Below are 72,089 nucleotides of genomic sequence, written 5' to 3' on the forward strand. Positions count from 1 at the left end.
TAATGGGCTTCTCAAGTTTTAATACTGGGAAATTCCTGTTTCTTGCAAACACTCTGGAGCCAGCCTACCTGGGTTTGAGCCCAGTCTAGCTGGGTGACTCTGGGCAAGTCACTCGAACCTCTGTGTCTCAATTTCCTTATCTGTAAAAACGGGGGGAAGAAGACCTACCTAATGCAGTTGTTATGAAGATTAAATGAGTCAATAACGTGTAAGTACTTAATGGTGACTGCTACATAGTCAGTGTCATGGATTTTTTTTTCCAAATTACTTTTAGTTGGTGTGTTCTACAGTGACTTTTTTTCCCACCAAATACTTCCCTGAAGCCGAGCCCCTTCATGGGGATGAAGTATTACAAGGTTCTTGTCCTCAGAGAACTCAGTCCCCTCTCCTAGTTCTCCCAGGTTGCCATTTTTGAAGCATTTAAGACATTCATTCAGAACCTAGCTCCTCTCCCACTGTGTCCTCAGACATTAACTACAGACTTCCTGTCCTTTCCTGGTTTGGCCCAAAACCATCCTCCAAGTTAGTACATTTCAGGCCATCCAGTCATTAAGAAATTCCCACACCACTGCCGTCACCAATAAAATGTCCCTGCAGAGTGCTTGGATTTAGACTCTGAGCCTGTTCCATTCTCTAGAACAAGGGTGACAGTACCCGCTGCCTGGAGGTCTTTGTGAAGATTAAATGCTAGGCTGTGCATCCCGTCCTCACACGTGAGAGGTGCTCAAAAGCCGCAGCCCTCGAGAAAACGAAGGCTGTGCACTCACACCTGGGGCTGGGGCTGGGGCCCTGCTCTGGCAGCTGGCTTCGGTGGAACCTCTGCGGCCCCCTCCGTTTCCTCCTCGCTGAAGTGGCATGATAACATTTCCTACCCAAGAAGAACCTTCTGAGGGTGGAATGAGAGTGTGCATGCAGGGCAGTTGGCCTGGCGCCTGACACACCTACAGCCCTAAGAACTGTCCCCTTTGTCTGTCGGTCCAGCCCAGATCCCAGACCACCTCCTCATCCACTCACTGACCGCCTTCTCCCCCGGCCAGGGCACCTACATCTACTTTGACTATGAGAAGTGGGGCCAGCGGAAGAAGGAAGCCTTCACCTTTGAGTACCGCTCCCTGGAGGACCAGGACCTCCAGTGACACCGGCCCCTCCCTCTACCCACCCCCTTCCCCCCGCATGCTGATCCCCCTGCCCAGGTGAGGGCCCTGCCCTGGAAGACTGGAGGGAGGCCCCAGGCCACCGGGCATTCCCCTCTCCCAGGAAGCAGGGAGGGGGCCGGGAGGTTTTCCTCTCAGCCCCACCCTGGGGGCCCGGGGGCGAGGGCTGCCCCCTCCTCCCCTCCCCAGTGAGGGACATTTTTTGGTAAACCTATTTTCATTTTGGAAAATATTTATGAATAAATAGTTTTATATGATGGCTGGCAGCAGCGGCCTCTCCTGTACCCCCCTCAGGAGTCAATGAGCAAAGTGAGGGGCCTGCTGGCGGGGGCGCCGGGCCAGCTGGGGGTTGAATTGGGAGTTGTACCGCCGCCTCCGGTCATCTGTCTCTTCTTCCGGCTGACCCTCCTGTAGTGCCCAGCCTTGGACCCGGGCCAGCACCGCCTCTGCCCGAGCCCTCTCAGTTTCTTCCCTCCGAAGACGTTCAGCTCGAAGCTGGTCCAGGGATGGAGGCCTGCGGGGAGAGGAGTGAGGTCAGAAAGCTGGTAGCTCCTAGGAGGCCATTCCCCCAACCTCTCCCATAGAGGGAGCTGCCGCCTGGAAGCCCTGCTGCATCCAGTACGTCCCAGCCTCAGCTCTCAGGCCTTCTGGAAGAAGCCACTTGGTGCTGGGGCACCATGGGCACGTCTCTGGCCTTCCCTTCTGTGGACTTTGGTCCTCCCCAGTCTTTAAAATCTGATGCTCCTCCAGGTCAAGAAAGCAAAATGAGCAGCCCCCTGGCCCTCTCTGGGCCTCAGTTTCCCTTTCTAGAGAAAAGAGTACAGGCAGTGTACCCCCTCTAGACCAGGGGTACAGCATCCTGGAGACAAGCCTGCTTTTACTGTCTTAACCCAGCAGTTCTCAAACTGTTTGGTCTCAGGACCCCTTTATACTCTTTAAAACTGAGGACCCTAAGAGCTTTTGTTTAAATAGATTCTATCTGTTAATATACTGCAAATCAGAAGTGAAAACTAAGAAAGTTTGGACACAAGCATCTGTGCTATTAGCCATCAGAACGAGGGTGTCTTCTCATCACACAGCCTCTGGAAACCTGCACTATGTGCCTGAGAATGTGAGTAAAAAAGGCCAACAGTGTTAGGAAAATAGGCTTGATACCACAGCACCCCGGGAAAGGGTGGCAGGACCCCTAGGGCTTCCTGGACCACATGCTGAGAACCACTTCACCTAGCCAGCCTTTCACCGAGCCCCTGGTTGTCCTGACCAGAGACCCTGCAGTGCCCATGCTGGGCTGCTGCCAAGCCCTGAAAGTCTGGGCCCTGGTCTGCTGAGGAGGGGTCTTCCTTCTTACTCTTCGGGTCATTGCTTCTCAGACCCCTCCTTCTTTTCCTTTCTGCTGCAATTGCCTTCACCACTGTGCTGTCTCTTCTTCCCCAGATGCTTCTGCATCTCCCGCAGAGGGTCCAGACAGCTCTTGATCTTCTCCTCTGGGGCTGGGCCAGGCGGGGGGCCCCCTCGCTCTGGGGGTAGCTGGTACCAAGGGGGTTGAGTCTGTGCCTCCGCTGCACTCTGGCCCAGGTATGTCAGGATGCCCAGAGCTTTCTCTTGCCTCTCCTGAGAGGGCCAGGAAATACAAGAGATGGGATACAATCTTTCAAGGTGTCAGGTGTGTCTCCCTGACATAGGAATCTAAGCAAACAGGTACCTAAGGCTTGTCATGAACCAGTTGTACCAGGTGCTGGGGATGGAAGACACCAACAGAGGCCAAGTTCCCCCTGGGGGGACAGTGGCAGGTACAGTAACAACAGGGGAAGGAGGGGACAAGTGGAGCCACTTGAGTGTTCAAAGGCAGGCATCTTTGCAGAGAGACTTGAAGAGAAGCCTGAAGGGATCAAGCAAAGCAGAGGAGCCATGGGTGGGGTCAGCAAGTCCAGAGACAGCAGGCGAGTGACAAGAGCTCATGTACCTGTGTTTTTTGAGATGCAGTCTCACTCTGTTGTCCAGGCTCAAGTGCAGTGGCACCATCTCAGCTCACTGCAACCTCTTCCTCCCAGGTTCAAGCAATCCTCCTGCCTCAGCCCCCCTAGTTGCTAAGATTACAGGCACGCACCACCATGCCCGGCTAATTTTTGTATTTTTAATAGAGATGGAGTTTTGCTATGTTTGGCCAGGCTGGTCTTGAACTCCTGACCTCAGGTGATCCATCCACCTTGGCCTCCCAATGTTCTGGGATTACAGGTGTGAGCCACCGTGCACGACCACTGACGTACTTTTTACACTTGATCTTAGCCAAAAGGCAGAGGTGACTGATTCGGTTTGTTTTTGTTTTTGTTTTTGTTTTTGAGATGGGGTCTCGCTCTGTCACCCGGGCTGGAGTGCAGTGGCACAATCTCAGCTCACTGCAACTTCCACCTCCCGGGTCAAGCGATTCTCCTGCTTCAGCCTCCAGGTAGCTGGGATTACAGGTGTGCACCACCACACTTGGCTTATTTTTTTGTATTTTTAGAGATACCATGTTGACCACGCTGGTCTTGAACTGCTGACCTCAGGTGATCCACCCGCCTCAGCCTCCCGAAGTGCTGGGATTACAGGCATGAGCCACAGCTGGCTGATTTACATTTTTAAAGCCCATCAGGTTTCAGACCCCTCCAGTTTGGAGAACTGAGCAGTTTGCCTAGCAGCTGGGGACCTCTAGCATCTACCTCCAAGCCCTGCGGGTGCCCAGATGGCAACACTTCTTAAGTGTCATGCTTTGGTATGGTTCTAAATTCTGTGTGTTCGTTCTCGTTTGACCTTGATCACAAGCAGTGGCTAAAGTGCCCTCTCCCCCTAACTCAATTCATGGCTCCTCTAATGAAGTGGGTGAGGCCAGCTTACTTTCTCCTGTCGCTTTTCTTCCTCCTACTCTTTATTGCCTCTGATCACTCCTTTCCCTTCCTCCGGCAGCTCCCGAAACAGGTCCACAGGGCCAGAACTTGGGGCTCCCGCCTCTGCTGCTTCAAGCTCAGGCAGTGAGTTCTGATGTCTGGCTTTCTTTCATAGGAATTCTGTACGGGCCTGGGGAGAAAGTTATAGGCAGGGCATTCAGAACCTAGAGATAATTCAAGAACTGTGAGTCTGGTGCCCACCACAGAAAACGGCAGTTCAGGGTGCTGGGTTTATAAGAAAGGGAGCACTAGATGCCTAAAAGAGGCACCTGTCCTAGCTGGGGGTGAGGGTAGGCAGATGAGGCAACGCCCGCGTTTTGTAAACTGCCTTTCAAATAGTAAACGACCGGTCATCAAGGATGGCTGGGAGGAGGTCCCTGGCCTAAACCAAAGGGGTTCCTAACCTCAAGTGAGACAATTAAAACAGCCATAAAGGTAGACCAAACTGCATTAGGCCAGACGATCTGAATTCTAGCCATGGCTCCAAGTCACTACCCCATGTCTACTGCTGAAGCCCTGTCCCCCGCCTTCAGGACGCGGATTTCAAACAGTGCTCAGCAGCCTATTGAGATTCTAAAAACCCAGACTACCTCCCACCCACTGTGGAGGATCAGACTAGCTAAGGAACTGAAAGTTGGGTGTACACCAAACAGATTTAAGGAGCCATACAGAAAGCCCATGTTTGTGTGTATGTGTCTAGGGGGCGGTGCAGGAAAGGGCTCGCCCGATGGCGTGGAGCCTGGCTGTCCCCTTCTCCTTGAATGTGCCTTTCCCTCACTGAAGCCATCTAACTTCGTGCAACGGTGATGACAGTGACCCTCTAAGAACGAACAGTGCCTATTGGGGATTCCGCAAGTCAGGCGCTCTGCATGTAGTTAGCATACAATAGGTGCTCAATAAATAGGCTGTGCAGGCAAACTAAAAAGTGATCCGAATTTCCTTGAACTGTCCAAGCGCTCATGTATTCATTAAATGTTTTTAAGCTTCTCTTTTGTGCTAGACACTGTTCCAGCCATGCGAAATACATCAGTGCGGGGAAACTAAGACGAAGGCGAGATCAAGGGAGGTTTCGTGGAAGTGGGCACAAGGTTTGCAGGGCAACGTCCTCGAAAACGGGATCGGCGCCTGGTCCCGAATTTCACACGGGGCACACTTAGCCTGCGCAACGCCTCAGCTTCCGGCCCCCAACCGCGGCGCGCGCGCGCTGGGCTCCGGAGGTCCGCCCGGCCGGCCTCCAAGCTTACCTCTTGCTGAGCGAGCAGCACCCTCCGCTCACGCTCCTTCTCCTCCTCCTGAGCCTGGGCCTCGTCACGCCGCACGCGGGCGACATTGTCCTTGTTCCGGACGTGCCAGCTCTTCTTAGGCAAGATATTCATGGCATCGTAGCTGTCCAGGGACTGGCACGCCCGCCTCTTTGCACTTCTGATTGGCGAGAGGATGCCCCCCTTCCTCTTGTCCCTTCTTCGACCACAGATTTGTTCCGAATTAGTTGGTACGACCACCTGGCCTGTAACGACAGGTGATTGGCTGAGACGTCCTTTTCACAGGGAATGTTAGGCGTTCGGCTCGTGGTGTCCCCTAGCAACCGCCTTTTATCACAGATCTGAACCAATCATAAGTTGGCCCGCCCCTGATGCTACCAGATGCGGCCGTCGATTGGTCGACATGACCGACAAGTCTCCTTGCGGAAGAGCGCTCCGCACCGACGAACATGCCCATACATTTGATTGGCTGCTGCCCTGCGGTAGCCCTGCCCCCACCTTCAGGACACAGATTTCAAAGCGCGCTCAGCAACCTCGGCTGTATTTATTGATACAAGAAAGATCACCCGAGAGTCAGGGACGTGGCGGCGAAGGGCCCTGGAAATCTCCAGGTACCAAAGCTGGAAGGGCGTGGAGTCTTCTCCAGTTCTCCTAGTTTACAGATGTTGTGACCTAGGCTTACAATGGGCCTGGGGTCTGAAAGTGGGACGTGAGCTTCGGGTGTCAAAGAGCCGGTTTGGTGGAGGTCAGCGCCACAGCGCGCCGTGCCAGGAAGACTTTATTCTGCGCCTCCTGGGGCAAAGAGAGGTGGAGGTGTGACAGCCCTCTTCCCCAACCCCTTTCCGTGTTCCCCAGGGGCCCTCTCAGGGACCCGCCTGGCTCACCGTCTCTCTCTGACGTTTGAGCTCAGAGATGAGGCGTCCGTAGGAGTTAGCCCGAGCCACAGTGTATGCCATCAGGATGCTGGAGGAGACAGGAACGGAAGCCACTCCTGACACGCTCTTCGAAGTCAGGGATGTGGACCCCTAAGCCCCTCCTCGTCCAGGCCCAAGGAGTTCAGTCTCCCAGCACCTCCGCCTTCAGATCCAGGAGTCCTAAATCCCGCCCACCTCCTCCTTCGGACCCAGCAGTCCAGGAGCCTAGGCCTCCTCCCTCAGACTCAGTACATTGCCTACTCCCACCCCCAAGCCTTTCCTCTCTTGGACGCAGGTGGTAGCCCCTAGATCACACGCATTCAAACCCAGACCCAGAAGTCTGGCCCACCTCACCTGGAGATCAGCAGAAGGGGCACAGCAAAAGCCTGGGTCCCCAGGAAGAAAAGGAAGTTCTGGGTGGTCTCAGGGAGGCTGGAAATTGACTCAGGGATCTGGGCCCAGATGGACGACTGCTCCCGGAATGGACCACACAGCTTAGAAGGCGGGATCCTGAAGTCAAGACAGGCTGGGCTCACGTAGAGCCAGGAGTCTGAACACTGAATGTGGGGAGAGGGCGGGAGAGAGGCGGGAACCTCTCGCACTTACAGGAAGATGCTGTAAAGCAGGGGAACGCTGGAGAAGGCCAGACCCAGGAGAAGAACTAAGGGGAAAAAGAAATTCGCCGTGGAGGCCCGGAAGGTGCGGGCAGCCGGAGAGCAGGTGGAGAAAAGGGTAAGCTGGTGGGGGTAAGGCACGGAGAAAGGGGATCTGAAACACAAGAGCCTGTGCCTCTTTTTTTTTTTTTTTTTTTTTTTTTGAGACAGTCTTGCTCTGCCGCCCAGGCGGGAGTGCAGTGGTGCTCACTGCAGCCTCCCCTCCCGGGTTCAAGCTATTCTCGTGTCTCAGCCTCCCGAGTAGCTGGGATTACAGGTGTGCACCACCACTCCCGACTAATTTGTTTCGCTGTTGTTGTTTGTTTTCTGATTTTGAGACGGAGTCTCGCTCTGTCGCCCAGGCTGGAGTGCAGTGGCGCGATCTAGGCTCACTGCGAACTTCACCTCCCTGGTTCAAGCAATTCCCCTGCCTCAGCCTCCCAAGTAGCTGGGATTACAGGCGCTCGCCACCAAGCCGGCTAAATTTTTTTTTTGTATTTTTAGTAGAGACGGGGTCTTGCCATGTTAGCCAGGCTGGTCTCAAACTCCTGACCTCAGGTGATCAACCCGCCTCAGTCTCCCAAAGTACTGGGATTACAGATGTGAGCCGCCGCGCCCGGCCTACCTGCCTCTCCTTTTTCCCGAACCAGGAGTCTGAGCTCCTTCCTCATCTAGGACCCCGGAGTCTAAGTCCCCGGATCCTCAGACATAGAAGTCAGAATGCCCTAGACTCTTCCTTCTCTCAGATCCAGGAGTCTGTCCTCCAACCCCCTCCACTCTTTGGACCTAGTAATCCAGGCCCCCAGGATCTTCCTTGCCCAGGACCCAGGAGTGCGGGCCCCAATACCTCCTGCCTCAGACCCAAGAGTCCCCCCCTACCCCTTACCTTCTTCAGGTAGAAAAGCAGCAGGAACTTGACCGTGTTAAGCAGGGGCAGCAAAGGGCAGAAAAAACTCCCCATCCAGACCACCGTCTGCGCGTAGATGAGCCCCAGCACCTCGTCGGGCACCTGGAACTCCTGGGTCCGCGCCAGACGACCCAGCGCCCCAGGACAGAGGCCACAGAGGAGCCTGAAGGACGGGGTCGGGCCGGGTCCGAGTCAGGGGCGCGGCGACTAGGAGTTTCCCCGCCTTCACCGCCCTGCCCGCCAATAGGAAGCAAGCGTATCTAGGAGGGGCGGGACTTTCAAGAATCCACATGCAGGGGGTGTGTCCAGAGGACTAGACGGGACCCAGGTGTCGCGGCGGTAGGGGCGGGGCCACAGGGAAGTAACCCACTAAAACAAGGGCGGGGAGTGGGGGAGATCTGCGGACCTAGGGCAAGCAAAGGGAGCCGGCAGAGGCGGGAACAGTAAAAAGGTGCGCGGTGAAAAGAACAGCGCGATGGGGCAGGGCCTGGCCCTAGAGGGGCGGGGCCACAGCGAGGGGCGGGGCTCTCACTTTCTAGGAAACTGGAGGAGCAGCGCGACTGCCAAGGCAGTCAGCAGATCAAAGAGCAGAAGTTTGTACATTTCCTGGCCCAGGACAGTCTCCCAGCACTGAAGAAGGAAGAAATAGGTCAGAAAGACCTCAGGACCCGAGCACCTGGAGGCCCACGAGTCCGAGTCTCCACATCGCAAGCCTATGAGACCCTATCAATACTTTCTCTGGGGGTCCTCGTTTTTCAAACATTCATACCCATGGGAGAGTGTTCCAGCATCCTGAGCTCCCCTCTCCACCTAAACCAAGAGTCTGGACCCACCCAGCTCCATCTTTCCTTCAGGGACCCAGGAGTCCCAGGCAGACCCCATGCCGTTCTCACCAGAAGTTCTTTGTAATTGTAGCCACAGGTTTTGCAGTCCTTAGCCTCGGAGTCGCCCCCACAAGTGATCTATTTCCAGAGAGAGAAGAGCAGGACCACCAGGGAGGCCAGGCGAAGAAACACGATCCTGGCAGGGGGAAGGCAGAGAATGGGCCCTGATCCGGTACCCACCACGTGGCAGTCCCCTTCTCAGTGGAACGCGCTTGAATTCAAGCCATCTCACAGATGAAGAAGCTGAGGCCCAGCGACAGAGTCAGGATTGCTTTTTTTCCTTCTTTCTTTCTTTCTTTCTTTCTTTCTTTCTTTCTTTCTTTCTTTCTTTCTTTCTTTCTTTCTTTCTTTCTTTCTTTCTTTCTTTTGACAGGGTCTCACTTGTCGTACAAACTGGAGTGCAGTGGCGCGATCTCAGCTCACTGCATCCTCTACCTCCCAGGCTCAAGCGATTCTCCTGCCTCAGCCTCCCGAGTAGCTGGGACTACAGAAGCCACTATCGCCGGGCTAACTTTTGTATTTTTACTAGAGACAGGGTTTCACCATGTTTGTCAGGTTGGTGTCGAACTCCTGACCTCAGCCTCGGCCTCTCAAAGTGCTGGGATTACAGGTGTGAGCCACTGCGCCTGGCCAGCGGAGTCAGGATTTGAATCCCTGGATCCGATATCAGCAGGATTTCCGTGTCTTACCTGTCAGCGCCAACATCCCTCTGACCGCCCTGACCCTCCATCATTCCCAGCCATCCCCATGAGGCTGGAACCTGAGCAGGATAAAAACGATCTGGCGAATTCTAGTGTAGCCTTCCAGTAGAGCAATGAGCTTGAACACGGGCGGCAGCACAAAGTTGCCCCCAGCGATGAAGATGGACGGAAGGTAATTCACCCCAAGCTTCAGCAGTGGCAACTCCTGAACAAGGGGCGTCTCCTGGGAGAGGGAGTGGACCATGAGTAGAGGCTTGGGGTCCTGGAGGAGCCAAGCTTAAGGTCCTCCCCCAGACCTCTTCTTTGTTGTTTGTTTGTTTTTGTTTTGTTTGTTTCTTTGTTTGTTTTGAGACAGAGTCTGGCTCTGTCGCCCAGGCTGGAGTGCAGTGGTGCGATCTTGGCTCACTGCAACCTCCGCCTCCCGGGTTCAAGTGATTATTCTGCCTCAGCCTCCTGAGTAGCTGGGATTACAGGTGTGCACTACCACGCCCGTCTAATTTTTGTATTTTTAGTAGAGACGGATTTTCGCCATGTTGGTCAGGCTGGTCTCGAACTCCTGACCTCGTGATCCCCCCACCTCAGCCTCCCAAAGTGCTGGGATTACAGGCATGAGCTACCGCGCCCAGTCTCTCTTCTTCCTTTAAAACCCCGAAGTCCAGGGTCCAAACATACCCTTTCCCATACTTCCTCTGTAAGATCTCTGGCATCCCAACCTTCCATTCCCTCCCTCCATTGTTGGAAATATAGGTTCCAGGACCCATTGGCTTCCTCTTCCAAGACCCTCCGCACCTGCAGCGCCACGATGCTCTCTGTAGCCCAGTAGACGCCATAGAAGGCTCCCCCAAGGTGTGCAATCACCAGCAGGTTGAGCAGCACCTGCACCAACCAAACCCTGACTTCCTGGCCCAGAGTCCGCACAGCAGCCTGGCGCCGCACCACTGTCTCCTCCAGCTCCACCTGAAGGCAGGAGAGATGCCAGCTTGGACTCCATTTCCCAAGGCGCTGGCCTCTGAGTTCCCCAGGCCTGGCTCTCCAGAGATCCTCCTCAACGTGAACTGATGCAGCCATCTCCCCACCAGCTAACAACCTCTGCAGTCCCGGTTCCACCCGCTCTGGGGCGCTCTAAGAAACCAGTGGCCCTTTACAGCCCCGCCCCTCCGCGGCAGGATCCAGCAACCCAAGCCCCCATCCCTGTGCGGCCAATCTCAGCACCCCGAGCTCCGCCCCTGAAGCTCCGCCCAACACCCCCAAGATCCGCCCCTGGTCAGCCCTGCCCATCAGAGGCTCCGCCCCCAGGTGGCCCTGGGCTTAATGGCTGGCCTGAAGTTCCAGGTCATCTATATCAAGACGCCCCGCTGGCCGCTCCCATCACTTAACTTTGAACCAAATTGCCTTAAAGCCCCTCCCGCTTCTTGTGCTTGCTTTTTTTGGTAGAGAGGGAGCCTCCCTATGTTGCCCAGGCTGGTCTTGAACTCCTAGACTCAAGCGATCCACCTGCCTCGGTCTCCCAAAGTGCTGGGGTTACAAGCATGAGCCACCGATCCCAGCCTTGGCGCATCTTTTTCCTACACACTTGGATCTCGGGTAGCCCTATCGCGGCCTCCTCTGAACCCTCTCATTCCCCAGGACCTGACTTTCTTGGAGAAGGAGCTGCCTAGCGTCTCTCCGGAGGCCCCATCACCGGGTTAGGCCCTGTGCGTTATGTCAGCCCGGTCCAGTCTGGTCCCTACCCCATTGCAGACCCTGCCCCCTAGTCGCACCTAGGCCCCATCACCGGGTTAGGCCCAGTGCGTTATCTCAGCCCAGTCCGGTCTGGTCCCTACCCCGTTGCATAACCCGCCCCCAATCGCACCTGTAATTCGTACAAGATGATGCGCTGGCGCAGCTGCACGTGGATGTCCCCGCAGAGGCCGAAGTCTCAGGCCGAGAACACCCGGTGGCTGTAGCTGGTCAGATCCCCGGACTCCACCAGCAGTGTCTGCTTCAGCCCGGACACCGAGCTGAGAGGGGAGACAGGATGTGAAAGGACAACCAGGAACGGGGGTTATGGGGGGATCCCTCATATTGGGACCAATGAGGAAGACGAACCCTAAGGCCTTGGGTACTAGGGGAGCTGCCATCAGATGGAGAAAGAGTCAAAGAGGCGGAGACACCTACAGTCATTGAAGGCAAAGTCCAAGGGAGATTCAGAGACAGACCTGGGGCACAGGCACCCCACAGAGAGAGGTAGAAACCTGGGAGACAGGGACAGAGCCCGGGAGTGAAGAGGGCAGAAACCCAGAGTGAAAGGGACAGAGGCCCTGAGAAAGACAGAGATGTGGAGGAGGGACAGAGGCCCCAGAGGGAGATTTGGAGAAAGGGAGACAAAGACAGTGAGAAAGGAGAAACTAAAGCTACAAAAGATGGGGGTCAAAGACCCATAAGAAGTACAGGCACCTAGAGAACGGGGCTGGGCGGGAAGACCCAAGAAGAAGACAGAGACCCAGAGAAGATGGCAGGTAAAAGACTCAAGAGACAGGGGCACACCAGGCGCCATGGCTCACGCCTGTAATCCCAGCACTTTGGGAGGCCGAGACAGGCGGATCACGAGGTCAGGAGATCGAGACCATCCTGGTTAACACGGTGAAACCCCGTCTCTACTAAAAATAATAAAAATTAGTCGGGCTAGGTGGTGGCCGCCTGTAGTCCCAGCTACTCGGGAGTCTGAGGCAGGAGAATGGTGTGAACCTGGGAGGCGGAGCTTGCAGCCAGCTGAGATCTCGCCCCTGCACTCCAGCCTGGGCAACACAGCGAGACTCCATCTCAAAAAAAAAAAAAAAATTGAGACTTCTTCCTAGCATAACCTGCTAGGGCCTACCTGATCTGACCCTTCCCTACTTCTCAAAGCTTAAATCTTTGTCTTTTTTTTTTTTTTTTTTTTTGACACGGCCTTGCTCTGTTGTTCAGGCTGGAGTGCAGTGGTGCGATCTTGGCTCACTGCAACTTCTCTCTCCCAGGTTCAACTGATTCTCCTGCCTCAGCTTCCCGAGTAGCTGGGACCACAGGCAAATGCCACCATGCGCAGCTACTTTTCATATTTTTAATAGAGATGGGGTTTCACCATGTTGGCCAGGCTGGTCTCAAACTCCTGACCTCAAGTGATCCGCCCACCTCCGCCTCCCAAAACGCTGAAATTACAGGCATGAGCCATCATGACTGGCCCTGCCCCTTCTTCTCATACAGGCCTTTTATTTCTCAGAACACCTCAAACCTCTTTCCTACCACATGGCCTTTGCACTTGCAGCTCCCTCTGCCTGGAATGCTGGTGGCTTGGCTGTTCACCTGCCTGGCTCCTTCTCTTCTTTCTCTTCATCTGCAGGTCCCTTACTCCAGATAGAAAGGCTTTTACCACTCCATGTAATGAGGGTCCCTACCCATTTTCTGTATCACAGGGGTTGGCAAACAAGACTCCAAGGGCCTAATCTAGGCCAACCACTGTTTTTGTAAGTAAAGTTTTGTTGGAACACAGCCACACCCACTCATTTATGTATTGTGTGTGGCTGCTTTTGCACTACAGTGGCAGAGTTTGGTTGAGTCCCAGACTACAAGGCCTTCAAAGACGAAAATATTTACTTCCTGGCCCTTCACAGAAAAAGTTTGCTGATTCTTGCTCTCTATCCTCACATCCCATTCGTTTTCTCTATAGTATTGCTCCCAAACTCAAATAATTGATTTGTTTGTTTATTTTATTACTATTATTATTTTTGAGATGGAGTTTGCTCTTGTTGCCCAGGCTGGAGTGCAATGGCCCAATCTCAGCTCACTGCAACCTCCACCTCCTGAGTTCAAGCAATTTTTCTGCCTCAGTCTCCTGAGTAGCTGGGATTACAGGCATGCATCACCATGCCTGGCTAATTTTGTATTTTTAGTAGAGATGGGGTTTCTCCATGTTTGTCAGGCGGTCTCAAACTCTCAACTTCAGGTGATCCACATGCCTCGTCCTCCCAAAGTGCTGACATTGCAGGCATGAGCCACTAGGCCCAGCCTGCTTGTCTATTTAACAGTCTGTCCCACAGTGTATCTCCCCTACTAAACGGTAAGCTGTACATATGTTTGGGGACTCCCAAATGGTTCTCCATGTCCTAGTACAGTGCCTGGGCAAAGGAGACACTACACTGCAATATATATATATTTTAAAGACCAAAATTGAGCCAGGCACGGTGGGTCACGCCTGTAATCCCAGCACTTTTGGAGGCCGAGGCGGGCAGATCACCTGAGGTTGGGAGTTCGAGACCACCCTGACCAACATGGAGAAACCCCATCTGTACTAAAAATACAAAATTAGCCAGTAAAATTGACTAGGCGCGGTGGTTCACGCCTCTAATCCCAGCACTTGGGGAGGCCGAGGTGGGTGGATCACTTGAAGTCAGGAGTTCGAGACCAGCCTGACCAACATGGTGAAACCCCATCTTTACTAAAAATACAAAATTAGCCAGGTATGATGTCGCATGCCTGCAATCTCAGCTACTTCGTGGGGTTTGAGGCAGGAAAATGGCTTAACCCAGGAGGCAGAGGTTGCAGTGAGCTGAAATCGCACCACTGCACTCCAGCCTGGATAACAGAGTGAGACTCCATCTCAAAAAAAAAAAAAAAAAGTTTACTTTTGGCCAGGCACATTGGCTCATGCCTGTAATTCCAGCACCTTGGGAGGCTGAGATGAGCAGATCTCTTGAGTCAAGGAGTTTGAGCACAGCCTGGGCAACATAGCAAGACCCTGCCTCTATAACATTAAAAAAAAAAAATTAGCAGGGCATGATGGTGCATCCCTGTGGTCCTAGCTGCTCCAGAGGCTGAGGTGGGAGGATCAGTTGAGTTCCGGAGGCCCAGACTTCAGGTGAGCTATGATTGCACCACTGCACTCTACCCAGGTGACAGAGTGAGACCCTGTCTCAAAAAATAAAACAGGGTGGGCGCGGTGGCTCACACCTGTAATCCCAGCACTTTGGGAGGCCGAGGCAGGTGTATCACCTGAAGTCAGGAGTTTGAGACCAGCCTGACCAACATGGCAAAACCCTGTCTCTACTAAAAATACAAAAAATTAGCTGGGCGTGGTGGCAGGAGCCTGTAAACCCAGCTACTTGGGAGGCTGAGGCAGTAGAATCGCTTGAACCCGGGAGGTGTAGGTTGCAGTGAGCCAAGATCATGCACTCCAGCCTGGGTGACAGAGTAAGACTCTGTCTCAAAAACAAACAAAAACAAATGAAAAAAAAATCCCCAAACCTTTATTTATTTTATTTTATTTTTTTTTTTTCGAGACAGAGTTTTGCTCTGTCGCCCAGGCTGGAGTGCAGTGGCCTGATCTCGGCTCACTGCAAGCTCTGCCTCCTGGGTTCACACCACTCTCCTGGCTCAGCCTCCGGAGTAGCCGGGACTACAGGTGCCCGCCATCACACCCGGCTAATTTTTTGTATTTTTAGTAGAGACGGGGTTTCACCGTGTTAACCAGGATGGTCTCGATCTCCTGACCTCGTGATCCGCCGGCCTCGGTCTCCCAAAGTGCTGGGATTACAGGCGTGAGCCACCGCGCCCGGCACAAAACCTTGATTTTAACTCACACAGACGAAAGGGTTACACGGCAAGACTGAGGATTCTTGGGGAGGGAGTTTCTGCCACCACCACTTGCTTCCCTACCCCAACCCGTCCCGTCACGGGGTCAGGGGTGCAGGTGCCACTGACCGATGCAGGATGAGCAAGAGGCAGATGAGGCCAACTGCAAAGGCCCAGCACAGGTAGGTGACCGCCAGGCGTGGGCGGGGCGGGTAGAAGCCATAGAAAAGAGGGGACCATTCCAGGTAACCCTGTGGGGGAAGGCGGCGCGGGGGCCACTGTGGGAGGAGGCGGGGCTCCTGGAGCTGCACAGTCAGGGTCTGAGGTCAGGGTTTGATGTTCGTGTCATTGAAGGCACTGGGCTCACAGGTGGGCGGGGGAAACTCCCAGGGCCCCAGGCACCTACTTCTCCTGAGAGCAAGTTGAAGAGCTGAGTGACAAAGGTGACCAGGCCCTGGGAGTGGGGGTTATAGGAGCCGCAAGGCGAGGAGGTGTTGGAGACGAGAGGGCCTGGGGGAGCGCCTCCCAGCCAGGTGGGCAGCAGCGTCATGCAGGCCATAAGCACAGAGGCCAGCACGTTGAGGAGGAGCAGGAAGCGCAGCAGGGAGAAGTAGGACTCCGTGCCGGCGCCAAACTGGCCTGCAGGGGGCAGCAGAGAGAGGCTCAGGTTCCTTTCTGAGAGCAGGACCAGCTCCTCCCATCCCGGCACTAGAGGCCCAGCCGTGCCTTGCTTTCTTTCTATTTTTTTATTATTATTATTGTTGTTATTATTATTATTTTTGATTCGGAGTCTCTCTCTGCCGCCCAGGCGGGAGTGCAGTGGCGCGATCTCGGCTCACTGCAACCTTCGCCTCCTGGGTTCAAGCAATTCACCTATCTCAGCCTCCCGAGTAGCTGGGATTACAGGCACGCGCCACCATGCTCAGTTAGTTTTTGTATTTTTAGTAGAGACAGGGTTTCACCATATTGGTCAGGCTGGTCTCGAACTCCTGATCTCAGGTGATCCACCCACTTCAGTCTCCCAAACTGTTGGGATTACAGGCGTGAGCCACTGCGCCCGGCCCAGCCGTGCCTTTCTCAGACCCAAGAGTCCAGGCCCCCAACCCCTTCTCTCTCAGACCAGGGAGTCCAGACCCCGAGCCCCTCCTCCCTCAGACCCAGATCCCAGTCCCTTCTCCCTCAGATCCAGACCCCAGCCCCTCCTCCCTCAGACCCCAAAATCCAGGCCCAAGCCCCTCCTCCCTCACACCCAGGAGTCCAGGCCCTGCCCCCAGGACATCACCCGAACCCCACCGCACCCCCGATCCTCTTCAGTGTCCATGACCAGGGCTGCAGGCTTCGAAAACCTTCCTTTGTTTTCTCCTTGGACCTCCGAAGTAGCCGCGCCCATTGGTCCCTCCTAGTTCCAGAGCCATAGACCACCTGGTCCCTGGCATTTCTTTGCCTGGGAGGGAAACAGGCAGAAAATGAGGGGTTTTGCAGCCCCAGACTGGAAACCATCCGAATGTAGAAACAACCCAAAAGTAGAACGGAGAAGTAAATTGTGGTCTATATATAAGATAGAATACCCTGCGGCAATAAAAAAGAAACCAATTGAGTGCGGTGGCTCACGCCTGTAATCCCAGCACTTTGGGAGGCCAAGGTGGGTGGATCATCTGAGGTCAGGGATTTGAGACTAGCCTGACCAACATGGTGAAATCCTGCCTCTACTAAAAATACAAAAAAAAAAAAAAAAAAAAAAAAAATTAGCTGGGTCTGGTGGTGGGCGCCTGTAATCCCAGTTACTCGGGAGGCTGCGGCAGGAGAATCGCTTGAACCTGGGAGACAGAGGTTGCAGTGAGCTGAGATGGCACCATTGCACTCCAGCCTGGGTGACAGAGTGAGATTCCTTCTCAGAAAAAAGAAAGAAAGAAGGAAACCTAATGCTAGGCAGAAGAAAACAGCACAGAAGACTGAAGACTGCATGATTCTATTTGTACAAAGTTGCAGAGCACAGAGCTGGCAAAGCTATACAGAAAAGCGGGAGGCTGGAGTGGGAGAATCGCTTGAGCCCAGGTGTCGGAGGCTGCAGTGAGCTGAGATCACACCACTGCACTCCAGCTTGGGCATCACAGTCAGACTCTGTCTCAAAAAAAAAAAAAAAAAAAAAAAAAAAAAAGGTTGGGGGAGAAGGTTACCATCTCCTCGTGAGAAGAAAGGGGGTATCAGGGGAGGGACGCACGGGTGCTGTCATGCTGTGTCGCTTGCCCTAGCTGGAGTTTATCTGGGCACTCAGTTTATAAATACAATCGTCCCTCAGTATCTATGGGGGTTGGTTCAAGGACTCCCCAAGGATACTGAAATCTGTAGATGCCCAAATTCCGTATATAAAATGGCATAGTATTTGCATACAGGCTACACATATCTTCCTGTGGTTTTTCAAATTTTATTTTATTTTTTATCTGATTTTTCAGTGACAGCATCTTGTTTTGTTGTCCAGGCTGGAGTGCAGTGGTGCAATCATAGCTCAATGCAGCCTCAAATTTCCAGGCTCCAGCCTCAAAATTCCAGGCTCCACACCTGTGCTGGGGCTACCCGTGTGGGCCACTACACCCAGTCCTCCAATGCACTTTAAATCACCTCTAGATTACTTACAATACTTCATACAAGGTAAATGTTATATAGATAGCTGTTCTTTTAATTTGTATTTTTTTTGTCATATTGTTACTTTATTACTTTTTTTCTTTTCTTTTCTTTTTTGAGACGGAGTCTCGCTGGTCACCCAGGCTGGAGTGCAGTGGCGTGATCTTGGCTCACTGCAAGCTCCGCCTCCCGGGTTCACGCCATTCTCCTGCTTCAGCCTCCTGAGTAGCTGGGACTACAGGCGCCCGCCACCACGCCCAGCTAACTTTTTTGTATTTTTTAGTAGAGATAGGGTTTCACCGTGTTAGCCAGGATGGTCTTGACTCCTGACCTTGTGATCTGCCCGTCTCGGCCTCCCAAAGTGCTGGGGTTACAGGCATGAGCCACTGCACCCGGCCTGATTATTACTTTTAAAAGATACAGATGGGGTCTCGATATGTTGCTCAGGCTGAAGTATAGTGGCTATATTCACAGGCACGATCCCGCCACTGATCAGCAGGGGGGTGGTGATATATTGTTGGTTTTTGTTTTTTCCAAATATATACTATGTATATATTTATATTTGAGATGGAGTCCCGCTCTATCACACAGGCTGGAGTGCAATGGCACGATTTCGGCTCACTGCAACCTGTATCTCCGTGGTTCAAGCAATTCTCCTGCCTCAGCCTCCCGAGTGGCTGGGAATACAGGCACATGCCACCACACCCAGCTAATTTTTGTGTTTTTAGTAGAGTTGGGGTTTCGCCATGTTGGCCAGGCTGGTCTCGAACTCCTGACCTCAGGTGATCCACTCGCCTCGGCCTCCCAAAGTGCTGGGATTACAGGTGTGAGCCACTGTGCCGGGCCCACAGGCATTTTTGAAGGAGGGCACCTGCATTTTCATTGTTCACCGGGCCCTGCGAATTATACCGTGAGAATGGGAAAAGAAAGAAGTTAAAGAGAGGGAGGCTTTGAAGAGGAGGCAAAGATGAAGGAAGGCATAAAGCAGAGAGAAATAAATATTAACAGATTTTGGACACACACAGAGAAAAACTGAGAGGCAGAGACAGGATTGGAAGAGACCGGGGGACGGCGAATCCCAGAGAGTGAGACAGAGAAGAGATCCCAGAGCCACAGAAAGGCAGCACTCACCTGGAGTCCGAAGGAGAGACAAAGACAGGGGGAAAAAGAAACCAAGAGAGGCAGCTCTGAGCAAGGCAGAGAGAGGCCCCAGAAGCCAGGAGTGGCAGAGGACAGAGGGAGGAGACCGAATCCAAGGTATGGGAGAAGGGCCCGGTCCAGGCTGTGCGGGTCCCAGCCGGAGGTGGGGCCTCACCTGTGTGCCCGTCTGGCCTGCATGGGCCAGGGCAGTTCCTGGGAAGGGTGAGGGTCCTGCAGCTCCGTCTGGGTGACTTCTGTGAAGGCCTTTCTGCTCTTTTCTCCAGCCTCCTCCTCCTCCTCCTCCGGCACCCCCCAAGGCAGTGCCCCAGGGCCTCGGTACCAAAGGGTGGCAGCACTGGGCAGCTCGTTCAGCACAGAGGACAGCGATGGGCCTGGGGAGGGGCAGGGGGCTAGGAAGAGCCGGGAGTCTGGGCCCAAATTCCTCCTCCCTCAGACCAGGAAACCAGGCCTCAGTCCCCTCTTCCCTCAGACCCAGGAGTCCAGGCCCCCAGCCCCTCCTCCCTCAGACCCAGGAGTCCAGGCCCCCAGCCCCTCCTCCCTCAGACCCAGCAGTCCAGGCCCCCAGCCCCTCCTCCCTCAGACCCAGGAGTCCAGTCCCTCAGCCCCTCCTCCCTCAGACCCAGGAGTCCAGGCCCCCAGCCCCTCCTCCCTCAAACCCAGGAGTCCAGGCCCTCAGCCCCTCCTCCCTCAGACCCAGGAGTCCAGGCACCCAGCTCCTCCTCCCTCAGACCAGGAAACCAGGTCCCCAGCCCCTCCTCCCTCAGGCCCAGGAGTCCGGGTGCCAGTCTCTACTTTCCCTGGACCCAGGGGCCCACAGTCCTCAACTCCATCCCCAGGCGCGGACCCCTCCTACTCCAGGGCAGAGGAGTCCAGTCCTCAACTTCCTTTTCCTTCTAGCTCAGAAGTGTGGGAACCCAGCCTCTCCTATTCCCAAGACACCCAAACTCCCAGCCCTTAGCCCTCCCCTCCTTCCAGACTAGCCTGGTTCTCTAGGCTGAAACTCCTCAGACCCCGGAGTTTCAGCCTTCAGTTTCTTTCTCCCCCATAATATCAGGAAGTAGAACCTTCTCTTTAGCCCTCAGACTCAGGAGGCCAGGCCTCCCCTTTCCTCCAGCAGGACTCCCACCTAGCCTGAAGGTCGGATGGATCTGAGCTTCTCCTGGCATCCCTACCTCCTCTGGCCTCCCGGGGGGCCAGCCACCCCCTGGAGGAGCCCCAGGATTCTGATTCCAAGGTTGGGTTTTCTTCCATGGCCCCAGGCTGGGCTGTTTCTAGTGGCCACCAGGCAAACACTGCCCGAGGTAAGGGAGGGGCCAGGGGCAGGTGTGTACCTGGGCAGTAGGTGGCCCGGAGGGAGTAAGGTACACTTCCTGTAGTTTCTCAGGGCCGCTGATGCGAAAGGTCTCCTGGGAGCTGAAGTCCCTCTGGTGCCCCAGGCCTGACAGTTTGGTTCCTGGGCTGGGCAGCTGTACCTCACCCCGGGACTTCATGGCCTAAGTCCCTCCTGCCGTTTATCACCCAGATACCTGCACAGACACAATGCCTTTGTGCAACACTTTATTGGGAAAGATTTACACATGGTGACCTGTCATAGACCGAGGGATGAGAAGAGGGTGCCAGAAGCGTTGGGGCCCCAAGGTGGCTCAGATGGAAGCTATGGGACGGCCGTCCCCCGGCCCACGCATCTGCACCTCAGTTTCCCCTTTGTGAAATGGGAAGCTTATGCTTCCTTCCAAGTCTGCAATATCGGTGCCATGAGCTAAAAGTGGAGCAAAAGACACAAGGAAGAGGCTTCCCACTCCCAGGACCTGCCCCCAAGCTCTGACCTCACATTGTGGATGCAAAGAAAGGGAATTTGTCCAAAACCCACTGCCCAGGGGCCCCTTCCGTTTCGGGGAAGTGCAGTGCTCTCTGGATACCCAGAAGCTGGAGCAGGGGCCCAGGGGACTCTTGTCTGGACAAAATTTTGATTTTGTAGGAGTGGAGGTGGTCCCTGGGCGGAGGGCAGGGAGGACACCCCCAGGTCTGCTTCAGTTGCAGGCAGAGTATTTAGCTGGGGAAAAGGAAATTCTCTCCAGGACCCTCTCCAAGGTAAGGACTCTTTCTGGGGAGGAGACAGCGGCCTGGTTCACAGAATTCCCAGGACCAGCTGGCAGAGGGAGCGTCGCGGAGCTTACTCCTCCTGGAGCTTCTCTGGGGCAAGGCTGGTGGGCTGGGATGCTGCCTTCCGCCGGCTGGGGCTGCCCCCACCCAAAGCCAGCCCCAGCCCCAGCCCTGCCAGGGCCAGGAAGTGGATACAGAAGTAGACGGAGGCCCAGTACCGAAGCGTGTCGGCCAAGGAGAGCAGCACGAAGCCCATGCACATGTAGTCATAGGCGCGCATCTTCAGGAACCAGTGCACCCAGTCTCAGGCCTTCTGGCCCCATGGGCTTAGCCGCCCCCGCAAGGCTGACTCCAGCCGGCCCTCAGCAGCCAGGCACAGAGGGATGGTCAGGAAGCTCAGGTAGTAGCCCGGGTGGAGGCTGCGCCAGTAGGCGCTCAGCAGCATGGTCCAGGCGCTCCTGAGGAGGAGGCTGGGAGTCAGGACCTGGGAGTCCAGGTCCCCAGTGCCCACTGACCCCAGATCCAGGAGTCCGGGGCTCCAGCCCCCCCTCCCTCAGACCCAGGAGTCCAGGCCCCCAGCCCCTCCTCCCTCAGACCAGGAGTCCAGGCCCCACCCCTTCCTTCCTCAGACCCAGGAGTCCAGGCCCCTGCCCCTTCTCCCTCAGACCCAGGAGTCCAGACCCCACCTCCCTCCTCCCTCAGATCCAGGAGACCAGGCCCCAGGCCCTCCCCGCTCAGAACCATGCCCCTAGCTCTGGAAGGCGGAGGAGGCTATAAGTCTCCTACAGGGATCCAGGAACTCGCAGCCTCCCATACACACTCACAGTCCTATGAAGACCCTCTCCTCCTTTAAAGATTTAACATTTTATGTTCCACTGCCCTTCCTCTCCCAGGACCAACAAGTCTAATTCTTCAGCCCAATGGTTTTTTTTGTTTTGTTTTGTTTTTTGAGATGGAGTCTCGCTCTGTCACCCAGGCTGGAGTGCAGTGGCCCGATCTTGGCTCACTGCAAGCTCCGCCTCCTGGGTTCAAGTGATTCTCATGCATCAGCCTCCCAAGTAGCTGGGATTACAGGCAAGCACAACCAAACCCAGCTAATTTTTGTATTTTTTTGTTGTTGTTCAGATGGAGTCTCGCTCTGTCACCCAGGCTGGAGTGCAGTGGCGCAATCTCGGCTCATTGCAACCTCCACCTCCCGGGTTCAAGTGATTCTCCTGCCTCAGCCTCCCGAGCAGCTGGGACTACGGGTGTGTGCCACCACGCCAGGCTAATTTCATTCACCATGTTGGCCAGGATGGTCTCGATCTCTTGACCTTGTGATCTGCCTGCCTCTGCCTCCCAAAGTGCTGGAATTACAGGCGTGAGCCACCGTGCCGGGCCATTTTTGTATTTTTAGTGGAGATGGGGTTTCACCACATTGGCCAGGATGGTCTTGATCTCCTGACCTTGTGATCCATCCGCCTCGGCTTCCCAAAGTGTGGGATTACAGGGGTGGGCCATTGCACCCAGCCTCTTTTTTTTCTTTGTAGAGATGGAGTCTTGCTGTGTTGCCCAGGCTGGTCTCGAACTCCCAAGCTTAAGTGATCCTCTCACCTTGGCCTCCCAAAATACTGGAATTACATTGCACCTGGCCAAGTCCTGTTTTCTTGAGAAGGGAGGACTACTGGTTTTCTGGTTCTTCAAGAGTGTGGAGGCTGGGCGCAACGGCTAGCGCCTGTAATTGCAGCACTTTGGGAGGCTGAGGTGGGAGGGCTGCTTGATGCCAGGAGTTCAAGACCAGCCTGGGCAACATAGTGAAACTCCATCTCTATTAAAAAAAGGAAAAAAAGGGCCAGGCGCGGTGGCTCACACCTGTAATCCCAGCTATCTGGGAGGCCGAGGTGGGCAGATCATGATATCAGGAGACTGAGACTATCCTGGCTAACATGATGAAACCCCATCTCTACTAAAAATACAAAAGATTAGCTGGGCGTGGTAGTGTGTGCCTGTAATCCCAGCTACTCAGGAGGCTGAGGCAGGAGAATCACTTGAAACTGGGAGGTGGAGGTTGCAGTGAGCTGAGATCGCACCACTGCACTCCAACCTGGGCGATAGAGTGAGACTCAGTCTTAAAAAAAAAAGGGCAGGAGTTCGATTGGAGACCAGCCTGGCCAACATGGTGAAACCCTGTCTCTACTTAGAATACAAAAATTAGCCTGACGTGGTGGCAGGCGCCTGTAATCTCTGCTACTTGGGAGCCTAAGGCAGAGGAGAATCACTTGAACCCGGGAGGCAGAGGTTGCAGTGAACTGAGATTGTGCCACTGCACACCAGCCTGGGCAACGAAAGTGAAACTCCGCCTCAAAAAAAAAAAAAAAAAAGAAAAAGAAAAGAAAAGAAACCAGGAGCCCCCAGCCTCCCATTCCTCTATACAGCCCAGGTCCCCTCTTCCTTCAGGAACTCAGGATTTCGGAAGCCTGTCCGCCTTCCTCCCTCAGGGCCCCAGGAGTCTCTACTCCTTTCTTTTTAGGGGCCCAGTTCATCCCCTCCCACCCAGAATCCCTCCCGTCCTTTCCCTCAGGACCCAGGATTCGGAGTCCCAGCCTCTTCTTCCTTCAGGGATTCAAGAATATAATTCCTGCCTCCTGAAGACTCGGAAATCTCCAGCCTCGGTCGCCTCCCCTTTTGGGACCCAGAGTTTTGGTCCCCTCTCCTCATATACCCGTAAATTTCATTCCCTAACCCTTGAAGACCTACAGAGTCAGGCTCTCACCCCATCTTTATCAACGACAGAGAAATCGCTGTCCATCTCACTCCCCATCTGTGTATCTATCAGTGAGCTTTGCCACAGACGGTGACCTGAGGGAGGTCTTTCCTGTCGTGGTCACTGACTTGTCCCTCAGACACATCTGAGTGCTAGAAGCACAAAAGTAACCCGATGATTTAAAAAAAAACAAAAAACAAAAAAACCTCTGACCGGTGCAGTGGCTCACACCTGTAATCCCAGCACTTTGGGAGGCCGAGGCAGGTGGATCACCCGAGGTCAGGAGTTCAAGACCAGCCTGGCCAATATGGCAAAACCTGGTCTCTACTAAAAATACAAAGATTAGCCTGGCATGGTAGCACGTGCCTGTAATCCCAGGTACTAGGGGGGCTGAGGCAAGAGGATCGCTTGAACCCGGGAGGGGGAGGTTGCAGTGAGCCGAGATCATGCCACTTCACTTCAGCTGTAAAATAAACAAAAAGGATGAATCCTGTGCATTTTAAGGTGTTTGGGAACATCCCTGGCCTCCACCCACTACATCCCACTAGCACCTTCCAGTTAAAACAAAATGTCTCCAGGGATTGCCACGTGTCTCCTGGGGGTGCAGCAGCAGCACAACTGCCCCCAGTTGAGAAGCACTTGTGTAAACACTGGGGTGCTCTGGGCTTTGACCTGGCTTCAGCCCCAGAGCTTTTAGTATCATCTATATACCTGGCCAGATGCAGTGGCTCACGCTTATAATCCCAGCACTTTGGGAGGCTGAGATGGGAGGACTGCTTGGGGCCAGGAGTTTGAGAACAGCCTGGTCAACACAGTGAGACCTCATCTCTCTATATTCTTAAAAAAAAAAAAAAATTATTTAAAAAATTTTGGCCAGGCATGGTGATTCACACCTGCAATCCCAGCACTTTGGGAGGCCAAGGCAGGCAGGTCACTTGAGGCCAAGAGTTCGAGACTAGCCTGGCCAACATAGCGAAACCCTGCATCTACTCTTGGCATGAGAATCACTTGAACCCAGGAGATGGTGGTTACAGTGAGCTGAGATCACACCACTGCACTTCACCCTGGGTGACAGAGCATTGAAAAAATAATAACAATAAATAATAATAAAAATTTGTAAAGGTATAATTTACACCTGATGCCACTCAAGCGTCCCCTTTTAAGAGCGACTTTTCCCTTAAGCATCAGAATCACATAATTACCTATCCAATAACCTCAGCTGGAAATCTAATAGTCACCTCAGAGTCAATCAGACTAAAACCCAAGCCCTGTTTCCTCATCCTTCTTACTCCTAAAACTTACTCCTGCTGGGTCTTCCCCTTCCATGTTTAATTTAATTTAATTGATTAATTAATTTTTGCTTTTTTACTTTTTTATTTTTTTGAGATAGAGTCTTTTCTGTCACCCAGGCTGGAGTGCAGTGGTGCAATCTCGGCTTACTGCAAGCTCTGCCTCCCAGGTTCATGTTGTTCTCCTGCCTCAGCCCCCCGAGTAGCTGGGACTACAGGTGCCCGCCACCACGCCCGGCTAATTTTTTGTATTTTTAGTAGAGACGGGGTTTCACCATGTTAGCCAGGATGGTCTTGATCTCCTGACCTTGTGATCCGCCCACCTCTGCCTCCCAAAGTGCTGGGATTACAGACATGAGCCACCGTGCCCGGCCTGTTTTATTTTATTTTGAGATGAAGTTTTGCTCTGTTGCCCAGGTGACCTCGGCTCACTGCAACCTCCGCCTCTTGGGTTCAAGTGATTCTCTTGCCTCAGCCTCCCAAGTAGCTGGGATTACAGGCGCCCGCCACCATGCCCGGCTAATTTTTGGTATTTTTAGTTGAGAAGGGGTTTTGCCATATTGCCCAGGCTGGTCTTCACCATATTGTCCTGACCTCAAAGTGATCCACCTGCCTGGGCCTCCCAAACTGCTGGGATTACAAGTGTGAGCCACCCCACCTGGCTATGAGTTTCTACTTCTTTTTTTTTTTTTTTTGAGATGGAGTCTCGCTCTGTTGCCCAGGCTGGAGTGCAGTGGCCAGATTCTGGCTCCCTGCAACCTCCACCTCCTGGGTTCAAACCATTCTCCTGCCTCAGCCTCCCGAGTAGCTGGGACTACAGGTGCGCACCAGCACGCCCCAGTAATTTTTTGTATTTTTAGTAGAGATGTGGTTGCACCATGTTAACAAGGATGGTCTCAATCTCCTGACCTCGTGATCCACCCGCCTCGGCTTCCCAAAGTGTTGGGATTACAGGCGTGAGCCACCACGCCTGGCCTTTTTCTTTTGAGACAAAGTCTCGCTCTGTCGCTCAGGGTGGAGTGCAGTGGCATGATCTCGGGTCATTGCAACCTCTGCCTCCTGGGTTCAAGCGATTCTCCTGCCTCAGCCTCACAAGTAGCTGGGATTACAAGTGTGAACCACACATCTGGCTAATTTTTGCATTTTTAGTAGAGACAGGGTTTCACCATGTTGGTTAGGCTGGTCTTGAACTCCTGACCTCATGATCCATCCGCTTGGGCCTCCCAAAGTGCTGGGATTCCAGGCGCCAGCTGCCGTGCCTGGCCTGAGTTTCTGCTTCTAAAGGCTGCACAGATAACAATATCAAGCACAGAGTCTCCACTCAAGAAATACTGGAAAAATGAAAAACAATAAAAACGAATACGTAGCACGCGCTTACCTGTCAGGCCTCACATTAAATACATTTCACATTTTATCACATTTAGTCCTTCTATCTACCTATGAAACCAGTAATAAATAGCATTAACTCCATTTAACACTTGAGGCAACTAAGAGGTCAACTAACTCATCAAGGTTTCTCCATAACCTGGATGGCCAAGATTCCAGGAAGGCTGGCTGTTGAGTCCAGAGGACTCAGTACATTGCTTCTGTCAAGTGAGGCTGACTTTACAGAAGTAGAAACTGAGGCCCAGAGAGGGGAAATGGTTTTACACCAGCATGCTGCCACTAATCAGAGGCAGGGCAAAACCAGGCTAAACAAACTACAACTCCCATGAGACTCCGGGGCAGAAGCCCAGCCAGGGAAGCTGCAGGCTACCCTGGGGCTTGCTGGGTGATGTAGTTCTGCAGTGTCACCTGAGGCTGGTGGGACTCACTCACCGCAGGACATAGGAACTGGCAGGTGCGCTCTTGTAGATATACTGCGCCAGCCACCACTACACTGTCATGTTCCAGTACCGCATGCCATCGCGCACCCGCATGCAGAAATCTGTGCCGTAGCAGTTGATGTTGCGGATGGTCTCATAGTCAGTCATACTCCAGGGAAGCCGCCTTCTCCGGACTGGGGTGTGGAGGATGAGGGTGGGGGACAGACATGCAGCTCAGCCAGGCCTCCTCCCGACGCCTGCTAGAGTCCCAGCCCTGGATGCTAAGGAAAGGATCCTGGCCAGGCAATGGCCCTCTGGCTGTCAGACTTGCTAGGGCAACAAGGGAGGGACCCACCACTGCCAAAGGATGGCATCCCCAGCAAGCAGGAACAACCTGGTTCTGGGGGGGTGACACTTCCGTGGCAACAGAGGGGTGGCACAGGGTTGCTAAGTTACCACCTTTACCTAGCGACAGGGGGCAGTTCACCATACTGCGGGGTGACAAGCGCTAGCAACAAGGGGCATCTGTCAGTACCAGGGGTCTTTTCCCTACCGATAGGGGCTGGCAGGCCGTGGTTGCCAAGGGGGCGACACTCTGCTAACAAAAAGATCGTGGCCCTGGCCTCTTGCTCCCCGCTCTCCTCCCTGCTGGGGGCAGAGCCAGCCCTTGGAGGTGGGGCTGCTGGGTCTTGGGAAGCCTCCCTCGCGCCGCCTGACCTGCTGGGGGGTGGGCATTGGAGGGTGGGGCCGCCCCTGGCCCGGGCTTTGGCGGCCATGGGGTAGGCCCCGAAGTCGGCAGCAATCCAGGCCACGCAGAAGCGCATGCGGAAGGCAAAGAAGACGGGATCATGTAGAAGAGGCAGGCGGGCAGCCGGGGGCGTAGAAGGCGTCCTCGCGCACAGCCTCCAGCGGGAAGAGGTGGGAGGAGAGCAGGAACAGCAGGCCGAAGAGCGGGGCCGGCCAGGCGCGGCGCAGCAGGGGCCGCAGGCTGGGCACGGCCCCGGGGAAGGGCTGCTCCAGCCAGTCCAGGTAGGTGCGGTAGCGGAAGAATGGGCCTGTGGGGCGGGGAGGGAGGGCCGCCATCAGACAGGCAGGTGGGCAGAGCTCAAGTCCGCAGGAGGAGGAGAGGGAGCTTGGAGGGAAGGGGGGAAGAGGGAGAGAGAGGGGCAGAGACTGGGCGCCGGGGATACCCCAAGGGTAGGGACAGAGACCCAGGGAAATGGGGATAAGGAATGAGAGACGGGGGGACAAGAAACTCAGAGAGACAGAGACAGTGACAGAAAATTAGAAAGAGGGGCCGGCGCGGTGGCTCACACCTGGAATCCCAGCACTTTGGGAGGCCTAGCTGGGAGGACTGCTTGAGCCCAAGAGTTCGAGACTAGCCTGGGCAAAACGGCAAGACCCCATCACTACAAAAAATAAAAATTAGCCAGGTGTGGTGGAGGGCACCTGTAATCCCAGCTACTGGAAGGGCTGAGGCGGGAGGATCATTTGAGCCCAGGCTGCAGTGAGCAGTGACTGTGCTACTGCGTTCCAGCCAGGGAGGGAGGGAAGGAGGGAAGGAGGGAGGGAGGGAGGAAGGAAAGAAACTAGGAGATAGCTGTGGAACTTTAGCTACAACATGATGGTGATCTGGCCTAGGGAGGAAGCAGTGTGATTCACAGAAGGGACCAGGGTTAAAATTTTTGTATGTTCACCAAAGACCATATGTTTAGGTCAATGTAGCATGGGAAGTTAAAAATAAAAAAAAAGAAAGAAAGAAAGAAAAAAAACAAATTAAAATAAATAAGACCACATGTTGTGTGATTCCATTTATAAGTACAATGTCTGGAACAGGCAAATCTTTACAAATAGAAAGTCAATTACTGGTTTCCAGGGATGGATGGAGGTTTGGGGGATGATGGATATGGGGTTTCTTTGCAGGGTATGAAATTGTTCTGAAAATAACTACACAGTGGTCATGTTTGCACAACTCTGTGGATATACTAAAAATCAGGGAGTTGTATGTTGGTTTTTCTTTTTCTTTCTTTTTTTTTTTCAGGAAATCAAAGAAGCCAAGAGTTGTATGTTTTAACTGGATGAATATGTGAATTAGAGTTCCCTAAAGCTGTTATTGAAAAAAAAAACTGATGAGGTAAACATTAATGAAAAATCTTTTTTTTAAATTTCACACATATATATACATATATATACACATATATATACACACGCACACACATATTATATATATAAATATATATACATATATATATATTTTTTTGAGACGGAAACTTGCTCTGTCATCCAGGCTGGAATGCAGTGGCGCAATCTTGGCTCACTGCAAGCTCTGCCTCCCAGGTTCACGCCATTCTCCCGCCTCAGCCTCCTGGGTAGCTGGGACTACAGGTGCCCGCTACCACGCCCAACTAATTTTTTGTATTTTTAGTAGAGACAGGGTTTCACTGTGTTAGCCAGGATGGTCTCGATCTCCTGACCTTGTAATCCACCCGCCTTGGCCTCCCAAAGTGCTGGGATTACAGACCACCACGCCTGGCCGACATACATATATATTTTTTGAGACAGAATCTTGCTCTGTTGCCCAGGCTGGAGTGCAGTGGTGCAATCTCAGCTCACTGCAACCTCTGCCTCCTGGGTTCAAGCGATTCTCCCGTCTCAGCCTCCCAAGTAGTTGGGATTACAGGCGCAGACCACCATGCCCGGCTAATTTCTGTATTTTTAGTAGAGACGGGGTTTCACCATGTTGGCCAGGCTGGTCTCAAACTCCTGACCTCAGGAGATCTGCCCGTCTCGGCCTCCCAAAGTGCTGGGATTACAGGCGTGAGTCACTGCACCCGGCCCTTTTAATTTTATATTTATTTATTTTTTAAAAATAAAGGTTTAAAATAAAGGGATGGGATCTTGCTACGTTGGCCAAGTGGATCTTGAACTCTTGGCCTCAAGCAATCCTCTGGTCTCAGCCTCCCACAGTGCTGAGATTATAGGCGTCAGTCCCCATGCCCAGATGAAAAATATTTCCTTAAACTGAAAGTGGACCCTAAGCTGTGAATATTTGTTATCTAGGCAGCAAAAAAATCAGGTTGACATAGATCTTTACCTCCTTTCTCTCTTCTCTGTGCTCCCGATAAGCTACAGGAGAAGAGAAGAGCAAGGAATCACTTAGGCTGAGAACAGCCAGCTTCTACCCCGAAGCAGCTCTGGTCCAGCGGAGGCATGAGACGTAGACCCAGACACATGCTCACCCTCACAGCAGCAGATGCTAGGATGGAGGTTGCCCCGGGCAGGGCGGGAACACAGAACAGGCACTCAGGGCGGCGGAGAGACAGAGCTGTTGGGCAGGCCCACTCACCTGTCATGATTCCCATGTAGCAGTAACTGTAGCTGAGCATCTCCATCAAGGAGGGCACGTCAGGCAGCAGCCCCAGGGTGGGCCCCTTGTTGAAACCCGAGGTCATTTCCTTCCTCTGGGCCAGGTGCAGGTCCTGGACTTCACTGGCCAGGCTCACCAACAGGGCGGAAGGGGGTGAGCACGGGGCCAGGTCAGACTTTGGGCCTTTCCCCACACCCATCTCCCTTGTGCTGCTGCCCTCTGCAGCCAAGGGGTGCTGCATGCTCGCAGCTCTGCATATCTAGGTTGTGTGTAAGGCCTCTAGCTGGGCAGTGTTCCCCAGGGATCAGTCCCAGGCCCTCCTCCCCGCCTTCCCTGTTCTGTCCTTACCTGCTCTCAGGCAGTCACAGAGGTTTCGATACTATCCACACACTGATGATGCTCAAACGCTACCCCAGCCCCAGACCTATCCATCAAGTGGCTTATTGGCATTTAGACTCGAATGTCTCCAGGCACCCCAAAACGCACTGGAAATGGAAGACGATGTTACCCGCCCCACAAAGTAGATCCTCTTCTAGTGTCTCCCCTCAAACAATAGGCCACCAAATTGTTCAAGCCCAAAACCTCCCTTACTCCCTCACTCCCCAAATCTGATCTCTCTTTTTTTTTTTGAGACAAGTTTTGCTCTGTCACCCAGGCTGGAGTAGAGTGGCACGATGTCGGCTCACTGCAGCCTCCGCCTCCTGGGGACTCAAGCAATTCTCATGCTTCAGCTGGCCAGGCTGGTCTCGAACTTCTGGCCTCAAGTAATCTGCCTGCCTTAAAATCCCTTAAGTTTGACTCTGTTGCCTCTTTTCATCTCCACTACTGAACTGAATATGTTGTACTCTCCACCCTTTCCCACCAGTCCCAAGGTCCACCCTATATCAATAGATTTCGTTCTTCCAGCTTGTGGCTGGGTTGTCCATAGAAATCCCTGGCTGGAGTCGGACAAAGTCAGGAGAGGGAGGGCAGGGCTTTTATTCCCTTGTGAGATGGCCTTGGGCTGGCCATCACCCTTGATAGATCGTTTCAAGGTGGGTGGCTCTACTCACTCTTTAACAAAAATAATGTTGGCCTGGCGTGGTGGCTCGCGCCTGTAATCCCAGCACTTTGGGAGGTGGGCAGATCACCTGAGATTGCGAGTTTGAGACCAGCCTGACCAACAAGGAGAAACCCCGTCTCTACTAAAAATACAAAAAATTAGCCGGGCATGGTGATGCATGCCTGTAATTCCAGCTACTCAGGAAGCCGAGGCAGGAGAATTGCTTGAACCCGGGAGGCGGAGTTCGTGGTGAGCCAAGATCGTGCTATTGCACTCCAGCCTGGGCAACAAGAGTGAAACTCCGCCTCAAAAAAAAAAAAAAAAAAGAAAGAAAAAGAAAAATATAGGGCCTGGTGTGATGTGGTGGCTCACGCCTGTAATCCCAGCACTTTGGTTGGCCTAGGCGGGCAGATCACTTGATGTCAGGGGTTTGAGACCAGCCCAGCCAAGACAGTGAAACCCCGTCTCTACTAAAAATATAAAGATTAGCCAGGTGTGGTGGTGGGTGCCTGTAGTTCCAGCTACTCGAGAGGCTGAAGCGGGAGAATCGCTGGAACCTGGGAGGCAGAGGTTGCAGTGACATCATACCACTGCCCTCCAGCCTGGGTGACAGAGCGAGATTCTGTCTTAAAAAAAAAAATTATTTTTTTTTGTAGAGACAGAGTCTCACTATATTGCCCAGGCTGGTCTTAAACTCCTGGCCTCCAGCAATCCTCCCACTATGACCTCCCAAAGCACTGGGATTGTACAAGTATGAGTCACTGCACCAGGCCTACACAACCCTTTTTCCATCGAGGTACCACAACCTGACCCACTTCCCCTGGGCCTTGAGTTGGAAATGGCTCCTGCTGCTGGTCTGGGGTTCAGGCACCACCCCTTTTTTTTTGAGGCAGTCTTGCTCTGTCACCCAGGATGGAGTGTAGTGGCACTATCTTGGCTCACTGCAAGCTCCGCCTCCCAGGTTCACCCATTCTGCTGCCTCAGCCTCCCCAGTAGCTGGGACTACAGGCGCCGGCCACCACGCCCGGCTAATTTTTTGTATTTTTAGTAGAGATGGGGTTTCACCATGTTAGCCAGGATAGTCTCAATCTCTCAACCTCGTGATCCGCCCACCTCGGCCTCCCAAAGTGCTCGGATTACAGGCATGAGCCACCGCACCCAGCTGGCACCATCCCTTTTCGCTTCTCTACATCCTGCCCACACGGGTGGCCACTCCTTCAATCATCCCAAATGCGCATTTCCTGCTGCAGCTCAGACCTACCCATAGCTGACAGCCTGTATCAAGGCACCACAGTCTGTCACCTGGACTTGGATAAAGGAGGATCCCTTTATCCGAGTCCATTCCATCTCGCCCTGTTCCACTTCAATTCTCCTTCAACATCCAGAACCAGTATTTTTTTATTTTTATTTTTTGAGATGGAGTCTCGCCTGGGGAGGCCCAGGCTGGAATGCGATGGTGGGATCTTGGCTCACTGCAACCTCCACCTTCCAGGTTCAAGCAATTCTCCTGCCTCAACCTCCCAAGTAGCTGGGATTACAGGTGTGAGCCACCACACCGGCTCATTTTTGTATTTTTAGTAGAGATGGAGTTTTAGTATGTTGGCCAGACTGGTCTCAAACTCCTGACCTCAGGTAATCCACCCACATCAGCCTCCCAAAGTGCTGGGATTAAAGGCGTGAGCCAAGGCGTGAGCACCTGGCCTAGAATGAGTATTTCTATTTATTTATTTTTGAGACGGAGTTTCGCTCTTGTCGCCCAGGCTGGAGTGCAATGGCGCGATCTCAGCTCACCACAACCTCTGCCTCCTGGGTTCAAGCAATTCTCCTGCCTCAGCTTCCCGAGTAGCTGGGATTACAGGTGTGTGCCACCACGCCCGGCTAATTTTTTGTATTTTTAGTAGAGACAGGGTTTCTCCATTTTGGTCAGGCTGGTCTCAAACTCCCCACCTCAGGTGATCCGCCTGCCTCAGCCTCCCAAAGTGCTGGGATTACAGGCGTAAGCCACCGCGCCTGGCCAGAACTAGTATTTGTAAACATTAGAAACTGGTCACATTGCCTCTTCTGGCAGCAAACCAAAAATCCCCTCTTCCAGCAGATCTCAGTCCTCCATGGGAAGAAGTCCCAAGTCCTCACGGTCGCCAGCCAGACCTAGCATGGTGTCAGCCCTGCTGCCCATTCCCTTTTGCTCTTCCCAGAAAGCGGATGTGGCTGGTGCAGCAGGTGAACCCATCCTGCTCCCCTCCACACACGTCATCCCTACGGCCTGAAATGCTCCTCCTCTAACCCCTCTCTCATCCAACCTACTCCTGCCACTGCTGAGCTCCCGTGGGGCACGCTGAATGCTGTGGAGGCTGCTCCCTACCTAGCATGACTGCTGTGTTCACAGATAAGCCTCCAGTAGGAAACTGTGACTCTGTGGGTCTGGGGTGGGCCCTGGGAGTCTGTTTTCACCCATCTCCCCAGGTGACCAGGGGCCAGACCTGGATGCCCTAGTTTTGTGCCCTTCAACAAGTACCTTCTCCCCAGAGCTGGTTTTTCTCCTTTGCAAAATAGCTAGCTACAGAGATTCAAGGACAGCATGTTGGCAAACCACCCAGCTGGGCCTCTGGCTCACAGCAAGCACCCAATGGCACCTACTGTTACCCCACATGGGTTATTTCCTCACCCCAGGAGGAGCTGGGAGGTGAAGACCTGCCCAAGAGCATGTGAATGGGGAACCCTATGCCCAGGGCAGCAGTGTGGTGGCGACCCACCCCCAGGGTGTGCAGGAGGTAAAATCCAGGAGCAGCTGGAGGGGGAGGTAAAGTGGGGAGGTGAAGGGGCCCACAGGGAGGCTGGAGGGGAGTGGCAAGCCCCAAGTCTGACCTTTAGCGTCAGTAGCAGCTGGATGGCATTGCTGAAGGGCATGGGAGTTGGCAGGCCCAGCAGGCTGAAGGCTCGGAAGAACAGGAGATAGGAGAAGGTCCAGGCCAGAGCCAGGGTGGGGCAGGAGCTGGGCAAAAGCAGGAGGTGCGTTGTGTTGGGCACATAAGTCTCAGCCTTGGCCACCCACTCCCCGAGTCCAGCCACCAATCCTCCCCCAACTCTCCCCATTCATTCAGAGACAAAAACACAGAAGGGCAGAGAGAGAGGACTGGAGGGTGGATGTAGGGATGGAATGAGTATGATTGAAATGGGGAGAAGAGGCTCAGCCACACAGAAACACACAGCAACAGAGAAGAATGAGGTTCAGAGAAGCTTCAGGTGAAGACCTTGCAATCCTCCGCTTTTTCTTTATTTCCAAGGTCCAGGGCTCAAGAAGAGGGGTGTGGATATGAATGAATATGAATGGTGGCAGGGCCAGCAGACACACCACCCACCTCTCTCCATGACATGGATGTAGCGTGCTGGGACAAACACACAGGGACCAGATGCAGAAGGCGGGGGAGGAAGAAAAGCAGATGAAGAGGCTGGATATGGTGGCTCACGCCCGTAATTCCAGCACTTTGGGAGGCTGAGGCAGGCAGATCACAAGATCAGGAGTTCGAAACCAGCCTGACCAACGTGGAGAAACCCCATCTCTACTAAAAATACAAAATTAGCCAGGCATGGTGGTGCATGCCTGTAATCCCAGCTACTTGGGAGGCTGGGGCAAGAGAATCGCTTGAACCCGGGAGGTGGAGGTTGCAGTGAGCTGAGATCGCACCATTGAACTCCAGCCTGGGCAATAAGAGCGAAACTCCATCTCAAAAAAGAAAGAAAGAAAAAAAAAAAACATGAAACAGAGAAAGGAGCTGATCAACAAGAGACAGCCAGACAGCCAGAGATGAGGCAGAAGCTGAGAAAGACCCAAAGAGGAAACAGGTTACTTCCTCCTCTGCCCTCCTCTCCCTCTCCTCCCTCCATCAAATTCTCACCAGGGCTGGGCCTGAATGAGGGCCTAGGTCCCAAGGATGGTGATCAGAGAATGCAAAGTGTGGGGGCCACAGGTGAACAAGGTGAGCCCCAGGCCCACAGCAGCTGCCTCCCATCTCTTCAGCCCAGGACCTGCAGGGGGAAGGGACAGCATAAGCCTGGAACCTTCCAGAGGGTCTCCCCCTTTATTTTCCACTGCGGAGGGAGCCTGACTCACCGGCTTTCTTAAAGAGGAAGCCGATGGGGATGGAGATAAGAAGAACCACTAGATACGTCCATTCTTCAGGCGACATGGTCTGGGGGAGGGGCAGAGATTCACAGTGAGAACCCAGGAATCCAGGCCCCCTGCCTCCTCCCTCTTCGAGGATCCAGGAACCCAGCCTTCTAGACCCCAGTTTTTGAGGATGATGGAGTCCGAGACTCAGCTCCTCTCCTTTGAGAACCTAGGAACCCGGACTCCAGCCCCTTCCTCCTTGGAGACAGGAATCCACCCCCAGCCCCTCTCCTATGAGCGCACAGGCCTCCAGCTCTTCTCTCCTTTGAGAACCCAGGAAAGCGTGGGGATCTCCCGGCACCCAGGCGCCTCCTTTGCGAAGGCAGAAATCAAAGTTACTCCCCGCACCCATACTGGGGACCCAGATTTGAAGACGCCCCTCTTTAAAAAAACCAGAAACAGCACCCCTCCCAGACCCTTCCTCTTCGACAGCCCAGGAATCTAGACCTCTGAGACCCCTCTTCCAGCGAGGATCCAGGAACCCAGATCCCCTCTTTGGATCCCCCATCCCCCGGCCCTTGTGAAACCAGATATCCGGACCCCCCAGCCCTTCTCCTTCGCGAGCACCCAGAGGAGCCCAGGCCTCCAGCCTCCACCTCCTTCGGTGCTCCAGACCCCTCTCCTACGGAGAACCCGGGGATCGGACACCCTTCCCTCCCCAGGCCCAGGCCCAGCCCCAACCGGTCCCGCGCACCCCAGCGTGGGTCAGATCCAATCCCCGGCAGATCCACAGGCGGTTGCGCCAGCCCGGAGCTCTAACGCGCCTCCGGGGCCGCCCCGCACCCACCAGCCTGCAGAGACCCTGCCGCCGTGTAACCTCGCCTTGCCACTGGGCGCCGCCACCCCGGCCCACCTGAGCTGCTCGCCGGGCAGGAGGCGGCCGAGCAGTCCCAGCCCGCAGGCAGCTGCGGCTCCGGCCACGCCTCCCCCGCCCAGCGCGCCCCCGCGCCGCCTGCTCCTTCTGGGCGCCCGCTGGGCCGCGCGGATCGGGGCGGGGATGAGACCATGGTCAGGGTCCCGGGCGGGCAGGGAAGGAGCCCCAGAGCAGGCGACCGGAGCTCGAGTCGGCAACGGGCCAGGAGATCAAGACCATCCTGGCCTATATGTTGAAACCCCGTCTCTACTACAAATACAAAAATTAGCTGGGCTTGGTGGCACGTGCCTATAATCGAGCTACTCAGGAGGCTGAGGCAGGAGAATCACTTGAACCTGGAGACGGAGGTTACAGTGAGCCAAGATGACACCACTGCAATCCAGCCTGGCAACAAAGTGAGACTCTGTCTCAAAAAAATTTAAAAAGGAGAATGTAGAAATGATGCTGGGGAAGTAAATACGTTTCATCTCACAAACACATACAATCCATGAATTGTGATGCCTGGGACTCAGGTTGCGAAGGCTTTAAGGCCATATTGCGGTTCAGCTGTAAAGTCCTCAAGATGAACTGGTAATTTCTGCCATGGACACAGGAAGGGACAATGGGGATGACACATGCAGTATAGTAGTCATGGGGAAAAAAACAAGAATTAAGAATGATGAAAGTTTACTTTTAGGGCGAAAGATGCAGTGCTGATTCCTTTTATTTGCTTTTATTTTTTATTTTTTTGAGACAGGGTCTCACTTTATTGCCCAGGCTGGAGTGCAATGGCGTGATCTTGGCTCACTGAAGCTTCTGCCTCCCAGGTTCAAGCCATTCTCCTGCCTCAGCCACCCAAGTACCTGGGATTACAAGTGTGCACAACCACACCCAGATAATTTTTGTATTTTTACTAGAGACAAGATTTTACCATGTTAGCCAAGCTGGTCTCAAACTCCTGGCCTCAGGTGATCCACCTGCCTCTGCCTCCGGAAGTGCTGGGATTACAGGCATGAGCCACCATGCCCAGCCTGATTCCTTTTAAATTTTGCTCCATAAAGAACAAATAAATAATATTCTGATATCATAACTCAAGAGTTCAGAACTGTAACTGACAGTAATCAATGACTTCTCTGTGTTCCACATCTAGCATAATGATGTAATGTTGAGATCTCAGTTCTTGAAACAGTCACATGCAACTTGAGAACGCTGATCTGAGTTCATATTTAACTTCAGTTCTCTTAATAAAAAGGTATTCATAAGTTCTCATTAACTGGCTGACGAAAATGTCATGGTTCTCTGTGCCAATTTAAGCAATAAATATTTATTTTTACTGAGTCCAAATTGCAAAAGAAAGGAAAGGATAGGAATGGAACCCCGAGAGGAGGAGCTGATGGTCTGGAATAGGTACAGAAGTTCCTACTTAAAAAAGATTTTCCATATGCTCTACACCAGTTAGATTCATCCAGTTGAAAATTCAAAAGCCCTCAGAGAGAGTCAAACCTCATTCCAGGCAGTTGTTTGCTGATGTCAGCACTCAGAGAAGAGGAATTTTGATTGGGCAAAAAAATAAGAAAGGCTTCAACGTCACTTGGCCACCTTTGCCGCCACTGTTCTCCATTCCTCTCATTCCCCTACATGCTAAGCATGCCTTGTTTCCTTGACACTTGATGCTCTCACAAGCTTCCACATTGTGACCCGTACGTTTCCCTCTGCCTGGAACTGTCTTCTTTACCAACAATTTCTATTCACTTAACTTCTCAGTAAAGTCTTGCCTGATTCCCCCAAACATGAAGGACAGTTAAGAAGAATACTTACTTCGTTTTCCCCTGAAGACTTTTCACACTGTTTCCCAGGTCCTTTCTTGATGTCTCTGTTACCTCCTCACCACAGTTGGAATAACACAAGTAGATTATGTGCAAGGAACACTTAGCCCTCCCTTGAGGGCGCAAGTCACTCCAGAGCAAGAGCATGTCCTCATCCTCATTTCCTCACGATGCTTGGTGTGGTTTAGTGCAATAATCATAGACTCTTTTGCTGTGGGGCACTCTAAAATACATTCTCAGCAAATGCAAAGAGCCAGCTGTGGTTTGGTTTTTCTGCAATACAAGAAATCACAAGAATGACAAATTTAACTGTATGGGGAAAAAAAACTTTGAAAAATAAAATAGCACAGATTTAAAAGGAAAGCCTTTTTTTGTTTGTTTTTTTGTTTTTTTTGTTTTTTGATGGAGTCTTCCTCTGTCACCCAGGCTGGAATGCAGTGGCCCCATCTCAGCTCATTGCAAGCTCTGCCTCTTGAGTTCATGCCATTCTCCTGCCTCAGCCTTCTGAGTAGCTGGGACTACAGGCATCCACCACCACGTCCAGCTAATTTTTTGTATTTTTAGTAGAGACGGGGTTTCACTGTGTTAGCCAGGATGGTCTCGATCTCCTGATCTCATGATCCACCTGCCTCGGCCTCCCAAAGTGCTGCGATTACAGGCGTGAGGCACCACACTGGGCCTAAGGAAAATCGTTTTTAAGTATTTATGATACACTCAATTTTAAAAATAAAGATTGATCAAATAAGTAGATATGCTGGCAATTTACAGAGTAAATAGAAGTTTCATGACAAGTATATAAGACAATTCAGGTTATGTGATATAGCTATTAAAATTAGGATTACATAGACTGATAGAATGTTATATATACATATAATTTTTTTTTTTTGAGACAAAGTCTCACTCCGTCACCAGGCCCGAGTGCAGTGGTGCGATCTCAGCTCATTGCAACCTCCACCTCCCAGGTTCAAGCAATTCTCCTACCTCAGCCTTCCGAGTAGCTGGGAATACAGGCGTGTGGCACCATGCCTGGCTAATTTTTGTATTTTTCATAGAGACAGGGTTTCACCATGTTGGCCAGGATGGTCTCAAACTCCCGACCTCAAGTGATCTGCCCGCCTCTGCCTCCCAAATTGCTGGGATTACAGGCATAAGCCACTATGCCTGGCGTGATAGAATATTTTTATGAAGTGATGTTAAGGGAAAAACTACATCAATGTATATGATACATCAATTTATTTATTGACACCATAGATAGAATTTACGCATGAACAATGGACATGTTATAAAAGTACATACCCCAAAATAAAAATAAAAACAGAGGTGCATTTTTATTTAGAAGAATGATATCATGGGCTATTAATTGCTTCTTTGTTATTGTTGTTCATATAATAAATAAAATTGGGGAGGAGGAACACATAGTGAAAAATCTCACTAAATGAATTATCAGTTAATCGTATCTGTGGTTTGGGCTCTTAGTTGAACCTTGTAAGGAAGGTATTTCTTTCCACTGGGGTCAACTTACTCTTAATTTTTTGAATTTTAAATTCTTACCTATTTTTAAAAGAGATAAAAATTCTCTGGAAAAGGATTTTCACTTCCAGCAAGGAGAGACCTGCTTAAAACTGGATAATAGTAAGGAAAATAAAACCTGTTCGAAGCTGTGCAAGAGCCATCTGGACAGTGAACCTGAGGGGCCAAGATCCCGGAGAGGAGGGAGACACAGACTAGCAAGCCTGGTGGAGGCACCACTCTTGCTCTTGTAAACTCTAAGGCAACAGCTGAGAGACTGGGCACCCGGCACTGCACAGAAATCTGTGAAGGAACAGCTGAGAAGCTGGGTAGAGTTTACTGCAGTCTCCTACAGCTGGGAGGAGTAAATATTCAGGACCACCAGGAAGAAAGGGCCATGCATGGTAAACACTCAGGATTTCATTTGAAGTCCCTAAAGAACTGAGACTCTAGGAATAAAGGAGACTTGGAAATAGGATAGCACTCACCAAGACAAGAGCCCAGCCTTGGTAAAAGACGCTAACACACTTCTTGTAGTAGTACTGATAGAATAAGTAGACAAAAGACAAGTAACAATATGGGAAGATTTTAACAAACATGATCTGATTATACACACACTTTAAGAATAAATGCAGAATGCACATTCTTTTTTAAATTTTCATTTTAGATTCAGGGGGTACATGTGCAGGTGTGTTACAAGGGTATATACTTATGCAGTACTGATCTCATCACCCAGATACTGAACATAGTACCTGATAGAAAGTTCTTCAGTCTTTGCCCCACTTCCCTACCTCCCCTCTTTTGGAGTCTCCAGTGTCTGTTGTTCCCATCTTTGTGTTCATGTGTACCCAATGTTTAGCTCTCACTTATAAGCGAGAGCATGTGATATTTGGTCTTCTATGTTAATTTGCCTAGGATAATGACCTCTAGCTGCATCCATGCTACTGCAAAACACGTAATCTCATTCTTTTGCATGGCTGCTTAGTATTCCATGGTGTATATCTACCACATTCTCTTTATCCAATCCACTGTTGATGAGCACCTAGGTTGATTTCATGTCTTTGCTATTGTCTATAGCAAATCCACATTCTTTTCAGGTGAACATGGGAACACTTTTCCAAAATTGACCATATAATGCTGGTTCAGAAACAATGTTATTTTTGAGACAGAGTCTCGCTCTGTTGCCCAAGCTGGAGTGCAGTGGTGCAATCTTGACTCACTGCAGCCTCTGCTTCCTGAGTTCCAGTGATTCTCATGCCTCAGCCTCCCAAGTAGCTGGGATTATAGGTGCGCGTCACCATGCCTAGCTAATTTTTGTATTTTTAGTAGAGACGGAGTTTCACCATGTTGGCCAGGCTGGTCTCAAACTCCTGACCTCAAGTGATCTGACCTCCAAGTCCTCCCAAAGTGCTGGGATTACAAACATGAGCCACCGCACCCGGTAGGTTCAAAAATTAAGTCTCAACAAATTCCAGCATTTGGGGGGTGTGTTTTTTGTTTTTTGTTTTTGTTTTTGTTTCTTGTTTTGAGATAGAGTCTTACCCTGGCACCCAGGCTGGAGTGCAGTGGTATAGTCAGGGCTCACTGCAGCCTCAACCTCCCACGTTCAAGCAATCTTCCCACCTCAGTCTCCTGAGTAGTTGGGACTACAAGTGCGTGCCACTACACCCAGCTAATTTGTTTTTATTTTTTGTAGAGACAGGGGTCTCCCAATGTTGCCTAGGTTGGTCTTGAACTCCTGGGCTCAAGTGATCCTCCCACCTTGGCCTCCCAAAGTGCTGGGATTACAGGCATAAGCCACCACACCGTACCCAGAGTGTTGAAATTATACAGGATGTGTTCTAATATCACAGTAAAAATTACCTATATATCAGTATCAAAAGCATAACTTTTAAAATTCCCAAATGTTTAGACATTAAGTAATATACATCTAAATAACCTATGGGTCAAAGAAGAACCACAGTGGAAACTGTAAAATATTTTGAATTAAATAATAATAAGTATATGACATCACAATGTGTGGGATGCAGCTAAAGCTAGGCTTAGAAGGAAATTTATGACTTTAAATGCATATATTAGAAAAACAGAGGTCTGGTCAGGTGCAGCGGCTCACGCCCGTAATCCAAGCACTTTGGGAGGCCAAGGCGGGTGGATCACGAGGTCAGGAGATAGAGACCATCCTGGCTAACACAGTGAAACCCCATCTCTACTAAAAATGTAAAAAAAAAAAAAAAAAAAAAAAAAAATTAACCTAGCATAGTGGCGGGCGCCTGTAGTCCCAGCTACTCAGGAGGCTGAGGCAAGAGAATGGTGTGAAACCAGGAGGCAGAGCTTGCAGTGAGCAGAGATTGTGCCACTGCACTCCAGCCTGGGCAACAGAGCAAGACTCCGTCTCAAAAACAAACAAACAAACAAACAAACAAAAACAAAAAACAAAGGTCAATCATCTGAGTGTTAATCTTGGAAGGTTGGAAAAATAAATTAAACCCCAAAAAAGTAGAAGGAAGGAAATGATGAAAATAACAGCAGAAATTAATGAAGTAAAGAAACAAAGAACAGTTGAGAGATCAATAGAACCAAAAGTTAACTCTATACGAAGAACAATAAAATTGATTAATCTTTGGCAAGACTAATCAGGAGGAGAGAAGGCACAAATAAACCAATATCCAGAATGAAAAAGGATACAACACTGTAATTGCCACAGGCATGAAAATTCTCAACATGAATCTCTCAATCTAATGATATAAAATAATGATGCTAAATTTGAAAACATTTTAAACAGAAATAAAAATGGCAGAATTTCTTGAAGACCTCAACAGCTTTTATTTCTAATTTAATATGGGAGCCTAGATATATAAATTTTGCTTCATTAATCCTGGCTTAATAAGGTGCTCAATATACTTCTCACAGCATATAATATCTGGTAAACTGGGGACATCAACAGAAAATATTAAAAATCACAAAAATTATACAGTATAGAAGCCAAAAAAGCTTGGGAGTCTCTTATCTGGACCTCATCTTTAAGGTTGACTATACCTGAAACTATTCAAGAAGAGACTGTAGCACCCCAAATTTCCTCAATCACCAGTTAAACTGTCAGTATAGCCTTGTAATTTTTTTGTACATATTTCTGGTGACAGCCTAAATGGCATTAAATCTTCGCTGTACCATGTGACTAATTTTGAACACCTCTGCAACTAAAACACAAAATGGAGCATGATGTTTTGACTTATAACCATTGTAAGAGTACTTGTCACTGATTATCTTTGAAATTTTTGTTAACCAACTCATGACATCAGGAATTACAATTTACAATCACACTGTTCATCAAAGTGTTTACCTTGATGGGACAGTAAAGCCCTTTAGATCAGTAACCATCCCCTGAATATTTTAAAAACTCACCTTTTGAGTACAAAAAGCTAAATCAATTCCCTTTTAGCTCTGTGCTTTTCAGCATGGGGTCCTCTTCTGAATAAAACAATAAATAAACTGAGGTAAAAATAGGTGAGCAGTATGGTGTGTTGATGTTCGGTACACTAGAGTAAGAATCTGACCATCAATTTTAGTTCTGATATGTAATTACCTTAGTTCTAAATGTAACTGAGCAACCTTGGGTAGGTCCCTTCCCCTGCTGGGCCTGAGTTTCCTCATCTGAGAGACCTGACAGGAATGTTCCAGGTGATCTCTGAAGGAGGGGCCTAAGCTCAACATCAGGGGCACATCCCCTCTTAGTGGAGAAAGCAGTGGAGACTCACTCCCTAAGGCTGGTCCCCAGGAAAATGGGCTCCCATAGGTACCTTGCTAGCCCTAGAGTTAGGTGGGCAGACTGGGGGATGTGAAAACAAAGGCCCCTCTTCCTTGTATCTAAATACCCTGATGTGCAGCAATGTTGTCAGGTGACTCTAAAGCCTCCTCACTCCTACTCCATTTATCTACTTCAGAGTATGAGGAGTCAGCTTGTCCCATTGTCTTAGAGGCCCTTATACTAGGGTTCTCCAGAGAAATGAGACATATGGAATGTGTAGAGAGTATGAGATATTTATTTATTTATTTTTATTTTATTTATTTATTTATTTATTTATTTATTTTTTTTTTGAGATGGAGTTTCACTCTGGTTGCCCAGGCTGGAATGCAGTGGCACAATCTTGGCTCACTGTGACCCCTGTCTCCCAGGTTCGAGCGCTTCTCGTGTCTCACCCTCCCGAGTAGCTAGGATGACAAGCATACACCACCACCCCTGCCTAAGCTTTGTATTTTTAGTAGAGATAGGGTTTCACCATGTTGGCCAGACTGGTCTTGAACTCCTTACCTCAGGTGATCTGCCTGACTCAGCCTGCCAAAGAGCTGGGATTACAGGCATGAGCCACCATGCCCGACTGAGAGATTTATTTTAAGGAAAATAAATCTCATGGATTATGGAAGATGGCAAGTCCAAAATCTGCAGGATGGACCAGCAGGCTGGAGACTGAGGGAGGAGCTGATGTTGGAGTTCAAGTCAGAAGTCCATCTACTGACAGAATTCCTTCTTGCTTATGGGAGGTCAGTCTTTGTTTTGCTGAAGCCTTCAACTGATTGGATGAGGCCCACCCATATTATGGAGGGTAGCCTGCTTTATTCAAAGTCCATTAATTTAAATATTAATCTCACCCCACAAAGAATACCCTCACAGAAACATCCAGAATAATGTTTGACCAAATACCTGGGCACCATGGCCCAACCAAATTGACATAAAACTAACCATCACAAGTCTACCTCTTGTCAACTTGGCACCCATATAGATTTCCTTAAACCATATTTAATCTCCAGATAAAGAGAGTAAAAGGTCATACTTCTACCTAACATGACACAACTATCCTGCATACAATCAAAGAGGCACTAACCCTTTCCCCGGAAGAAGATGCAAACTCCTCGAGTGATGTTTGCTCTTCTCTTTGATACCCTATAACTTAAATACTATGATGGAAAGCTAACAATACTTAAATTCTATGGTACAAAGTCAATACATCTCATGTTACATGATCAAAGAATAATAGGAAGAAAGAAAGATATTTGTACACACACATAAACATATAACAAAATAAGGAGGAAATGCTTATGACAATTACAGTCCTCTGTTCTATAACTGACCACATGGTCACAGCTGGTATTTGTAATAACCTTTTTCCACTACTCATTCCATATTCCCTTTACCCTCAGCAAGCACCTCAGCTGGCCATGGTTCTTTACCTGGTGATGGTGACTTAACCTTTCGTTCCTCAAAGGTCTGAGCCATGAGTAGTCCTGCCTGGATTGGGTTTTTGTACAAATGTTCCTGGCTTTGTAATGAGGCTCAATTTACTATGGGCTTATCTGCATATAGTCCCATGGTAAGTTGAGGAAAGCAATGAATACCTATTGCTTTGGATGGTAAAGTCAAAAAGTCATAAGTTGAACCATCATAAGTCAGAGACTAACTGTAATTTTCTATTGACTTTAATCACAGAGCATGCTAATACTAAGACATGCTGTAAGGAATCCAGACATAGTCTTCCTTACCTCCATTATGGAGTAGCAGTCCAATCTCTCCTTTATAGTCAGGATCAATCACCTCCACAAGCACAGTAACTTCCTTTACCTGTTCATTTAGAGGTCTGAGAAGCACAAAGTGGCCAGGTGGCAGTCTTCTCATTGAATGGGATCATTGCTATGTCTCCTGGTGGAAGCATTCCTCCACTTAGACCTAAGACATTTAGGCTAGCAGAGCAAAAGGTCACAGGGACAAAGGAAAAATTTTGTTAGTGGGTCATTAGGGGTGATAGTGACTGGTGCCACTCTCATTTCCACCTCTTGATTTCTGGACCTGCAATTCCTGGCTATGGGAGAAACAGTACTAATACTGGACACTGATTCGGAGCATATACAGCTTCCTGGAGAACCTTGTCCCAGCCCAAAAAGGTAATGTCACCTACCTGGAACTGTGACTGAGTCTTCTAAAGGCCATTCCGTCATCCTTTCTATCCAGCCGCTTCAGGATGGTGGGGAACATAGTAAAGGTAGTGAATTTCACAAGCATGGGGCTCATTACTGCACTTCATTCAAGTGAAGCAAGTTCCTCAATCTCACAGCTGTGCTGTGTGTAATACTGTGATGTTGGATAAAGCATCTATAAATTCACAGATGGTATTTTGGCAGAAGTATTGCATGCAATGGAAGGCAAATCCATATTCAGAGTAAGAGTCTGTTCCATTAAGGACAAAATGCTGCCCTTTCCATGATGGAATGGGTCCAGTATAATCAACCAGCCACCAGGTAGCCGGCTGGTCACCCCAGAGAATGGTGCCATATCAAGGAGTCGATGTTGGTTTCTTCTGCTGGCAGATTGGGCACTCAGTCGTGGCTCTAGGCAGGTTGGCCTTGCTGAATGAAAATCGTCGTTGTTGAGCCCATGCATAACTTTCATCCCTGTCACTATGTCCACTTTATTCAGGAGCCACTGGGCAATGACAGAAGGGGCTAAGGAAAGAGGCTGACTGATATCCACAGGCAAGTCATCTTAGCCACTTGATTATCAAAATGCTCTGCTGAGGCCACCCTTCGATAGGCATTAATATAGAATACAAGTATCTTCACATTTTTTGCTCATTCATAGTGGTCTATCCACATACCTCTTCCCCAAATTTTCTTGTCACCAGTTTTCTAATCATGTTCCTTCCAAGTCCCTGACTATCGAGCCAAACCATGGCCACAGCCATGACTCAGTGTAGAATCACACGTCCGACCATTCCTCCTTTCAAGCAAAGTGAACGACCAGGTACATCACTCAAAGTTATGCCCACCGAGAGGACTTCCTTCACCAACGTCCTTCAGGGATGATTTAATGTTTTAACTTGAGCTTCTAAGAGTTGTGTTAAATCTATGGTGAATTTAAGCCTGGACTTAATGGTGAACTAGATGCGCACTAGAAGAAGACCAAATATCAAGGAGATGGAGATGTTGGACTGGATCTACTTTGAACCTGCTTAGTCACCCATGAACCTTACCCTTATGGAAGGCCCAGAGGTTACTGTCTTCACCAAATCATTAAAAGATGCATTCGCAAGGCAGCAACAGCTTTCATAAGTTGTCGTAGCTGACTCTGTAGGTCAGAGATGAGGGTAGAGGATGCTTCACTAGAATTGGGCTCCCTATTTTTAACGAGAATAATTAATAAGATCCTACATGAGAAAGGCCAGGATGTAGAACTTAAAAATCAGCAGCTAAAACTAGGTGTAATTGCTATAAAAATTCACAAGGACAAAGCAGCAGTCAGAATATTAACCCACAGGGATGTGTGGTGATTGTTAATTAGTCACACCTAAGGATGGAAGGTTTATTTTTAACTTATTTACATATACAAGAAAAAAATTCTAGGTCTGATAGCAGTTGCAGCTCACTAACGTAGAGAATTGTGATCTCTTACATGATGCCCAGACCTAAGCTATTTTATGAATCTAGAGTCCTTTGATAGAGAAAGAGACCCTTCAATGTGACCAGTGCAGTATACTTTAAGTAATAGCTCACGCCTTCACCAGAGATGCTCGTGGCCATTTCCCATGATGTTTTTTCAATACGTAAATGGAAACACACAAATCTGGACATAATTAAGTACTGGAATAACTGATGCTAATCCCTAGGTCTAAATTCTTTAACATGTTGTACAAGTCAAAGAGGGTACATATGGTGGTCCAGTGATAGATGAACTGCTGACTCCAGCCTGTATCACAATGAGTCCAGGAAAGGCTCAAACTTATCCTACCATAATTTACCTGGTTCAAGAATTAAGGTATAATAAGTAAATAGAACAGTGGTTTTCCAACCTTAGCTCACACTGGAATCACCTGGAGGACTAGTTAAAACACGGGTTTTTAAGCACCACCCCCGAAATCTCTGCTTTGGTAGCTCTGGGCTGGAGGCCAGAAATTCACAAGAGTACATTTCCAAGTGATACTACTTCAAGAACCTTTAGCCCTTTCTCTATGGTTCAGGTCACCAATTGGTGTTCTTCTAGATAAGTCCTTCCCAAATATGATCCTCTTACCCGTGGCATGGGAGGTATTCGTTCATTTCTACTTTGTCTGATTGGTGCAAAAGCCCGATGTCTTCTGGTACACATCAACACAAACAATCAGAGAGTGATGTTAATTAAGCATCTTTTTAGATGTGGTGTTTTTTAGAGAGAAAAGCAACACAGCCCTTGGCACCTAGTGTACAGATAATGACTTGACAATTTTTTTTTCCTTATTGCTACCAGCAAAGTTGGTTAAAAGCAATTTGTCTTTCTATATTACAAAAAACAGTATACCATTATGCCCTTGTCACTCATCAGCCCTCCCGTTCTCTGTCCACAATATATTCTAAAGGGGGCTTAATTTTCTTGATGGCCTACAAAGTATTTTGCTAGTTCATTTTATTGACATTTTCTTCATTGTACCTAATGAGTAAGAAGAAATACATGTATACCTGAGAGAGGGTGATAAATACCCATGAAACTCAGAGGCCTGCTACATTGGTGAAATTTCTGGACCCTCTGGTCTGTGGTATGTTGGGATCTCTTTTATAAAGTAAAAATCAACCACTGTATTTACCCCTGCCAACTAATAAAAAAAGAAATTCAAGGTGTTGATGCTCTAGATTTGGGGGTAATTATAACTTATTCAGCTTTACTGCTCCAAGGTGTTTTCTAAGTTAACTGAAAGCTTCATGGTTTTGAGCAGGACTTTGGAGCAAAAAAGTCGCTGCAGCAAGTATAGGTTGTAGTGCAAGCTGCCTTGTCCCTTTAAACTTAAGACCCACAATCATAACTGTTTTGGAAAGATCTGTAGTAGAGAGATGCTGAATAAAGCTTTTAGCAAACCGCAATGTAAGAACTGCAGTGCAGGCCCTGAGAGCTTTGGAGTTAAGCCGTGTTCTCTTTGTCCTCTTTCCCTGACAACTATATGTCATCTGAAAAGCAGTACCTGGTTTGCTACTGGGCTCTATGAATGCATAACCATGTGACACCAAGTATGTACACGATAGAAACTACCTGTTAGGTACTTGGCATTATGTAATTTACCAAACCATAAAATTGGAACATTTTCAGTAGCCGTTGCATTGTAAGATGGAAATAGCTTCTTTTGCTGTGCAGAAGCTCTTTAATTTAATTGGATTCCATTTGTCAATTTTGGCTTTGGTTGCCATTGCTTTTGGTGTTTTAGACATGAAGTCCTTACCCATGTCTATGTCCTGAATGGTATTACCTGGGTTTACTTCTAGGGTTTTTATGGTATTAGGTCTAATATTTAAGTCTCTAATCCATCTTGAATTAATTTTCGTATAAGGAGTAAGGAAAGGATCCAGTTTCAGCTTTCTACTTAAGGCTAGCCAATTTTCCCAGTACCATTTATTAAATAGGGAATCCTTTCTCCATTTACTGTTTTTCTCAGATTTGTCAAAGATCAGATGGCTGTAGATGTGTGGTATTATTTCTGAGGACTCTGTTCTGTTCCATTGGTCTATATCTCTGTTTTGGTATCAGTACCATGCTGTTTTGATTACTGTAGCCTTGTAGTATAGTTTGAAGTCAGGTAGTGTGATGCCTCCAGCTTTGTTCTTTTGACTTAGGAGTGTCTTGGCAATGCGGGCTCTTTTTTGGTTCCATATGAACTTTAAAGCAGTTTTTTCTAATTCTGTGAAGAAACTCATTGGTAGCTTGATGGGGATGGCATTGAATCCGTAAATTACCTTGGGCAGTATGGCCATTTTCACAATATTGATTCTTCCTATCCATGAGCATGGTATGTTCTTCCATTTGTTTGTGTCCTCTTTTATTTCACTGAGCAGTGGTTTGTAGTTCTCCTTGAAGAGGTCCTTTACATTCCTTGTAAGTTGGATTCCTAAGTATTTTATTCTCTTTGAAGCAATTGTGAATGGAAGTTCATTCCTGATTTGGCTCTCTGTTTGTCTATTACTGGTGTATGAGAATGCTTGTGATTTTTGCACATTAATTTTGTATCCTGAGACTTTGCTGAAGTTGCTTATCAGCTTAAGGATATTTTGGGCTGAGACGATGGGGTTTTCTAAATATACAATCATGTCATCTGCAAACAGGTACAATTTGACTTCTTCTTTTCCTAACTGAATAACCTTGATTTCTTTCTCTTGCCTGATTATCCTAGCCAGAACTTTCAACACTATGTTGAATAGGAGTGGTGAGAGAGGGCATCCCTGTCTTGTGCCAGTTTTCAAAGGGAATGCTTCCAGTTTTTGCTCATTCAGTATGATATTGGCTGTGGGTTTTTCATAAATAGCTTTTATTATTTTGAGATATGTTCCATCAATACCGAATTTATTGAGAGTTTTTAGCATGAAGGGCTGTTGAATTTTGTCAAAGGCCTTTTCTGCATCTATTGAGATAATCATGTGGTTTTCGTATTTGGTTCTGTTTGTATGTTGGATTACGTTTATTGATTTGCGTATGTTGAAACAGCCTTGCATCCCAGGGATGAAGCCCACTTGATCATGGTGGATAAGCTTTTTGATATGCTACTGGATTCTGTTTGCCAGTATTTTATTGAGAATTTTTGCATCGATGTTCATCAGGGATATTGATCTAAAATTCTCTTTTTTTGTTGTGTCTCTGCCAGGCTTTGGTATCAGGATGATGTTGGCCTCATAAAATGAGTTAGGGAGGATTCCCTCTTTTTCTATTGATTGGAATAGTTTCAGAAGGAATGGTACCAGCTCCTTCAGAGTGAACAGGCAACCTACAGAATGGGAGAAAATTTTTGCAATCTACTCATCTGACAAAGGGCTAATATCCAGAACCTACAAAGAACTCAAAGAAATTTACAAGAAAAAAACAAACAATCCCATCAAAAAGTGGGCAAAGGATATGAACAGACATTTCTCAAAAGAAGACATGCATACAGCCAACAGACACATGAAAAAATGCTCGTCATCACTGGCCATCAGAGAAATGCAAATCAAAACCACAATGAGATACCATCTCACTCCAGTTAGAATGGCAATCATTAAAAAGTCAAGAAACAACAGGTGCTGGAGAGGATGTGGAGAAATAGGAACACTTTTAGACTGTTGGTGGGATTGTAAAGTAGTTCAACTATTATGGAAAACAGTATGGCGATTCCTCAAGGATCTAGAACTAGAAGTACCATATGACCCAGCCATCCCATTACTGGGTATATACCCAAAGGATTATAAATCATGCTGCTATAAAGACACATGCACACGTATGTTTATTGTGGCACTATTCACAATAGCAAAGACTTGGAATCAACCCAAATGTCCATCAATGACAGACTGGATTAAGAAAATGTGGCACCTATACACCATGGAATACTATGCAGCCATAAAAAGGATGAGTTTGTGTCCTTTGTAGGGACATGGATGCAGCTGGAAACCATCATTCTCAGCAAACTATCGCAAGAACAGAAAACCAAACACTGCATGTTCTCACTCATAGGTGGGAACTGAACAATGAGATCACTTGGACTTGGGAAGGGGAGCATCACACACCAGGGCCTATTATGGGGAGGTGGAAGGGAGGAGGGATTGTATTGGGAGTTATACCTGATGTAAATGATGAGTTGATGGGTGTTGACGAGTTGATGGGTGCAGCACACCAACATAGCACAAGTATACATATGTAACAAACCTGCACGTTATGCACATGTACCCTAGAACTTAAAGTATAATAATAATAATAATAAAAGATGGAAATAGCATGGAATCCAGCACTGGCAGGTGCCAAATGCATGGGTAAACTGCACAAAGTGCTTTGGATTTCAAGGCCCACTCTTACAGCCTTTTGGAAAGTATTCTAAAACGAATTAATGAAAAACGAAACAAGACCGACCTGGCTGGTAAATAAGTCTGCACAATATTCTGCCATGAGTTAAAATAAAGGGAAGATAAAGACAGTAGTGAAGGACTATCTTCCCGGTGGGTTGGTTGCTTACTTTACATGATTTAGAAATGGCCAATGATAAAGACCAACACCAACTTATAGCCAATGCTATATGCTGGCTGCTTAGTCAGGGATGGGAAAAGAACAAAACTGACAAACTGGTAACAACAAAGGCTGAGACTGAAGTAAGGTGATGAATAACTTGGTGCAGCATATAAGGATGATCATGTGCCACATAAACGCCCACCAGAGGGTATCCACAACCTAGGACCTTCTTAAGAATCAGACAAGATCCTTTCTCTGATGTCAATCAGTCTCTTTCCCCCACCACTCTTCTCTGCTCAATGGAGTCATGTATGATAAGACCCTAATGACACGTGTGGAAGTTATACAAAGCTCAACAAATGATCCCCATCATTAAGTGCAAAACCTGCTAATAACAGACACACAAATGGAGCCCTAAATGGCACCATTTCCTAAGGAAACCGGCTAGCTACCTGATGGCTGATTGCAGACATACACAATAATACATGGAGTGAAATTGCTGTTCCATATGGTCAAAGTATTTTAGATTTATTGGAGATTAGTTGGGAGTTTGGCAAGGAGGTAGTACAATTTTAGATTCTCACCCTAAGAGTTTCAGTTGTTCTACATTCTCACCAATCCTTGCTTTTCAGGCTTTTCATATATGAGCCTGTTTGGTATATGTAGTTTTTTTAAATTTTCAAATCTTATTGTACATGCAATTTGCATTAGCCATGACAACTGAGAACCTTTTAATATGCTTATGCCCTATGGATATTTGGTTTTCTAAGTGTCTGTCCAAATCTTTTGGTCATTTTAAAAAAATATATTGCTTATTATTTTGTTATTGTTGATTTGTGGGACTTATATGTTCTGGATACACATTCTTTGTCAGCTATATGCTTTATGAATATTTTTTTCTGAATCTGTGGATTGTCTTTTTATTTCCTTAAGTTTATCTTTGTGTGAGCAAAATATATTAATTTCAAGCCTAATTTTTCAACTAAAATGGATAGGCCTTATTTGCCCTACAGAAACACTTGCTACACTGGGAAATTTGTGCATGTTTCCTTCTAAAAGCTTTAAAGTTTTTAGCTTTTGACATTTAGGTTTATGTTGAATTAATTTTAGTATAAGAAATAATGTAGATGGTCAAAGTTAACTGATTTTTTAAACCTTTTTTTCATTTTGACATATTTTCCCCCCAGAAATATTTGTATTTTAAATTGAAGAACACTGCTTGGGCAACATGGTGAGACACTGTCTCTACAAAAACTAGTTCTAGCTACTCAGGAGTCTGATGAGGGAGAATCACTCAAGCCCAGGAGTTTAAGGTTATAGTAAGCTATGATCATGTCCCTATACTCCAGCTTGGGCAACAGAGCGAAACCAGAGAGAGAGAGAGAGAGAGAGCGCTCTCATTATCCCATTGAACTACATTGGTGCATTTGTCAAAATCAATCATTGTATATGCTCTTTAGTTCTATTGATATATTTGTCTGTGTACTAACACTCATTGGCTTAATTATTGTAGTTTTATTCTGCCTGGAAATATGGTAAGTCTTTTTTCTTAAGAATTGACTCTTCTGCATTTTTAAATAAAATACAGAAAAACTTTTTCAGTTCTAGAATTTAAAAACCTGCTAGAATTTGAAATGATATGAGTATGATGGCCATGAATATATACATATCAGGAGAAATGACATCTTAACATTTTGACTTCCAATTTGTGACATTATTTCTCAATTTATTTAGTTTTTAAATTTTTTTCAATAATTTTCAATGTACAGGTCTTACACATGATTCTTTAAAACTGTTATTCAGTATTTTATGGTTTTGTGTTTTTTTAAGCACTATTGTAAGTGGTACTATTTCCCCATTTTATTTTCCAATTTTGTGGTACTATATCAATATGATACCTTTGACATTCTGCTATAGGGCTCTGATTACCAATTCAAAAATCATTATTTCTTTTTCCTCTCTGTGTTTCAGTTTAGATAATTTCAAATGACCTTATTTGAAGTCAGTAACTTTTTTTTCTGTGTCCAGTCCACTTTAAGATAATCAGATTAATTATTCACTTCCAACATTACAATTCTCAGTTCTAGAATTTCCTCTTTTAGTTTTCCTTTTCTCCGCTGGAATTCTTCATTTGTATACCAATTCATCCATTTTTTCTTCTAAATTACTTAACTTTAATTTTTTTCATCTACTAATTTCTGTATTTGTGTCATCTATAGTTCTACTTCTTTTGGCTTTTTAACTTTTTTTTAAATACTTTCATCTAATTGTATTGCCTTGAAGGTGTTTTGACAGCAGTAGCCCTCTCTCACCACTCATATTCAACATAGTATTGGAAGTTCTGGTCAGGGCAATCTGGCAAGAGAAAGAAATAAAGGTATTCAAACAGGAAGAGAGCAAGTCAAATTGTCTCTGTTTGCAGATGACATGCTTGTGTATTTAGAAAACCCCATCATCTCAGCCCCAAATCTCCTTAAGCCAATAAGCAACTTCAGCAAAGTCTCAGGATAAAAAAACCAATGTGCAAAAATTACAAGCATTCCTATACACCAGTAATAGACAAACAGAGAGCCAAATCTTGAGTGAACTCCCATTCACAATTGCTACAAACAGAATAAAATACCTAGGAATACAACTTACAAGGAATGTAAAGGACCTCTTCAAGGAGAACTACAAACCACTGCTCAAGGGAATAAGAGAAGACACAAGCAAATTGAAGAACATTCCATGCTCAAAGATAGGAAGAATCAATATGAAAATGGCCATACTGCCCAGAATAATTTATAGATTCAATGCTATCCCCATCAAGCTACCATTGACTTTCTTCACAGAATTAGGCTTTTTAATTTTTTTTTTTTATCAGGAATCACATTGTCTTAAAACTTTTCATGTCTTCTAGTTTTCTAATGCGTGCCACAATTTAAATACAAAATAGCAGCAGACACCCAAGTTGGTAAGTTCTTCCAGAAAGGACATGCTTTGTTCCTTTGTTATGGAGCTAGAGGGTTATGTCCTCAATTTAATAAGTAGTTTAGATGACTTGGGTTCTGTCTTCAGAAGCTTCCAGAACGGGATCAGGTCCCACCCTCCGACAGGGCTTAAGCAACTTCTCTCTATTTTCCAACCTGCCTGCCATCAGTTTTTCAGAACCACTGCTTAGTCACCCAGATTCCTTACGTGGAGAATTTCATTAGCAGCCCTGTCAGCCAATTTGCACTGGTAAAAATCTCAGCTTGCCTCTCCCTTTGGCATTAATGCTGCTTTGCGTATAATGGTCTTACTTTTCCACCCAGTTATTCCTATAGACTCAATACCTGCACTCAGAAATGAAAGAGGTTGCAGTCTCTGCTCATCTCAAGGTCTCACATATTTCTAAAATTATGTATTTAGGCCAGGCATGGTCACTCAGGCCCGTAATCCCAGCACTTTTGGAAGCCGAGGCAGGTAGAAGGCTTGAGCCCAGGAGTTAGAGGCCAATCTAGACAACATGGCAAAACCTCATCTCTACAAAAAATTACAAAAACTTAGGCAGGTGTGGTAGCATGCAACTATAGTCCCAGTTGCTCAGGAGGCTGTGGTGGGAGAACCATTTGAATCTGGGAGGTTGAGGCTGCAGTGAGCCATGATGACACCACTGCACTCCAGCTTGAGCAACAGGAGTGAGACACTGTCTCAAAAAATAAAAATAAAAAAATTATTTTACTTAAATTTCTTTGTGCCCATAGCTTTTTGGTGGTTTTAAATATGTGTGTGTGTGTGTGTGTGTGTGTGTGTGTGTATTTCATGTTACATGTTTTTTCTTAATGTTATGGAGTGATCAGTTGTATTTTGTGACCATTTATAATTTAACTGAGATCATAACTCCAAGAGATAGGTTTTATATTAATCAATTCCTCTCCCACTCTTTACCTATTTCTCACTACTGTCTTAAATGAAGAGCAAAGATCAGTCCTTCAGGAAGAGAGATGACTGAACTGGAATGATCTCAGGATAATATAGTAGCTATTGGAACTTGACATGGGGATATATACTTTTCAACAGAACAAAGGGCAAAAGTGAACTCTAAGGAGGAAAATGGCTGAATATCTACCATTTGCCCTAGCAGATTAACTTTTGCATTTCTCTACATGCTCTATGCTCTAGAAAATGGTTTACAGATTTCATCAATAAGCTCCCTCACACACTTAATACCGACTGTATTCAGTTACTTATAAGAGGCCCTGATGGTAATGGGAGGAGGGCACATCTTAGCCTTCTTGGAATGTACTATATTTTGATACCATGGTGGTTACAAAAGTGTATACATATGTAAACGTTAACTACATTGAGCCCTTAATATGTGTGCACTTCACTGTATGTAAGTTCTAACTGAATTAAAAATAGTGTTAAAATATATTTATAACAAACATTCTATTTAGTAGTAAACTATGAAATAGAAAACAAGACAAATGATATTCACTATCATCACCTCTATGTAACATTGTACAACACCGTGAAAAGCCTTTGCTATTGCAATATGACAAGAAAAAGAGAATGCATAATGTCTGTAAGAAATAACATTTATTATTCACACATAATGTCTTTCGGCATCTACAAAACACAAAAAACTATGAAAAATAGAATTAAAAAGAATATATTAATACATTAAAAAGTCAATATATAAATGTTTTTATGCAACAACAGGTACAATTACATATTAATTTTCTAAAGAGTGATTACAGTTACTTTAGCATCAAGAACTGTCAAACACAGTGAAACTAAAAGTTGTATAAGATATAGACAGAAAAACCATGAAACATTACTGAGGGAAATTAAAGGTGGTCTTTGTAAGTAAATGGAGGTTTATGAATTTGCAATATTCAAAACTGTAAAGACACCAATTATCTCCAAATCAATCAGCAAATTAAAGAAAATCTCAGAATATGTGTATATGTCTAAATCATAGCCTGGTCTATTCACAACTTTTGTTCAAATATCAACTGTATATATGTGTACAACTGTATTATTCTCCCACTTCTTGTATACCTTTTCACTCAGTAATGGTGTCTTTTAATTAGCAGATATTTTTAAGTTTTAAATTTTTAAAATTAAACATCTAATTAATATATATTTAACATCTAATTAATTTAAACATCTAATTAATATATTATGCTAATTAATTATATATATATATATATAGTAATAGCAAAGGGTTGGAGTCAACCTAAGTGCCCACCAATGGTGGACAGTATAATGATAATGTGACACATAAACACCATGAAATACCATGCAGCCATAAAGAAGAATAAAATCATGTTCTTTGCAGAAACACAGATGCAGCTAGATGTCATCATCCTAAGCAAATTAACACAGAAACAGAAGCCAAATACCACATGTTCTCACTCAAAAGTGGGAGCTAAACATTGAGTGTTCATAGACATTAAGATGGCAACAATAGACACTGGGGACTGCTAGAGGGAGAAGGACAGAAGAGGGGCAAAGGTTGAAAACTATAGGTAGTGTGCTCACTACCTGGGTGATGGAATCAACCATACCCCAAACATCAGCATCACACAATATATCCATGTAACAAACCTGCACACATACCCCTGAATCAAAAGAAAAGTTGAAATTATAAATAAAATAAAGTCATAAACTTGATCTTACATACATGAGAGAATGCAATGGGCCAAGAATAAAAAAGACGAATTTGTGCAAGCAAAAGAAAATTGGAAGAATTGTATTACCAGGTATGAAACTTTATATAAGTCACACAAATTAAGATCACGTAGTGTTGAGGTAAGATAAACTAATACATCAAGAGAGTGGAATAGAGACTCTAAAAAGGACTGCACACATATATGGTCACTTGATTTATGTCAAAGGAGAGTCTGTGTTATAGTGTGGAGAGAATGATATTTTCAATAACCAATGCTGAATCAATTGAATATCTACGTAGAAAAATATTTAATCTTGACACATTCCTCATGTTATTTGCAAAATGAATTTCAGGAGTACTATAAATATAAATGTGATTTTAAATAAGCAAGAAAACTTCTGGAAGAAAATGTTTTAGAGCATCTTTATAGTCTTGGGATTGGCAATGATTTCTTATAATAGAAATAAAAATATAAATCATGAAATGAAAAATTGATGGATAAACTACATTAAAATATTAAATAATTATTAATTAAAAGACAGCATTACTGAGTGAAAAGGTAAACAAGAAGTGGAAGAAGAATACAGTTGTACACATGCATACAGTTGATGTTTGAACAAGTTTGAACTGCACGATTCCACTTATATGCAAATTTTTAAAATAAATATATTGGAAAATTTTTTGGAGATTTGAGACAATTTGAAAAAATGTGCAGATGAACCACAGAGCCTAGAATTATTTAAAAAATTAAGAAAAAGGTATGTCATGACTGCATAAAATATATGCAAATCTATTTAGATACTAATCTATTTCATCATTTACTAGAATAAAATATACAGAGATATAAACAGTTAAAATGTGTCAAAATTTATGTGCATAAACATAGACTGTACATGGAATCATTTGTGATCAAGAGAAATGTAAACAAATGTAAAGATGCAGTATTAAATCATAACTGCATGAAATGAACTAGAGGACCTACTACTGTAATAATTTTGTAGCCACCTCCTATTGCTCTTGCCGTTAGCTCAAGTGTTGTGAGTATCCACTTAAAATACTGTGTGATGTTAATAATTTCTGCATGAGCAATTTATCTTTCTAGTAAATTGCATATCACAGCAAAAAGTGATCTCTCATGGTTCTCATTGTTTTTCATTGTGTGTAGTGCAATACCATAAACCTTGAATAACACCATACGACCCTTACGAAATGGCTCTACTGATGTTGGAAGAGTTAAGCAGAGAAAAGACATGACATTAAAAGAAAAAGTTGAACTGCTTGATATGCACCATAGGTTGAGGTGTGCAGCTGCAGTTGCCTGCCATATCACACAGATGATTTGTCTTGTGTAAGCAGACAATTTAAATTTAACAGTATCAATATAATGCAGTAGTATAAATATATTTTCTCTTCCTCATAATTTTCTTCATAACCTTTATTTTACTTAACAGTAATAATTTGGTATATAATACATGACATAAAAATACATGTTAATTGACTGTTTATGGTATCAATAAGGCTTCCAGTCCACAGTAGGCTATCTGTAATTAAGTGTTGGGTGGGTCAGAAGTTATACATGGATTTTACACTGTATGGGTTATTGGTGCCCCAAGCCTTTACATTGTTCAAGGGTCAACCACGTAAGTGTGTGTGTATACGTGAATATAACTACATGTATGTATGACATGTATCCAGAATATATTAATAACTGTTATGAACCAATAAAAGGAAGACAACCAAGTAATTGAACACATTGAATACATAATTTATAAAAGAGAATACCAAAATAGCCAATACATGAAAAAAAGGCTAATTTTTTTATTCCTTAACAAATAGAAATTGAAACCACAATGAGACCACAACTCATCTGCCAAATGGCTAAAATTAAAATAATAAAAGACAGTATCAAACGTTGGTAATACTTTGGCACAATAGAAACCCTCAAGTACTATTACTGCGAGTATACATTTGTGCAGAAACTTTAGATAAATTTTGTGGCAGGTTTCCACTCAAGTGGAATAAAAGCATAAGTGATGACCCATTGGTTCCATTTCCATGCAATATGGACTTATGTGCAAAGAAAGATATGTACAAGAATATACATAACAGCACTACTAATAACATCCCTAATCCAAATGTTTAATTGTGGGTTGGTAAAGTGTTACGTATCCATGCAACAGAATATCATACAATGAAAATTATGCAAATATGTTTAGATCCAAGAAATTAATGTACAAGCACATACAGATGATCACCGACTTTTGATTGTGTGATTTGTGAGTTTTTGATTTTACAATGGTGCAAAGTCATACACAGCAAGTATTCTCCTCGACTTATGATGATATGTGTGAATAAAGCCATTTCAAGTTACCATGGGTTTACTCAGACATATCTACCTAAAGTTTCTGTACCAATTTATACTTCCAAGCCATTGTTTTCAAGTGTACAATTTAAGAAACACTATTTCCACCCATAAAATTTTCAATTATGTTAGATTTATCAGGATGTAACCTCATCATAAGTTAAGAAGGATCTGTGTGTACTACTTTCTTGCCTATGACTTATTTTGCTTAATACAGATGTTCTTCAACTTGCAGTGGGGTTATGTCACAATAAACTCATTTTAAGCTGAAAATATTGTAAGTTGAAAACACATTTAATACATCTAACCTAGCAAACATTAACACCTAGCCTACCTTAAGTGTACTCAGAACACTTATATTACCCTACAGTTGGGCAAAATCACCTAACACAAGGCCTATTTTTAAATAAATGCTGAATATTTTATGTAATTTATGGAATACTGTACTGTACTGAGTTAAAAACAGATGGTGTGTGGGTACTCAGAGTATGGTGTCTATAGAAAACTTATTGCTTTCACAACATTATAAAGTAGAAAACTCATAAGTCAAATGATTGTAAATTGAGGACCGTCTGTGCTTTATGACAGTCTAAATTTCAACAATAGGGCACTGCTAATCTTTTTCTGTGTCTTGAACTATCTGATGTACAATTATGACTTGTGTAATTTTCTTTATGCATTACGTAAAGTTTTACAAAAAACCATACATTTGCACATACATTTGCACATTTCCAGATATCTATTTCCTAGGAATCCATACAATAAAAATTACATGTCAGCCAGCACATAAGAACATATGTATAAAGATGTTAATTGCAACCTGTTTCATAACTTTTTAAAAACCAAATGCCTTTCAATACAGAACTGTTAAATAAGTAATATGTTCACATAATGATTACTATGCAGTCATTGAAAAGAATTTGACTTGTAAGGATTTAATGAAACATCATCATGTGAATATGACACAGGATCCTTTGGATGCTGCTTCACCAGCCAGAAACCTTTGTGGCCAGCAGAACCTCAACTTGAGTTTCCCTTGTGCCTTCTGGCCTCATTCTGCACACTCGGCCTGGCAGGCTACACTCAGCTGATGCTACCAGCTAGTGTCCCATGCCTGCCACGGGAGAGTCAAGCATGGAATGGCAAGAAGTTTAAAAGTGAGTGAGTGTGGGAGCCGGCTACTGTGCACAGTCAGGCATTCCGGCTGCTATGGTGGAGAGGGAAGCTCCAGGCACTGGTACAGGTCCCAGCTCCATGGAAGGCTGAAGTTGGAACAGACACACAGCAAGCAGCCTCTGCAGTGGGCACCAGCATCTGGACAAGAGGAATGCCATGGCACCTGAAAGCTCGGAGGTGCCACAAACTGCAGAGCCCCAGAGAGGGTGTTACAACATGTCACAGCTCTGTCCTGGGGAGCCCTGAGGTCTGGGGTTTCAGAAGGGCTACAGCTCTTCTTTCCTTCTTGTCACGTGCAGCGTAGTGAGCGGGGTGGTGGGCGGGGTGGGGGAGTATGTTTCATGTAGAGTATTTAAGTCCGTTTGTTTAACAGCTTTTTCAGTCTTGCTGCCCTCAGCCAGGCCTGCAGCTCCTGGGCTGACCAAGCCCCACCACTGCTTCTTGTCACATAGGTGGCTGCCCAGTGCTGGTGAAGGGCCAGAGAGCTATAGCGTTACAGCAGCTCTGGCTTGGGAGAATCCTGAGGTCTGGGCCCCCAGCAGTGTCACCACCCTTCATTCCCACAGTCTGGAAGTTTGTTGCTGCCTGCGGCTCAACAAGCCATCCAGGAACGAATTACAGCCCCTTTAGCTGCCACCTATACCTCTGCGAGCCAGCCAGGAATGTGTTACAGCTACTTTCACTCCTGGTGTTTAGCAGGTCCCAAGTTTTCGTCCTGTGTCCAGGAAGAATGAGGTTATGTGGACAACTGGAAGGCGAGCAAGGCAGAAAACTTTACTGATAGAACACCTCTCAGCAGAGAGGAGACCTGCAGTGGGTAGCTCCTGTCTGCAAGTAGGTCTTGCTGATGAGTACCTGAGTCTGATGAGTCCAGAGGTTTTTATGGGCTCAGAAAGGAGGAAGATCATGCTGATTGATCCATGAGTGGGAGGAAGCATGTGCTGATTAGTCCATGGGCAGTCATGGGCAGGCCTGGAGTTCTCACTCCAGGTTGTGGACGCCACTGGGAACTGGAAGCCTAGTGCCCAGGCTTCGGGCCATCCCTAGCTTGAAGGTGGAGTTTCACAGGGGAACATTCCCTTCCTGCCTAGGAACCTATCTGCCTCGCACTGTCATCAACATGCCACCCACAGAGCCCAGGATGTCTGCGCCGAGGGACACCCACAAACCTGCACCAAGCCACTCTCAGCCCCCTAGCCTCCCTCCCGTGACCATCAGCATTAGCTTCAGAAGCAGTTTTCAGAGGGGGCCAAGGCACCAGGTGACTGGCATGTCAGCACCACCCCAAGTACACACATGCCCAGCTGGGTAGCAAGAATGCCTGGGCTCAGCTATTGGGACATGCCCACAACTTTTTTTTTTTTTTTTTTTTTTTTGAGACGGAGTCTTGCTCTGTAGCCCGGGCTGGAGTGCAGTGGCCGGATCTCAGCTCACTGCAAGCTCTGCCTCTCGGGTTTAGGCCATTCTCCTGCCTCAGCCTCCGGAGTAGCTGGGACTACAGGCGCCCGCCACCTCGCCCGGCTAGTTTTTTGTATTTTTAGTAGAGACGGGGTTTCACGGTGTTAGCCAGGATGGTCTTGATCTCCTGACCTCGTGATCCGCTCGTCTCGGCCTCCCAAAGTGCTGGGATTACAGGCTTGAGCCACTGCGCCCGGCCGACCACAACTTTGCTCTGCTGCAGAGTAGCGCTGAGAGCAGGGGGAGGCCAGGGAGTGGGAGTAGGCACTTCCAAGCCTGAGGGTGAAGGGGGCTTCCTGGGCCCCCGAGGGTACAGGGATGCCTGGGTCCAGAGCTGTGACTGCACCCAAGAGCACAGGCTTCCACCCTGTGGAAGCTAGACAGGATCTGGGGCTCCCACTAGACAACTAGACAGGGTCTGGGGCTCCCACTAGACAACTAGACAGGGTCTGGGGTTCCCACTGGGATCACCTGTGCCCAGCCTCTGCCATCTGTGTGGAGCACACAGCCCTGGCTGTGCCTCCCCTGCTACAGCTGACATCCTCACAGCAGCCACTCCAGATGGGCCCCCACTGCCATCCAATAGAGCAAGATGCCGAGAAATGAGAAAAGCACATAGATTATCACTCATTTTTAAATAAAAATCATAAAGGAGTTGCATCTTTAAGTATATATATGACTATGTATTTTATATAATGTATATTTTACCTATTATTGTGAGATTGTGGAGATATTTTGAATAGCGCCTACATTCCTGGATAGGAGGTGATGATTGATATGAGTGGAAAGATGAATAAAGGAAGATAATTAGAAAATCTAAATAAAAATAAACACCTATATATGTGACTAAATTGATTTATTTTCTGTCACAGTGAATAAATATATATGTATATATAATGATAAAATAGAAAGATGAAAGTATAAATAACTTAAAAGAAAGTATGAGAGACCAAAGGTAAGTACAAAGAAAAATTACAGGCCAGCCTCACTCTGAGCATTGAGGCAAAATATGTTTTAAAATATTAGCAAACCAAACCAAAATATTTGTTTTAAAAAATATATCATGGCCATATAAAGCTGTCCCAATAATGTAAAGACAGTTTATATTTAAAAACAAACTTAAACATGTAACTTGCTATATTTAGAAATTAAATAAAAAGAAACCATTATGTCAAATATATGAAAAGCGTTTGATTAAGTGTAATATTCATTAATGACAACAATTGCTAGCAAACTTGTAATAGATAGCAACACTTTCAGTCTAGTAGAAGACATCTACCAAAATTTGACATGGGTTATTACTAATAAAGGAAATATATGAGAAGTATTATTGATAATGGGGACATATGATATCAGCAAGAAGGCAGAAGAGGAGTCCCCTGGTATCACTCACTCCACAAAAGGACAACTAGCAATTATCAATAGACAAGAATACCACCCTGAACTTGCCAGAACTGAGGAGAAGCAGAAAACCCTTGTGGGGTCTGCAAAAATGACAAAAGCTGCAACTGACAAGAGGAATGGTTATTTCAGACTGCACTACCCCTCCCCTAAACTAACATAATGCCACTTACAGAGAATTCCTATCAACCCACAGTTTCTCAGGTGGGAGGAGGGAATTGGAAGTGGATATTTGATCTCCCCACTGGTCCAGGAATCTTCCAAGGAAGGTGAGAAATGCTTTAGTATTGTCTCCTGGAAGCACTGGAAGTGCCAGTAGGGCTCCAGTTCCATCTCATGGAAGCACTGGGAGTGCCCATAGGGCCAAACCACCTGGGGTAAATTGGAGATGAATATCAGGAGCACTGATTGTAGTGACTGGTGTTCAGATCTTAGTGGCTACTCTGCCACTGATCAGTAGGGGTGTCATGTTGAGGAGACCAACCAGCACAATTACAGTGCAGGAGGCATGGTTCATGGATCTCCTAGACCTGGCTGGCTTTTATATACAGTTCAGGTTCTCTTATTGACTCTTACCCTGACTAGGAAGCAACTAAAACTTTAGTAATTAGTTTTCAATATTCAGATTAAGTCTTTTTCAGATTTGAAAAGAACTGCAAGTCAGTGATTTAGTTCTAATACAGCATTTGAGGTCTGGTGTTCATTATAAGTGTTCCCCAGAACAGAACTTAACTCCAGGCCAGTAGTTAAATTCCGATATTAAATAAATAGTAAAAGTCTAATGTCACAAAATTACATCTTCACAAGATAAAAGTGGTGGCTGTCTCCTTAAATGCACAAGCATTAACATAAAGACACAATGATTGTGAAAAACAGAAAAATATGATACCACCGAGATAAACCAATAAAGCTTCCATAATGGACCCAGAAGAAATGAAGATCTGTGAATGGACTGAAAAAGAATTCAGAGAGATCCTTTTAAAACAATTCAGGGCATCACAAGAAAATATGTTTAGAAAATTAAATAAATTTTAGGAAACAATTTGTGATGTTCATGAAGACATCTGACAAGGGAATAGAAATAAAGAAAACAAGTTAAAACCCTAAAACTAAAAAATATAAAAACTGAATTGAAAAACTCAATAGAAAACTTTGAAGGCAGACTTAATCAAACAAAGAAAAGCATCAGTAAGCTCAGAGGATGTATAAAATTATTTAAGCAGATAATTTTTAAAGAGTAATAATAAAAATGAGTGAAGACAAATGAGAATTATGGGACACCATCAAGTGATCCATCTTCACATAATATAAAAGTTCTTGAAGAAGATAAGAGAGAGAAAGGCCTAGAAATAATATTTCTAAAAATAATGACTGAAAATTTCCCCAATCTGGGGAGAAACAACAACATACGGTACAGGAAGCTCAGAGATCACCAATCAAATGAAAGACAAAGAATAATTCCCCAACAAATCCTCAAAAATCAGGGACAATTAAAGAATACTGACTGCAGCAAGAGGAAAAAATTTTCACATTCCAGTACAACTTTCAGTGGATTTATTGGCAGGAATCCTGCAGACTAAGAGAGAGTGGGATGATACATTCAAAGCACTGAAGAAAAAAAACCCTGCCAACCAATGATAGTTTACCCATAAAAACTATACTTCAAAAATAAAAGAGAGATGAAGACTTTTCCAGACAAACAAAAGCTGAGGAAGTTCATCACTACCAGACCTGGCTTACAGGAAGCACTGAAGGATTTTCTCCAAGCTGGAGGAAAAAAATGACATTAATAAGTAACACAAAAACATCTGAAAAATATAACACTAGTCAAAATGTGCTCATTGTCAAATTCAGAATACTCTAAAAATGTAATGATGGTATGTAAATCACTTTATATTCTTAATATAATGGTTACATGATAAAACACTGAAAGAGAATCGTAAGTATAATTATGTTTTAAAGAATATGTGGTATAAAAATGTAAAATGTGACATGCAAAGGTCTAAGGATGAGGTGACAGTAAAATTAAAATATAACATTTTTTGGAGATCAAGGTTAAGTTGGCAGAAGCCTAAAATAACCTACTCCAGCTACAAGACATTTTCTGTAAACCTCATGGTAACCACAAAGAACAAAACCTACCTTTAGTTTAGTAGCTAAGCTAAAAATAAAAGGCAAGTAATCAAAACAGAATACTAGAGAGAATCACAACCATCAAGGGAGACACTAAGAAGGAAAGTAATAAACAAAGAATCTATAAAATGACAGTAAAATGATTAACAAAATGGCAGTAGTAGGTTCTTACCTATCAACAATCACACTGAATGCAAATGGATTACCTTCTCCAGTTAACACATAGAATGACTAAATGGATAAAAAATAAAGACCCAACAAAATGTTGCATACAGGAGACTCGCTTTACCTGTAAGAATACTCACAGATTGAAAGTGAAGGGCTGGAAAGAAAATATTCCATACTAATGACAACCAGAAGAGAGTTGGGGCAGTTATATTTAGATAAGATAGGTTTTTCAGGTAAAAAATTTGGAATTATCTTTTCTTTTCCTCTTAAAAGGAGACAAAGAAGGTCATTACATAATGATAAAGGTATCAATTCAGCAAGAGGATATAATAATTATAAATATAAATGTACCCAGAATAGGAGCACCTAAATATATGGAACAAATATTAATAGACCTACAGGGAGAGGTAGACTGCAAAACAATAATAGTAGGACATTTCAATACTCCATTCTCAGCAATAGACAGATGATCACCCAGGCAGAAAATCAACAAAGAAACATTAGATTTAAACTGTACTCTAGACCAAATGGACCTAACAGACATTTATAGAACATTCCATCCAACAGCTAGTGAATACACATTCTTCTCAACTGCACAGAGAACATTTTCCAGGATACGTTATATGTTAGGCCACAAAACATATCTTAACAAATTTAAGAAGACTGAAATCATAACAAGTATCTTTTTTAACCATGATGGTATAAAACTAGAATTTCATAACAGGAGGAAATTCAGAAACTTTACCAATACATGAAACTTAGAGGAAGAATTCAAACTATCTCTCTTACTGATAATACAATTCTATAGCTAGAAAACCCTGAAGACTGTTACAACAGGCTCCTAGAGCAGATAAACGATTTCAGTACAACTTCAGATACAAAACCAATGTACAAAATCAATGTGTGCATTTCTACACACCACTAATGTTCTACCTGAGACCCAAGTCAAGAGTGTAATTCCATTTACAATATGCACACACACAAAAAACCTAAGAACACATCTAATCAAAGCCGTGAAAGATCTCTACAAGAGAACAGAAAAACACTGCTAAAAGAAATCAGAGATGACAAAAATAAATGTACAAATATTCCCCGCTCATGGATTGTAAGAGTCAATATCATTAAAATGGCCACACTGCCCAAAACAATTTACAGATTCAATGCTATTTCTATCAAAATACCAATATCATTTTTCACAGAAATAGAAAAAAACTAAACTTTATACAGAACCAAAAAAGAGCCCAAATAGCCAAAGAAATCCTAAGCTAAAAGAACAAAGCTGGAGGAATCACATTGCCTGATTTTGAACTATACTATAAAGCTACAGTAACCAAGGCATGGGACCAGTACAAAAATAGACACACAGACCAACAGAATAGAGAATGCAGAAATAAGGCTGCACATCTACAACCATCTGAGCTTTGTCAAAGTTGACAAAAAGAAGCAATGGGGAAAGGAATCTTTATTTTATAAATGGTTCCAGGATAACTGGTTAACCATTTGAAGAAGAATGAGACTAGTTGCCTACCTTTTGCTATGTACAAAAATTAACTCAAGATAAGCTAAAGATTTAAATATAAGTCTTCAAACTATAAAAATTATAGAAAAAAACCTAGGAAATACCCTTTTAGACATTAGCTTTGGCAAATAATTTATGGCTAAGTCCCCCAAAGCAATTGCAAAAAAAAAAAAAAAAAAAAAAACTCAAAAGTTGTTAAGTGGAACCTAGTTCAACTGAAGAGCTTCTGCACAGCAAAAGAAATTAAGAACAGAATAAACAGATAACCTACATAATTGAAGAAAATATTCACTAACTATGCATCTGACAAAGGTGTAATATCCAGAATCTACATGGAATTTAAACAAATCAGCAAGCATAAAACAAATAATCCAATTAAATATGGCAAAGGACATAAGCAGATGCTTGTCAAAAGAAGATGCACAAATGACCAACAAATGTATGTAAAAATGCTCATCATCACTAACCATTACAGAAATGCAAACCAAAACCACAATGTGATACCATCTCACACCAGTCAATATAGCTATTATTAAAAAGTCAAAAACAAACAAACAAACAAAAAAACAGATGCTGGCAAGACTGCAGATAATAGGGAACACATATGCTTGTTGGGACTGCAAATTATTTCAGCCATAGTGGAAAGCAGTTTGGATGTTTCCCAAAGAATTTAGAACTACCATTCAACTCAGAAATCCCACTACTGGGTATATACCAAAGTATTTGGGAAAATAAATTGTTTTACCAAAAAGACATATACACTCATATTTTCATTGCAGTGCTATTCACAATAGCAAAGACATGGAACCAACCTAGGTGTCCATCAATGGTAGATTGAATTTAAAAAGTGTGGTATGCGTACACCATGGAATACTACGCAGCCATAAAAAATGAACGAAATCATGTCCTTTGCAGCAACATGGATGCAGCATTTTCCTAAGTGAATTAACACAGAAACAAAAAATACGAATACCACCTATTTTTCCTAATAAGTGGGAGCTAAACATTGAGTGCTCAAGGACATACAGATGGCAACAGTAGGAACTGGTGAATCTAGGTAGTACTAGATGGGGAAGGCAGGGGTGGGACAAGGGTTGAAAAACTATTGGTAGTATGCTTACGACCTGGGTGATGGGGTCATCCATACCATATACCTCAGCATCACATATTATACCCATGGAACAAACTTGCACATGTATTCTCTGAATCCAAAATAAAAGTTGAAAAAAAAATAAAACAGTATCTGACATAAGGCGATTATTATTTCACAAAAATCGATAAGCCCATTTCTCCCTCTTTGTCAAGAATGGCGTTCATTTGACCTTGGGTGGATATATTTTTCATGTAGGTCAAGCAGATGATCTCCCGGAAATATAGAATTGGCCGAGAAACCACAAATTAGTCTGTATTGATTACTTGAACTTAATATGTGACCTTGGGAATTATAATGTGATCATGCCTTATAGCTGTCTTTCTTTTAGTCAAGGACAAAAGAAAGAGTAGAAGTCATAAATTCTTACTCACAAATTCTTACTCATAAATTCTTATATTTAAAGTTTACATTTTCCTTGACTTGATTTCTGTTTCTTTGAGCAGAAAAACTCTACAGAAAAACTATACAATACATATGAGTTAAATCTCTTGATTGTAGCAAATTTTTCAGTATTACGTGAATGTAAGATGGCTACAGTGAACTGTTCAACATCTTTTCTTCTGTAAACAATATTTTAGTTCTTACTTATGAGCAGAAGAGAATAAAATCAGATAGAAGGCTGAGTAGTTCATGCAAAGCAGACCTACTTCAAAATGACCTCTTCATAAAGACTTCTTAAATGCTCAATATACACAGTTACCCAATTTCTTCCTCTTTGGCTCTCAAAATACTGGGTCTCAGGTATTTAGATTTCCTTGTCCAGTAAAAGGCAGAGAATCTAAGTATATCCCAGGATTTCCTACCTTACCACCTATGTAAAAATAAAGAATTATCTTCACTTAAAACAAAATCAAGAAATGGTTGATCCGAAGATGATGAGTTATCTTAATTGATTGTTCACAGTCAGTTACAGATCCAACTCCTTGCTCTATTCTTTTTTCTCTTCTTACTACTGCACTTAGCTAGGAAAAAAAACTCAGAAAGAACCTTTATTTTAGAATTAAGTTCAGTTCGTTCAATTAAACATATGTAACATCATGCAAAATATCTCTACATTTTTCATATTTTATAATCACCTGAAACCAAAGCCCCGGTCTTATGGCACTTGTAATTCTTCACTTTTAGCAGATATAATTAGTTGATAGTTGGTATTCTATTTATTATGGAGCCTTTCTGTCTCTTCCACTAAATGGTATTTTTCTTGGAGTTAAAAAAAAAAAAGTGTTTTTCTTATTCACCTTTGTCTTATCCATCATGTCCAGGCAGCCCCTAACACACACCTTTTATATAGTCAATGCTTCAGCAATACATTGCTGAAGGCTGAGCTATGCTAGTGGCCCAGGAGCAATTGATTTATTATTTTTTTTATTTTTAAATTCTCAGTTCAGATTTGAGTGAGAAATAGGTAAGAGTAAAATTTGGGCACATCAAAACTTCTCTTGCCAATAATGTTCAAATCTTTACTGTAGGCATGACCAAGTAGCTCATAATGACATGGACTTAAAGCAAAGTCTGATTTTACCAATTATCTTTGCTTTAGGAATCCAGTGATTACCTGGGAGTATTTTGATGGCCTTGTTTGATTATTTAGTTTTCATTTTCAAAGCCATCACTATTATTTTTCTAGTTTAAATAATTTAAACAGCTCTAGCATAGACAATATTGTCAGAAGTAAATTGTATATTAAAAGCATTATTGGTACACTTGCATTTAAGATTCATTTGCTCAAATTATCAGGCTGGGTTACAATAGATTGTGGCTGAGGCACAGGCTATTAAGACTGTCAAGGGCTACTTTGTCCTGGAAGTGAGTTTTAAAGTAAGCAGGGATGTTTATCTACTAACAATGTGAATTGAATATATACTTTCTCATTTTGTTGCCCTATCATTCTCAGATAGTGCTTATATGTAAGCCCTGACTAGGGCATTTAACACATCAGAGAGAACTACACACTTCTACCTTCATTTTGGAGACTGGGCACATGGCAGGATACTGGAGTTCTGGTATGAGCAGTCTCAAATCTGGACATCTCTCAGGTTTGGCAAATGATGAGTCTCAGGAGCTGTAATATTTTGGGCTGACCACTGGGGCTGGAACAAATTAAGAGACCTCATTCTTTTCTGGCAAGTAGAGAAGCCTATTGGAGTTTTACATATTTTGAAGACATTATCTAGCCCCATTCAAATACCTTAAGTGCTTTTTTTCCTACCAGCATACATTTTAAGCAACAGATCTAACACAGGCAGTTAATGCAACAGCTCTAAAGAAATATTCTCATATAATCAATTGAATCTATTTCAGTTGATCACTCAATTACTGCCAATACACACATCAAACCATTGCTTCGAGGTAATTTGTTTTATAATTATTTGGTGTGGTTAAATTAATTACCTGGAAGCATTACAAAGTACATTCTCTTTTTTCCCTTTTTGCCAGACATGAAAGGTGATTTGCAAGCATTATGTTTCATGTGTTCTCCTTGTATCTTCTCCTAGCACATATTCCTTTCATCCTTTTTTCCCACCTGCTCCTCCAGCCCCATTGTGTGTGTTCACTATGGTGTAATATATTGGCATTGTTGCCCAGGTTTCCTAAGATCTGTGCTTATCAATGCTCTTCACTGGTTGACTGCTCAAGTAGTTGACTTCTACCAATCATTCTGTCCTTGGCCTTAAAATTGTTTCTTCAAGAAAATCTTCCCCAACTTCTAAAACTAGGTTAAGTGACTCAGTTACATGAAAATACTCTCGTGTTAATGATGTACATTTACTTAATTTTTCTGTTATCACTAGATAAGGTCTATGTGAATAGGAACTTAGCCCACGTTGCTCTGAGATCTGTGCCCCAAAACAACTACCACAATGGCGGTGGTAGCAGCACCGTTCCTTTCTGTAGAACTGACATCGAGCATATGATGACAGCACTGAATTCCTGCCTATTCCTTTGAGACAGTAGCAGCTGTGTCAGATCTTATACAACTATCGTTATGGAGCAATGACCATGATAGTAACCCAAACTATCTTGGGCAAGTAACCTGAATATCAAAGATTTTTAGAGTCCTGTGTTGCTCTACATGTGTTGACAGACCCCCATGTGTTGCTATTATACTGGCAAAGAACAGCAAGTCTTACTAAATTCTCGTTTGTGAGTAAAAACATATGCATTCCTAGGGAATTTTGAAGATGTTTGTGGAAGCAGAATCTTTCAAAGTCTGTATGTTCTTATAAGTCTAAGAAGTGGTAGCAGTGAGAAGTTTTGGGAAATTCAGGAAAAGGTAATTTTCTCTGGTATATATTTTTGCTACAGCTGCCATGAAAACTATCACAATCACAAATTGGGTAGCTAAAGCAACAGAAATGTAGTTTCTCTCAGTTCTGGAGGCTAGAAGTACAAGATTAAGATATCAGCAGGTTTGGTTTCTTCTGGGGCTCCTCACCTTGGCTTGCAGATGGCTACCTTCTCACTGTATCTTCACATGGCCTTTTCTCTCTGAGTAAATATCACTGGTACATCTTCGCTTTCTTATAAAAAACATCAATCATATTGAATCAGAGCCCCACCCTTAAGACATCATTTGAATATAATTCTCTTTCTTTCTTTTTTTTTTTTTTTTTTTTTTTGAGATGGAGTCTCGCTC

The 72,089-nt window shown here is 46.1% G+C and overlaps 3 pseudogenes; all 3 read right to left on the reverse strand.

Annotated features, from left to right (window-relative positions):
- Nucleotides 1-323: 323 nt before the first annotated feature.
- LOC139359339 (leukocyte receptor cluster member 1-like) lies at nucleotides 324-5,715 on the reverse strand (annotated as a pseudogene).
- Nucleotides 5,716-5,851: 136 nt separating this feature from the next.
- On the reverse strand, nucleotides 5,852-16,602 carry LOC139359340 (voltage-gated chloride channel TMC4-like; annotated as a pseudogene).
- A 3,556-nt stretch (nucleotides 16,603-20,158) lies between these two features.
- On the reverse strand, nucleotides 20,159-36,178 carry LOC139359493 (lysophospholipid acyltransferase 7-like; annotated as a pseudogene).
- Between the last annotated feature and the right edge of the window lie 35,911 nt (nucleotides 36,179-72,089).

Source organism: Macaca nemestrina, chromosome 17 (assembly GCF_043159975.1).
Source record: "Macaca nemestrina isolate mMacNem1 chromosome 17, mMacNem.hap1, whole genome shotgun sequence".
Taxonomy (NCBI): domain Eukaryota; kingdom Metazoa; phylum Chordata; class Mammalia; order Primates; family Cercopithecidae; genus Macaca; species Macaca nemestrina.